This window comes from Cupressus sempervirens, chromosome 9, assembly GCF_028749045.1.
Source record: "Cupressus sempervirens isolate cs-2001-9-10 chromosome 9, ASM2874904v1, whole genome shotgun sequence".
NCBI lineage: Eukaryota > Viridiplantae > Streptophyta > Pinopsida > Cupressales > Cupressaceae > Cupressus > Cupressus sempervirens.
In genome coordinates, this window is record NC_143126.1 from 185,714,121 (window position 1) to 185,775,068 (window position 60,948).

Here is a 60,948-nt window from a genome sequence, read left to right on the forward strand (position 1 = left end):
CTACTACTCTATAGGACAATACTACAATGCAATGGCCTACTCATGAATCAACTCTCTAATGTAGTGCATATGAAACTCAATGTGTTTTGTCCACTAACGTTGGACTGGATGTTTTGAGATTTCAATGGCACTCTGATTATCACAATGTATGAGTGTTAGTCTAGGTATGTTGAAACCAAACTCCTTTAGGATTTTTTATAACCAAATAGTTTATGTAGCTGCATTGACAGCACCTTGATACTCAGCCTCAGTCGATGAAAAAGAAATAGTGTTTTTCATTTTACTCTACCAACAAATGGGGCCGGAACTAAGATGAAACATGTATCCTAAAGTGCATTTGTGAGAATCAAGATCCCCTGCATAGTCTGAGTTTATATAACCCACAAACTATAGTCTAGTACTAGCTGTATATCATATCCCATGTGTATGTGTACCCTAGATATAGTACAAAATGTGTTTGGCTACCTTCCAATAATATCAATGTTCACAAGGAGGCCTTTGCTAGTTCTAAAAAGCTCGATTATCTTAGAATCAAAGTAAATTTTTTCACTGTCTCAAAATATCACACCAAAAGAACAATATTTTTCCATTTTTCTATTTTTCAATGAATGCAATTCTAACAATGCAGCTACTATGCGATCCTATTCTAACGTGGGGTTGGTAAAGAAAATAAAAAAATTGAAAGCAAATAACATGAAATTGAAATTTCTAAACGGACATAAGCTACAAAACACAACACACTGCAAGTTAAACCTTCGAAGAAATTGGTAGGAAACCAATGAAACTAGGAGCAGTGCTTCCTAGAATCCACCGATGCAATCATCGGTGAGAATCTTTAACAAATCAAATGATGTTTTGCTCTTCATCAAATCGCAAGGCCACATAAAGTGCGCTCAAGAAAGACAAAAAGCTATGTAGACACAATTAGGTGATCTATTCTCAAGCTCGTTACGTCAGTGAAATTCATATATATTTAGCAAAAACCATAACTAAAAGATCACACAACTAGAAACAATGCAATAAACCTTTGGCTCAATCACAATCTTATGAATAAAATTCACAAATCAATGACACATTTAGGAAAGAATAACTACACTCTAAATGCTAGCACCAAAAGCATAATTTTATTGTATAATAAGGGTGGCCCTTGTTACATTTTACAATGGGTTATTTATAAGAAATTGTCTCCTCAATTTGTGTTGAGAGTGAGAGATATCTTGATGCAATAAAATGCTTTTAAAACATTAAAACAAACTAAATATATACAAACTAACAATCTAACTGGTGCTTAGAAGGACTCCATCCATATTTTATTCATTAATTGGATGCATAAGCCATTTACATGTAAAAAAAAATGAAAGCATGAGAGAGAAAGTAGGAGGAAACCATTAGTCAAAGTAGAAGTGCATGGAGGTACCAAAAATAGAAGCTAGCCCTTCACTACGCATGTGTTGGAGTTAACTTTCCATCAAAACACATTCTTGATGCATGGAAAGTGCTATTTTTAGAATTGGTAGTCAACTTTCGGTGTACGTTTGAATTTTGGAGCTGTTTGAATTAAAAAACTATGTTTGGATGTTTCCCGTTGAATTTATCTATCATCTCAGTAATCTTACTAGCATTTGAAAGATCTAAAGCCTCATACTTGTCCTTGACCTTCTGTCTGTAGTTGTCCACCTCAATTTGAATCTCTACAAAATCTCTAAGTTTAGTGTCCAACTCTAACAGTGCTTCCTTTGTCCTGAAGGCTTGTCTGATGTCTTCATCACTGGATGCTTCCTCTAAAGTCTTCTAGATATTTTCTACAACTACTTCAATTGGCAACAACTTCTCTTCTTCTTCATCTTCAAAGATGTCCAAGCATGCATCACTGCACAACTTTCTTGCTTCCAAAATTTGCTCTTGGGCTTGGTCCTTGAGCCTATGTATCTCATCATGTAATTTTTCCATCATGTTATTCCTATCTGCAATCTTCTCTATCCAATCATCTATCATGTCTAACTCTTCTCTAGTATATACATCAATCAGAATGTGGTACCTTTTCCCTTTTATGGCTTGTAGAGTTTGTAAATCTTTGCTCCATGCCCGTACCTCATCCATGAAAATCAAAATTGCCACATACTTATCAACATTCTCTTGCATAGCATGCAACAACTTTAAACTTCTTGTGATTATATAGTGACACCTTTATCCTCAAGGCTATCCTACCATTCCTGACAAGCTTTCAAAAATGGATTGAGCCATACACTTTCCACTTCTTTAAGAATGGTATTCAAAGTCTCCTCAGGGCATTCAAGATCAAGAGGACCAATAACTTCAGCTAGATATCCTTTTAGGATCTCAACTTGCCTACGAAGTGTTTTGATTTCAATCTCATCCTATCCCATGTGCCTGAGAACCTCCTTGACTCCCATAGTCATCATTTGCCAGGATGTATCCCGTGCAGGCTCTCCCAACATAATATCTTTCACTTTATAGTCCTCAAGACTAACAGCTTCTACATCTATACCTTCATGAGGGTGAGCCACTTATGCAAATAAGTCCTGGTTTCACATGAAAGTGATGAATGCAAATGGAATTGCATCATGTAATGGAGACTTAGGCTTGTTCAAAATCTTTTCAATATCACAAATGTCATCCTCTGAAGCACAAAACCGATGCTTGGCACTTCTCATTATTTCTTTGCAAAACTATCTTGGGATATGTCTCTTTACAACCTTGGCTCTAGATGATGAAGGGATGTGTTCAACTACCTCCTTCCCTTTATCACTCTTACTCAAAGTCTCCTATTGTGAGGACTCTTCTTCTATAGTCTCAATCTCTATAGATCCTATAGTTTGATCCTCAACTTCCTAAGAAGGTTGTTGTTTGTGGCATTCATCCAATGATGCAGACATCATAGTCATTTGTGGAATTCATCCAATTATCTTCAATGGAATCCTCATGATAGAACTCCTTTCCTACCATGTTTTCCATTTTACCAACATTTTCGAAGAATGGCCGAGGAGAGTTATACTCTTCAAGAGGTTAGTTCTCCCATTCCCACTGAAAAGTTAGGATATCCTACTTTCCCTTCACCTGATATGCTCCTACTACAAAAGGCCAATCTCAACAAGGTCTCCATTGTCTTTTGATCCTCTATAAGCTGACTCAATCTACTGGGATATTTCCATTAGGACCAACTTGTCACTTGGGTGCCTTGGGAGTTTTTTCAGATTGATAGATGCACCACCTACCTAAATGTATGTAAATGTCCTGAACTAGATGAAATATGCTTCGAGAGCTGTGATCTGTGCCTTGGCTTCCTTAGACAATCTCTTCCCATAATCCCCCTCTATGAATCAAATGATGGCAAAGATGAAGGCATTGTTTACAATCTTGTACTCTTTTCTCTATGGCAAGAGCTTCTTCTTCACCAACTAAGGATAAACTATGTATGGCCAGGCATTGGGGTCCTACATACTGCCTTTCTTATACAATCCAGGATAGTTAGCTGCCCTGGCTACAAGTAGATACACCACATAAGAAGTCATATAGAATTTCTTCTTATCCTTTACTGTCCTCAAGTGATTACACAAGTTTTTTCTTAGCATGGTGGCCCAATCTAGTGGTATCTTTTCATGCTTGATAGTATCAATGAAGTTGACCATGAATGGAGTGAGATGACCTACTACAAGTAAGCCCATGACTCTACTAAAAAGAATGATGGAGTATCTGATATCATCCTTCATGTATCCTCGAGTCATATCCACTTTGTTGATTGTCTTTCCCCGAGGTGACTTCTCAATGAAGTACAAGGAATGTATGATGTCAATGGTCTTATAGTGGTGATCCTTATACCATCTTTTAGTTGCTTCGTAGGAGAGTCAGACGAATTGATTAGCTCTAGGTAGATGAAAAACTCTCTTGATGTTGTCAAGTCGCAAATCTAGGACCACTTCTCTAGTGACACGCTTAACTACCCTCTCATTAGGAAAAAAATGCTAAGATAGGGTCATAATCAACTCAGTTGACTGTATCGACATAGGATGTGATGCTACATTCAGTAATCCTGATCAGATCAATGTGAAGACCAAGGTTGACCTTTGTGTCAGATTGATGCATACTCTTAGGAATTCTCCCAAGTCTATGTATCCGAGGTCAATATCTTTGATCTCAATGTACTCATCATGTAATCTTGATTTTGGGGTCACGCCTTGAAATTTGTAAACAATTGGTTTCACTGCTAACCTATATGTGGATGCCATCTGATTATGTTACTTGCACATCATGAAAAAGAAAATATGATCAATTATTGGGTAGCGAAAAAATGCAAGTGAAAAAAAAGTCCCCCTTAGGGACTTATTCATTTTTTATCTAAAAACTTGTTTTATTATTGTTATTATTATTTTTTTAAACTAAAATAAAATAAAACTAAACTAAAAAGAGAGAGCACCAAACGGTAGTGCGGCGTGCATGCGCTCGAAGGTGGTGCGGTGCACGTACCCAAGGGTGGCATTGCATGCGCCCTCCCAAGGGTAGTGCAACACATGCATGCCCAAAGATGGCATGGCATGCACAACATTAGGCAGTGCTACACGTGCCCTCCCAAGGGTAGCACAATGTGCACACACTCTAGGGTAGTACTGCATGCACCCTTCTAAGGGCAGGGCAGCGCACGCAGGCTCAAGGGTAGCATGGAGTGCGTGCGCCCGAAGGTGGCATGGTGTGAGATGTCTAATGTGCAAGGGGGTGAGGGGTCTTACCCTCTCCTCCTCTTCACTTTAGAAAGAAAAATGAGGAAGGAAGAGGGGAGAGAGGGTTGTATAACACTCCTACCATCGTGTGTGCCTCGATGCACATGTGTGGGAGGGTGAGAGATTTTAAAAAAAAAAATTTAACCTTTTCAATTTTTCTAATGTTTTTGATTTTTTACTATTTACTTTTCTTCCTTTTTGTGATTTTTTCAATGTTTTTGATATTTTGTGTTTTTTTGATATATATTTTTTGATGCAACTTATAAACTAATTTTCTCTTTTTTGACTCTTGAACTTTGAGTTTGGGAGTCAAAAAATAGTAGGGGGTCCCCAATCCTGGTGAGGAATGGGGCGTGTGTTGTGAATACCACAAAAAATAGCCTCAAAAAAAGGAAGAAATGACCAATGCATTTCTTCATCAGCAAACATTCCTTGAACATGTGTCAAACACCAACTAGACTTTGAACATCTCAACTGTTCTTTAGATGATTCTTCAATCAAAATCTCAAAACTCAAGACTTTACAACTCAGTGTGTGCATTGTGTATCCGTTCCATTTGACATGTTAGGATGCAGTCAATCAAAGTTTTTTGACAACTCAAGAGAATCTTCCACTCCTCCCAACTCATTCATTCAGAGTCTCCATGAAGGATTTTATCAAACAATTTCTTGACTAGATGACAAAATTAGTTCGAGGGCTCTTGGTGGGATGTCACATTCTTTTGAATTTCTATCTTTCTGAATAATCGCTCCATGTCATTCAAAATGTTATATTTGATAGAATGATACTTTGAATACAATATACTCCATTTTGAGAGCATATATTTTGTTATTTTAGATCTTTGGAATCCTTCAGTCTTAACACTCTATTATTCTCTCTTTTTTTTTCTTTTTTTCTTTTTTTCTATATCCTGACTATGCTTAGACTGTGTAGTTAGAACATCAATGTTATTTCTTGGATTCAATCTCTTATGAACATCCCTTACATTCCTCTTTTAGAACTTTTAGGGAAACTCTCATGCCAAATGAATGATCTTAGTAACCTCTAGAGAAGACCCTTCCTATTTAAACTTAGTTGAAATTTGGATCGTCTCTTGCCATTTTTGACTTCAAATCAACAACATCTAAAGCATTCAAATCTTTAAATTTGCAAAGTGTTGAGAATTTGATGGTCTAGGCCTCTGATTTCCAAATTGAGAGTCTCCTACTTCCACAAGAAATATATGTTTCTTGGTTGATATAAGACACACAATCATCTAAATGTTTTGACAAAGAAATACCTCTTCCTAAAATTGGGACCTTGAAGTGGTTAGTGAAATTTTAAGAGAAAATCTCAAGTACACCTTACCCCCAGGACTGACACAACTTTTAAACAAGAAACACATGATTGAAAGAAAACACACAACATGAAAGAAAACACACTTGCGGAAATAAACACACTTGCATGAATACAAATCTAAGCTAAATGCATAAATGAAATCTAACTATTTTTTTTTTTTTTAAATTTCTTTGAGGCTTCAAAATAATGCTTCATAAATTTCCCATTCATGGGAAAGGGAAGAAATTCTCCCTGTAAAGAACTAAGCCTAAAAGTGTTTTCTCCCAAGATCTCTATGATTTGATAAGGGCCTATCCACAAGCATTGAAACTTGGTATGACTTCCCGACATTTCTTTCACCTTATCCCAGAGTAGAACAAGGTTGGAAATCTTAAATGATTTGATCGTAGCCCTCTTGTAAAACCATATTTCTACAACCACTTGATTTTTAGCCATTTGCTCTAATGTGGTTGTTCATTTCTCATCCATTTCTAGGAGATTCATCAATCTAATTTGAAATTTATCAGCATCTTTAGCATACCCACTCATGAATTTCAAAACTAGAATTCTAAGATTGAGTGGGAACACTAGTTCTTGTTTGTAAACAAGTAAATATATAGAAGTTCCCAAGGTGTTTTTGACTCTCACTCAATTAGTGCACAAGTTGTATTTTAGTTGTGTATGCCAATCCCTAGGATTCTCCTTCAACAATCATTTTATCAAAGTGATTAGGTTCTTGTTTGTAGACTTTGCTACCCCATTTCCTTGCGGGTAGTAATTTGAGGAAAACTTGATGATGAATTTGTTTTCAAATGCCCATTAGGTTGGGAATCTAGATGCAAATGCAGACTTGTTATCACACACAAGTGTGAATGGCATTCCAAATCTAGTAACAATGTGTTCTTCCAAAAAGTTAGTCACCACCTTAGTAGTGCAATTTCTGAATGTCTCTACCTCTGTCCATTGTGTACAATAATCCATAGTTGTAAGGATGAATGTATGTCTAGTCAATGATGGTGGATTGATAGGACCAATGAAATCTAGTCCCCACTTTGTGAAGGGGCACACCTCATATACCGGTTGTAATGCCATCATTGGGTGCCTCTCTTTGTTAGCACCGGTTTGGCATATCTGACAAGAACGCATGTGCTCAAAAGTAGCCTTGAATATTGATGGCCAAAAATTAGCCAATCACATAATCATGTGAGTTGTTGCTTCTGTTGAACCATTTCATGTACCATACTTGTCATGGAAATGTTCCAAGACATCCTTAGCTTCTTCACGTCCTAAGCATTTCAAATAGATCCCTTCATAGTTTCTTTTATACAACTTGTTATCAAGTAACATGTAATACTCACATTTCATCTTAAGTCCCCTATGTTGTGAGCTATTCATCCATTTGGGGCATTGATCTTGTAAGAGACAATAAAAAGTGTCTTGGTACCACACATTTGTCACCACACCTTGATTGATATCAACTTGTGATACAACCATCTTCTTTTGATCATCTTCATCCATTTCATCATCGAACTTGAATTCCTTTTCATTTCCATCTTGGTTATCAGCTATCATTTTTGATCGCCCTTGACCCCTAAATAATCTCATAGATTGAATTTTGAGATTGAATTTTTGAAGTATGGCCATTGACTTTCCTCTCCTTTCACCAAGTTCATTCTGCATCAAAAGCATCTTTACTATTGGATCAGGTACAATTGCATACACCTTACTTTGGAGTATGTAGTGATGGAACTTCTTTACTACCTTGATCAACACAAAGGACTATTTATCAAGGTTTGAATATTTCAACTCTCGGTTCTTCAAAGGACAATTCATAAAAGAAATTGGTCACTCATCTTCCTTCTCTCTTTTTGTGTCAGGATCCCTGTGCAAGAGTGTTTGAAAGAAAAGGAATAGATCTTGAAAGGTAACTTGTAATCCAAACTTACCAAAATTGGGGCCATGGAAATGGAAACCTTAGTATCTTCAAAAGATTTCTTTATTTCTGGTACCCATTCTTTCTTAGCCCCCTTTTTGAGTAAATCATTGAGGGGGCAAACTATCTCTGCAAATCCACTTATGAATTTTTGCACAAAGTTTATATTTTCAAAGAAAGATTTCAATTCCTTCCAACTGTGCGAAGGTGCTAACTTCAAAATAGACTCAACTCTATCTAGATCAATGGAGATTATAGCTTTGGAAATGACATGTCCCAAGAGCTTTCCTTTAGTAACACTGAATGAACAATTCTTGGGATTGAGGGATATGTCGTATTTACAACATCTATTGAATACTTGCCTTAGATTAGCAATATGGGTACTTCAATATTTTGAAAAGATAGTCAAGTCATCCATGTAGGTGACTATACACCTATTTATCAATCCTTTGAAAGCTTCATCCATTGCTCATTGAAATGTAGTCCCCATATTAATCAATCCCAAAGGCATCCTTCTATAAGAAAAAATTTCCCATTTGTTTGTGAAAGCCATCTTTAGTCTATCTTATTCATCAATCATCACCTAATTATATCTTGAGTAACCATCCAAGAATGAAATCATTTTTAAACCATTAATAATTTGCAATACCTCATCTAGTGAGGGTAGAGGATAGTTATCTGTTTGAGATGGTAGATTCAAGTTACGAAAGTCAACACAAAGATGAATCTCTCCTATCTTCTTCTGTATGAGAACCAAATTGGCCACCCATGTGGAATGATAGATAGGAAATATGATCTTAGCATCTAGTAACTTTTTTACTTCCTTCATGATCAATGGTTCAATGAGAGGATCTACCAGTCTTTTTCTTTATCGTAATGGCTTTGCATTGGGTTTCAACGGGATGTCATGTGTGATAATCTTAGGATAATAAGTCTTCGACTCTTCATAGCTCTAGGCAATGCCATCCTTATACTTGGTGAGTAATTTGAGCATGCCCTCCTTTTCCTGTTGGTTACACACTTTTCCTATCTATACCATTCTTGGTTCTTCATTAGTACCCAAATTGTACAAATCACATTCCTCAATTCCCTTTTCTTGAGTTTCCCTTCTATTGAGTGTAGATTCATCACAATCAAGGATGAATTCAAGTTCAACCATCCCTTTCATAATAGTGTTAGTTTTTAAATTTAGAATCCTATCTTCATCTTCAAGTTCATCATCTTTAGGTTTGTCATATGGTATATCATCAATTTCTTGCCCTTGAAAATGGTGACTGCACATAATAAACTCGAGTATATGTTGACCATCCTAAAAGACCTGAAAGTTGGTGATATTGTCAATAATGGAGGGAACAACAACCAATTCTACTAAAAATCTTTTCAACTTGGTTCTTTCAACTGGTTGCAATGCACTAGCTAAGATGGTGAGAGCATCTGCTACCATGTTCTTTCTCCTTAGAATGGATTTGATGTTTAAGGCCTCAAAGTCATCCAATATGTCCCATACCCTTTTCTTATAAGGAAGTAATCTTTTTTCATTGCAAGAACATATGGATTTTACTTTTTGTATGACCAATTGGGAATCCCCCTCAATTTTAAGAGCTATGACTCCCTTTTTGAGTGGAGTCCTTAGATTAATGCCTCATATTTTGCACCATTGTTGGTACATCTAAATTGCAATCGATATGTAGCATAGAAAGATCTACCTTTTGGGTTGATTAATTTGATACCAACACTGACTCCCATCTTGGACCTAGAACCATCAAAGCAAAGTGTCCAAATTGCATTTTCCTTTGGTTTTTTGACTTTATGCTTATTTGTCCTTAATTTCTCTTTCGCTCGAGCCTTGAATGATTGTTTCTTAGGAACCCATTGTAACTTTCCTTGCATAGGACTTGATGAGTCCCCTTCATAACCTATAGATAAAGGAAGTGTGTGTTTTTCTTGTTTATCCTATATTTCCCCTATCAACTCTTTGATTTCCTCAATTTTAGGTTTAGGATGAATGACTACTAAAGTCCATCCTTTACCTTTCACATATCATCTTCTTCTTTGAACTTTAATCATCCCTGGAGGAGGAGAAAACAACCCTCCACCATTTGAAGAGGTATCACTGTATGATACATTTAGATCTTCACTTTCTTCTTCAATCTTTTCAACAAGGTTGGATGAATTCACTGAATCTTGACTTTCTATGAATTCATTTGTTGAGGTCTTTGTATCCTTTCTTTCTATCATGTGGGTCAATAGCTTTGCAATTGCTTCTTGACATGATGAACATTCAAATTTAGAGTGACTAACCTTGTGTAATCAACAAAATCCTAGAAGGAGGAGGATGGTGGGGTCAAATTCTTCTCCTAAACATTGTAAATTAGTCACCATATTTTCTATGAACTATGTCATGGTTTCACTTTTGGGTACCAGCACCTTAGGTTCTTCCTTCTGATCTTGAGGTGTATTTTTTGGAACCATATTCAATACTATCACTTTGTATGAACCCAAATCTAATTGTAAGAATGCTATATCATTTAGGGCATTGTAATCTATAATCATTGTTTTCAATTTGGGCTCAACATCTATCTTGACTTCATTGTTCAATCCTTTGCATGGCAACCACAATTGAGTGAAGTCCGTAGAAAACCATCCTCTGAGACATTTTGTCCATTCTCTACTCAGAAGTAATCCATATGTCTCTAGGATATCAACCACCTGTATGTCAATAACATTCTGGATCTAAGGATCAACCATTAACTATATCCACACAACTTTCAATACTCCAATGACTTTTACCTCTATTTTATCCAACTGTATCACCACTTAGTTAGAGGGTTGAGTAATAACTCCTAGCCTTTGGACTATTAATAGTGGCATTACGTTACATGAAGCTCTTGAATCAATGAGGCAATTGTGAAGATTCTTCTCATATATCCTTATGCTCAACAAAAATGGTGGTACCTCAACTTTATCCTTGAATATAGTGGGCATCACTTCTACAACATTTACTTGTTGTGGCATTGTCTTTTGAGTGACAACATTCGTATTTTGGGAAACCTTTGTATTATCCAATGTGTTCATGAGGGCTTCTCTTTGTTGTGGACAATTCAGTAACATGTCAAACATGGACGTATTGGCTTTAGTTTTCTTAAGATCTTCTACTACATTGTACTTTTCATTAGACCAAGTAGGGTTCTTCAGTATTGTTGGTATGTTCACCTGATTCTAATACTATTGTCCTCCTTGCACTAGTTTCACTGTTGGCAAATTTTTACTTACTCTAGGATTAGGCAGAGTTGGTTCTAGACCTAGAGGAATCCCATCTGTCAAGGGATCCTTTCTATTTTTGAGATTGTATGTATTTTGATTGTCATTCTAGAAGGAAAACATATTGTCATGTTGAAGATTAGGTTCTTGACTAAACAAAAATGAGAATTCCTCACTTGCTTGTTGTTCCACTTGTGTATTCTATGTAGAATTGTAAGATTCCAATAGCATTGCATTGAATTGAATAGGAGGAGGATTGTCATTTTCTTGTGAGTTTTGATTCACCTCTTGATTACGATTTTTGTATGGACCATTGTTGCTAGGCTCATTTTGGCTATCATCATACTGATTGATATCAGCATATTGAACATTGTGGTTGTTGTTATCAATAATAATGCTTCCATTATTTGGTTGAGTGTTCCATTGTTTGTTTTTCCTCTGGAAGCCATTATTGTGATCAGGAGGATTGATTTCTTCTTCAATCTTTTCAACAAGGTTGGATGAATTCACTAAATCTTGACTTTCTATGAATTCATTTGTTGAGGTCTTTGTATCCTTGTTTTCTATCATGTGGGTCAATAGCTTCGCAATTGCTTCTTGACATGATGAACATTCAAATTCAAAGTGACTAACCTTGTGTAATTGACAAAATCCTAGGAGGAGGATGTTGGGGTCAACTTCTTCTCCTAAACATTGTAAATTAGTCACCATATTTTCTATGAACTATGTCATGGTTTCACTTTTGGGTACCAGCACCTTAGGTTCTTCCTTTTGATCTTGAGGTGTATTTTTTGGAACCATATTCAATACTATCACTTTGTATGAACCCAAATCTAATTGTAAGAATGCTATATCATTCAGGGCATTGTAATCTATAATCATTGTTTTCAATTTGGGCTCAACATCTATCTTGATTTCATTTTTCAATCCTTTGCATGGAAACCACAATTGAGTGAAGTCCGTAGAAAACCATCCTCTAAGACATTTTGTCCATTCTCTACTCAGAAGTAATCCATATGTCTCTAGGATATCAACCACATGTATGTCAATAACATCCTGGATCTAAGGATCAACCATTAACTATATCCACACAACTTTCAATACTCCAATGACTTTTACCTCTATTTTATCCAACTGTATCACCAATTAGTTAGAGGGTTGAGTAATAACTCCTAGCCTTTGGGCTATTAATAGTGGCATTACGTTACATGAAGCTCTTGAATCAATGAGGCAATTGTGAAGATTCTTCTCATATATCCTTATGCTCAACAAAAATGGGGGTACCTCAACTTTATCCTTGAATATAGTGGGCATCACTTCTACAACATTTACGTGTTGTGGCATTGTCTTTTGAGTGACAACATTCGTATTTTGGGAAACCTTTGTATTATCCAATGTGTTCATGAGGGCTTCTCTTTGTTGTGGACAATTCAGTAACATGTCAAACATGGACATATTGTCTGTAGTTTTCTTTAGATCTTCTACTACATTGTACTTTTCATTAGACCAAGTAGGGTTCTTCAGTATTGTTAGTATGTTCACCTGATTCTAATACTATTGTCCTCCTTGCACTAGTTTCACTGGTGGCAGATTGTTACTTGCTCTAGGATTAGGCAGAGTTGGTTCCAGACCTAGAGGAATCCCATCTGTCAAGGGATCCTTTCTATTTTTGAGATTGTATGTATTTTGATTGTCATTCTAGAAGGAAAACATCTCGTCATGTTGAAGATTAGGTTCTTGACTAAACAAAAATGAGAATTAATCACTTGCTTGTTGTTCTACTTGTGTATTCTATGTAGAATTGTAAGATTCCAATAGCATTGCATTGAATTGAATAGGAGGATTGTCATTTTCTTGTGAGTTTTGATTCACCTCCTGATTACCATTGTTGTACAGACCATTGTTGCTAGGCTCATTTTGGCTATCATCATACTGATTGATATCAACATATTGAACATTGTGGTTTTTGTTATCAGCAAGAATGCTTCCATTATTTGGTTGAGTGTTCCATTGTTTGTTTTTCCTCTGGAAGCCATTGTTGTGATTAGGAGGATTGAGGTTGTTTCCTCTACCATTGTTTCCTGCATTGTTGTTACTATTATTGTTGAAGTTCTCATTGTAATTCTGACCAAAATTATTGTTGTAGGGGCTAGCATTATTTATTTGGAAGTTGTTATTTTGTCCTTGTGACAATCTAAGACATGTCAGCTTGTTGTTCATTTGTGATATGGTCTTCTTCATTTGACCAACTTTCGAAAGAAGATTGTTATCTACTTCCATAGGAACCATTTCTTTTTGTTCAAAGAAAGCTATTTTTGGGGGCTTATACCCTGGATATGTTATTGCTTGAGTTTGTGGAGTGGGTTACTGCTACAATGGAATTAGGTTCATAGGTATGAACTAGCTAGGCATATGGGTGCTCCCATAGGGTATGTCGGCATTGTAGGCAATGCTTGTGCTAGAAGCATCATTCCTCCTCCATTAGGATTGGCTTGCTTCCTAAACATGATCACTTCTGCAAAGACTTTGTCTAATGTGTCAATACTTGTTGCAATAAGTCTTCTTAGAAAGATCACAATAAGAGGGTCCATAGCATTCAAATAAATGTGAATGGCAGCTTCAACCGGTATTGTTTATGGAATTTCCAGCCTGCGGTAGGCCATATGAAAGTGATGGTTGAAGCACGACACTGTCTCAGCTGGGTCCCTTTTGATTGATATGAATTGTTACTATATCATAGCCGGATTGATGAATGTTTTGAATTGTTCCAAAAATAATTTCTTGAACATATACCAATCTCTAATGTATCCGAGTGGCAAATTGACATACCAATCGAAGGAAATTTCTCCCAAAAAGTAGGGGAATAAATGAAGAACCATGTCCTCATTAGCCACTTGCTTTCAATTGCAAATTTCTTTGAAAACTTTGACATGATCCTTGGTAGTTTATGTTTCACCATAGATGAACCTTGGGCAAAACTTCTCAAGATTCTTTGGGAGGCCACGGAGTGCACCTCTCAAGTTTATTTGTGAGTCTATAGTATTCATGAAAAAGGCCATGGGAGAATTTGGTGGACCTAATGGTGGTTTTTGTGGAGTAGCTATCAGAGTATGTGGTGGTTCACCAAGTGGTTGGAGTGGAGGTGGAGTTGAAGAAGATGATGAAAGTTTGAAAGGGAGTGGTTAAACTCGGAATGTTCCCTTGTCACTACGTGGTTTACAAAAGTAGGTAAGCTCAAGAAATTCATGTGTACTTGGTGTAGATCTTGATTCTCACTCAAATGGGGATTTTAGATCAATATCCTCTAGCTTGCATCAAATTTGGAGAAAAGTGCACCTCTATAGAAGTACACTTTCTCACTATTCTAGATTTTGTGCACCATAGAGTTTTGTAGATCTACCGACCTACGAATTTATGTACCTATAGACCAAAGGACCTATAGACCTGTGCACCTACGGAGCTACGTACCTAAATTTCTAAAAAAATTAGAAGTGTTTTCTACACTTGTACGGAATGCAATTTATTGCAAGGGTGCCAAAAATTTTGAAACTTTGTCAAATTTTCCTCATTTTTGAGAGTATGTTCTTTAGTTTGTGGCCCTCCTTATAGTGCCACTTCTATTGGGTATTTATTTTGCATGAGGTCAACAACAAAAATCCATTGCATAATTCCTCTCTTGAAAAGTAAATATTTTTAAGGATCCGCTCCAAGGTTCGGTATTTGTCTTGCGACGTACCAAAATCCACTTAGTAGAAGATAAATGTGAATGTTCACAAGGAGGCCTTTGCTAGTTCTAAAAAAGTTTTTAATCTTAGAATCGAAGTAAATTTTTTCGCTATCTCAAAATATAACAACAAAAGAACAATATTTTCTATTTTTCTATTTTTCAATGAATGCAATCCTAACAATGCAACTACTATGAGGTCCTATTCTAACAAGGGGTTGGTAAAGAAAATAATGAAACTGAAAGAAAATAACATGAAATTGAAATAACTTGAAATTGAAATTCCTAAACAAAAATAAGCTACAAAACACAACATGCTGCTAGTTAAACCTTCGAAGAAATCAATAGGAAACCAATGAAAATAGGAGCATCACTTCCTAGAATCCATTTATGCAATCATCAATGAGAATCTTTAACAAACCAAATGATGTTTCACTCTTCATCAAATTGGAAGGCCATGAAAAGTGTGCTCATGTGAGATGAAAAGCTATGTAGACACAATCGGGTGATCTCTTCTCAAGCTCATTACATCAGCAGAATTCGTATATCTATAGCAAACACCATAACTAAAAGATCACACAACTAGAAAAAACACAATAAACCTTTGGCTCAATCAAAATCTCATGAATAAAATTCACAAAGCAATGACACATTTAGGAAAGAATAACTCTGAATGTTAGCACCAAAAGCATAATTTTATTACATAATAATAGTGGCCCTTGTTACATTTTATAATGGGGTATTTACAAGAAATCATCTCCTCAATTTGTGTTGAGAGTGAGAGATATCTTGATGCAATAAAATGCTTTTAAAACATTAAAAAAAACTAAATATATACAAACTAACAATCTAACTGGTGCTTAGAAGGACTCCATCCAAATTTTATTCATTAATTGGATGCATGAGCCCTTTACATGTCAAAAACAATGAAAGCATGAGAGAGAAAGTAGGAGGAAGCCATCAGTCAAAGTAGAAGTACATGGAGGTACCAAATATAGAAGCTAGCCCTTCACTAGGCATGTGTCAGAGTTAACTTGCCATCAAAATACATTCTCGATGCATGGAAATTGTCATTTTTTGAACTAGTAGTCAACTGTCAGTGCACCTCTAAATTGCAAACCTACAGACCTATGGAGCTATGCAGTTATGGACCTCGACTGGGTCAAAATTTCAAAATTTTACTAAGAGTCAAAGTTGAAATTCTAGCATCTAGGTTTTGTTCATCTTCATCACTAAACTATGTTTGGATGTTTTCCCTTGAATTTTTCTATCATCTCAGTAATCTTAGCAGCATCTAGAAGATCTAAAGCCTCATACTTGTCCTTGACCTTCTATCTATAGTTGTCTACCTCAATTCAAGTCTCTACAAAATCTTTGAGTTTGGTGTCCATCTCTAATAGTGCTTCCTCTATCCTGAAGGCTTGTCTGATGTCTTCGTCACTAGATGCTTCTTCTAAAGTCTTCTTGAAATTTTCCATGACTACCTCAACTAGCAACAAATTCTTTCATTCTTCATCTTCAAAGATGTCCAAGCATGCATCACTATACAACTTTTTTGATTCCAAAATTTGCTCTCGAGCTTGGTCCTCGAGCCTATGTATCTCATCATGCAATGTTTCCATCACTTTATTCCCATTTGCAATCTTCTCTATCCAATAATCTATCATGTCTAACTCTTCTCCAGTATATACATCAATCATAACATGGTATCTTTGCCCTTTTTTGGCTTGTAGAGTTTGCAAAACTTTTCTCCATGCCTGTACTGCATCCATGATACTGAAGTCCTACCTCAAAATTTCCACAATCTTATCAACATTCTCTTGCATAGCATGCAACAACTTCAAACTTCTTGTGATTATAGTGACACCTTTATCCTCAAGGCTATCCCACCATTCATGACAAGTTTTCAAAAATGGATTGAGCCGTATGCTTTCCCCTTCTCTAAGAATGGTATTCAAAGTCTCCTCAGGGCATTCAGGATCAAGAGGACCAACAGCTTCTACTAGATATCCTTTTAGGATCTCAACTTGCCTATGAAGTGTTCTAATTTCAATCTCATCCTATTCCATGTGCCTAAGAACCTCCTTGACTCCCATAGTCATCATCTACTGGGATGTATCCCATATAGGCGTTCCTAACATAATATCTTTCACTTCATAGTCATCGAGACTAATAGCTTATGCACTTGTACCTTTAGGATGGTGAGCCACTTGTGCGAATAAGTCTTGGTTTTGCATGGAAATGATTAACAAAAATAGTGTTGCATCATGTAATGGAGACTCGGGCTTGTTCAAAATCTATGCAATATCACAAATATCATCCTCTGAAGCATAGAGCTGATGCTTGGCACTTCTCATTATTTCTTTCTGAAACCATCTTGGGATATGTCTCTCTACAACCTTGGCTCTAGATGATGAAGGGATGTGTTCAACTACCTCCTTCCCTTTATTGCACTTACTCAGAGTCTCCTAATTTGAGCACTCTCCTTCTGTAGTCTCAGTCTCTATAGATCCTGTAATTTAATCCTCAACTTCCTGAGAAGGTTGTTGAGTATATTTTTCTATCTATGCCTCTTTTGATGCTTCATCAATAGCCCTTGGTTCTGGTTTCTCTTGTAATGATGGTTCCTTTTGAACATGTTCCTCTTCTGAACTTGGAGGTGGAGTTACTAAACCCTTATCTACCATCATGACGTATGGTGGAGATGGAGGATTGAAATGAGGACCCTGTGTCTCTGGTGGCATCTATGGCTAGCCTTGTTGTTGAAGTTCACCTATAGGTGTGTCTATGATCGTATCACCAACTAACTCCATACCCACATGCATGAAATAAAAAAATGGGATGGAAAGAACATCCTTACTTTGCTCCATTTCCTCATTCATCCATCACTATACTCCATCTTCTAAAGAAGAGAGTTCTAAAAGTTCTGCTTTGGTGGGTGGTAGGGTACTTATGGCACACTCTTCCTTCTCTCCAATTCTATGGATTTTTCCAACCAAGTTCTTCTTTGTAAGGGTACTTGTTCTTCCTCCTCATCTGATTCCATTTCTTCCTCATCTGATTCTTCCTCTGGAATGGTCTCAGAAACAAATGGATTAGGCACTAATCTTTTATAGACTCTTTACCTCTTGTTCATTCTAACCTTGATTCTCTTTTTTTTTTGCTAAGCAATAAGAGAAGTGGGCTCTTCGTGCAATGAGGAATGGAGTTCTCTAGAATTTCTCCCTCTTCTCATTGACTTGACAAAATAGGAGGAAATTGAAATTCAACCTAGATGTGAGAAGCTCCGACATTCTAGGGCTCTTGCAGACTCGATTGATGTTGTTGGAAGTAGACATGTTGTTCAACATGCTTTGTCTGAAACCTCTGAGGAGAGGCTCTCTTCCTCTCTCCCTTCCTCTCCTAAGGGTGGTAGTATCCTACTAGGTGATCAAGCTAGTAGATTGTCTCTAGCCTAATAGGAGACTGGAGTGCAAAGATAGGAACTGTGACTTTCCTTCCCTTACCGTATCCAGAATTGGATCAAGTGGAAAGGGTTTCTTAATCCAACTCTTTGTCATTTGAATGACATGTCTCACTCAATGATTAATATCATCTCTTTCCTCTCTATCAACTTTTGCATTCAAAATGGGTTTCTCACCAACTTTATCTATATTGAATAGGGGATCTAGTAGTTCCTTGGAGTCTTGTGGCCTTATCTCATCAGGGATGGTCAAATGGAGAGCCTTTTCTGCTAGATACATAGTCATCCTGCAATAGTCTCTGATGCAAACATTGTAGTCATTTATGGCATTCATCCAAAAATCTTCAATGGCATCCTCATGATAGAACTCATTTCGTACTAGGTTTTCCACTTTACCAACATTGTTAAAGAATCCGCAAGGAGAGTTATACTCTTCAAGAGGGTAGTTCTTCCATTCCCAGTTGAAAGTAAGGATATCCTACTTTCTCTTCACCTGATATGCTCCTACTACAAAAGGCCAATCCCAACAAGGTCTCTATTGTCTTTTGATACTCCCATAAGCTGACTCAATTTGCTAGGATATTTCCATTAGGACTAACTTGTCACTTGGGTACCTTGGGAGTTTCTTCAGATTGATAGATGCACCACCTACCTAAATGTTTGTAAATGTCCTGAACTTGATGAAATATTCTCTAAGAGCCATGATCTATGCCTTGGCTTCCTCGAACAATCTCTTCCCATAATCCCCCTCTATGAATCGAATGATGGCAAAGATGAAGGCATCGTTTACAATCCTATACCCTTTGCTCTATGACGAGAGCTTCTTCTTTAGCAACTAAGAATAAACTATGTAGGGCCAGGCATTGGGGTCCTACATGCTACCTTTTTTGTACAGCCTGGGATAGTTGGTTGCCCTTTCTACAAGTAGATACACCACGTAAGAAGTCATATAGAACTTCTTCTTATCCTTTACTATCCTCAACTAATCACACAAGTTTTCGCTTAGCATGGTGGCCCAATCTAGTGGTATCTTTGCATTCCTGATAGTCTCAATGAAGTTGACCATGAATGGAACTAGATGACCTATTGTAGGTAAGCCCATGACTTTACTCAAAAGAATGATGGATTATGTGATGTCATCCTTCATGTATCCTTGAGTCATATACACTTTTCTGATTGTCTTTCCCCGAGGTGGCTTCTTAATGAAATACAAGGAATATATGATGTCAATGGCCTCTTGGTAGTGATCCTTATACAATCTTTCAGCTATTTCGTAGGAGAGTCACATAAAGTGATCGGGTCTAGGCAGATGAAAAAGTCTCTCGATGTTGTCAGGTCACAAATCTAAGACCACTTCTCTAGTGATGCTATTAACTACCCTCTCATCAGGAACAAAATGCTGAGATAGGGTCATGATCAACTCAGCTGACTATATCAACACAGGATGTGATGTTGCATTCACTAATCCTGATCGGATCAATGTGGACACCAAAGTTGACCTTTGTGTCAGATTGATGCATACTCTTAGGAATTCTCCTAAGCCTGTGTGTTTGAGGTCAGTATCTTTGATCTCAGCGTACTCATCATGTAATCTTGATTTTGAGGTCACACATTGAAATTTTTAAACAACTAGTTTCGCTACTAACCTAGATGTGGATGCCATCTGATTACGTTACCTGCACATCACGAGAAAGAAAATATGATTAGTTTTTAGATAGCAAAAAAAATGCAAGAAAAAAAAAAGTCCCCCTTCGAGACTTTTTTTTTTAATCTAAAAACTTGTTTTATTATTATTATTATTTTTTAAAAAAAAATAAACAAAATAAAATAAAACTAAACAAAAAAAGAGAGAAAGTGCCCAAAGGCAGAAGGGTGCACATGCACCTAAAGGTTGCATGATGTGTGCCCTCCCAATGGTAGTGCAATGTGCATGCACCTGAGGGCGACGCTGCATGTGCCCTCCCAAGGGCAGCATGGCATGCACGCACCTGAAGGTGGCATGGTGCGTGCACCTAAGGGTAGCACTGAATGCACCCTCCCAAGGGTGGTGAGGTATTGTATGCACCCTCCCAAGGGCAGCATGGTGCTACATGCACTTGAGGGCAGCACTACATGCACCGCCCAAGGGCAGCACAATGCGTGTGTGCCCGAAGGTGGCATGGTGTGGGATATCTAATGCATGCCAGGGGGGGTGAGGGGTCTTACCCTCTCCTCCTCTTCACTTCAAAAAGAAAAATGAGGAAGGAGGAGGGGAAGGATGGTTTTATAACCCTCCTCCCCTCGTGTGCGTGAGAGGGTGAGAGATTTTTTCTTTTTTTCTTTTTTGAACCTTTTCAATTTTTCTAATGTTTTCAATTTTTTACCTTTTACTTTTCTTCCTTATTTGTGATTTTTTCAACCTTTAAAAAAATTTTCTTTGACACAACTTATAAACTAATTTTCTCTTTTCTAACTCTTAAACTTTGAGTCTAGGAGTCAGAAAAAAGTAGGGGGTCGCCATTCCTGGTAAGGAATGGGGCGTGTGTTGTGAATACCACAACACCTACCAATGGTCCCCTCACGTCTAATGTCTTCTAAGTCCATCGAGGTCTAGTGGAAGAAGATGTAGATGGGATATCCTCAACCTCATCTAGTTGATGCCTCTAGGTTGTAGACGAACATCTTCCAAGTCACTGTCATCACTGTCACTCTCTTCAATGAAGGAGGAAGGACGAGTTGAAGAAGTAAAATTGGGACAACTTTCTTCAAAGTGTACACTCCTCTCATAGAAAATGTCACATGTCTCTAGATCCATCAACTTGTAGGCTTTATGAGAGTCTACATATCCAACAAACATGTAAGGTTTTCTTTGAGGTTTCAATGCCTTGCATTTCTATGGAGGTATTTGTGCCCATTATGGACAACCAAAGAATCTAAAGTGCTTTAGAAAAGGTTTCCTACCAATCCAAGCTTCAAAAGAAGTTACACCATCCAAAGCTTTATGAGGACTTCTATTCTAGATATAGTTAGCACAATTCATTGCTTCAACCCAAAAGAATCGATCACGAGACTTATGTAGTAGCATACAAGTGGTCATCTCCTTGAGGGTTTTGTTCTTCCTTTCAGCAACACCATTGTATTGTGGCATCTATGGTACTGAATGCTGAAGGTCAATTCACTCTTGAGTACAAAAGTCTATAAGTCTTGAGTTCACATACTCCCCTCCATAATCTAGTCAAAGGACATTGATGACTTTTTCTGACTACTTTTCCACTTGAGCCTTGAAGCTAAGAAATCATTCAAACACCTCACTCTTATGAGCCATGAAGAATACCCAAGTAGCGAGAGTAGTCATCAATGAAGGTGAGTGCATAGCAAGACTTTCCAAATGATGGCACTAGAAATGGGCCCACCACATCACTATGAACTAGTTCAACAACACATTGTGCTCTCCAAGATTCCCCCTTGTCAAACACATTTTCAAGATGCTTCCTAAGCATGCAAATGGAACAAACACCTTTAGAAAATTGGACATGAGGTAGACCATGAACAATGTTTTTGTTGCTAAGCTATTGAAGATATATGTAGTTGAGATGTCCAAATCTCTCATGCGACAATTTTCTTTCTATATTTGAATGCATTAACAAGGCTTGTGCATTAGATTTAGGCACAAAGGAAGAGAAAGTTTAAAGCCTTGAATCATGATTAGCTTCACCTATTGCAACCATAGAGTAGTCTTTGATGCTTTTCACTACCTTTGAATCTAGAAGAAATTCAGCCTTGTTTCCACCTCCATAGTGAGTGATTTGGTAGACTAAAAGAAGGTTGGAGGTAAGATTAGGAACATAGAGAACATCCTTGAATGCTCTATTTTCCATCCCAACTTCACCTTTTCCTTCAACTTCCACTTTAGTATCATCTCCTACAAAGATGTGAGGTACCTTTGAATGTGTCATGGAAGAAAAATCTCTCTTTCAAGCACTCGTGTGATGTGTGGCACTTGAGTCAATAATTCGTTCTCTCTGACTAAAAGTGTTTGTGAGAAAAGCTTGCCCTTTGCTCTTATAATCTAAAGATGAAGATCCATTTTCCTTATAAGAATTAGGCAATGGAACATTGTATTTATTAATGATTTTTTTAAATTCATCAATCTTCTTGTGATAACATTGATGCTCATCGTGGCCAACTCTCTTGTAATAGGCACACTTCTTCTTTTATTGATTACTATCCCCCTTTTTGTTGGTATTAGGAGAAGACTTGCCTTGTTGTTGATTTGATTTAGGTGTTGAATTTTTTGTGTCCCCTTGTTTGTTATCTTTCCACTTCTTCTTTTTTCCCTTGCCTTTGTTTGAACTTTCACCAGTTGAATTTCTAGAGCTCTCCTTATTAGCCACCACTACCTTAGACTTTGAAGACTTGAGAATTTCCATTATTATCAATTTATCTTGTTCATCCTCTAACAACTGAGCATAGTCATCAAAAGTGATTTTCTTATATTAAGCCTCTAAGGTAGTCTTTGTAGTGTTGAAAGAAGAGACAAATGTGGAGTATTCAGATGGCAGCCTATTGTGAATTAGAGAAATCAACCTGTCATCTTTAATGGTACTACCAAAATAATTTTGTTTTGTTCTCAACTCATTCACCTTAATGATAAAATCCTAGATAGAATCAAATCTCTTAGGATCTAGGGAGATAAGCTCATCTTCAATCTTGCAGACATCCTCCTTAGTTGCTTTCCCATATAGGTTTTTAAGGGTATCCCAAGTTTTCTAAGATGTATATTATTTTATGATCTGATAGAGGATCTTGTCATCAACCCCTAACCTAATGAATCCTAGGGCTTTCTTATCTGCTATTTCTCAAGTATGAATTTCACTTTTAGATATTTGATCATTTGTTGATTTAGGAAAAGATCCATTTGCATGATATTGAGAAACTTCTTCATTCATCAATTCACGTGCTTTTTTAACTAACCATGTGGTGTGATTATGTGGTGTTAATTTTGGAATCTTAAGGTTTCCCATAATGCATGAAAAGAAAGATAACAACAAAAAAATAGGAACGAAACACCAAGAGACACCCCCCCTTTTCACTCAATCAAACCCTCCATCCCCAAAATGAATGATCTCGACACTTTATACTTAGTGCATTTATAATAGCCACTTGCAAATTTAGGTCTTAGGTATTAGTGGACTTTAGTTTTGCTATTTACAACCTCCTTTTGGAGTTCAAATCTAGAACTAAGCAATGTAGCTCAACTATACAACAATTTTGAAGCAATACAATGCCAAAAAGGACCTATTTCTAAAAGTGGTATTTCTGTCCACACAAGCCTATAATCTAATTGCAGATCTAGAAAATAGATGAAAAATTATTCACTTTAAAAAATAATGGAACCTAAAAATATGTCCAGATGAGCCCGTATGGAGCATTTGAAGTTGAAAAATGTAGGAGTAGATAGGTACAATCATCAAAAATTGAATTGTCTAACAAATTTGTGCATCAAAATTAGAAAATTATAGCACCACTAAAATTCAAGAAATTCTAGACAAAAAAAAAAAAAAAAAATTGCACCTGATTTGGAGTCCGAATGATTGAGATATGGCCTCTCGAAGTTGGACTGTCAAATCAAAATTGCATATGGGGAGGGGTCTACTTAGCAAACTATGAGGTTAAATTTGATGACCATATGGTCATCAAGTTAGTGAAATTTTTTCTGCTTGTGATGGTCAAACAACCGTCAGATTTAGCCTCATGAAAAGATTATGTTACAAAAAAAAGCCTACCCGCTGATGTGGTAGTACGATCTGACATGTTAGATGATGTCAACAGTTGTATGAAAGTTGACTAGGTAGGTGTGTTGATGTGGCATTGCCACATGTCTATTGATGTGTCCTAGTTACATGGCAAGTGTCATCGCCTTGATTGGGATTCCTAACATGTTTGGTAGTGTGCATGGCGATGTCACATGTTTGTTGATAAAGGTCCATGTGGAGCAGACGTGGCAGGAGGAATTTTGGTAGTGTTGACATGTGGTGAGAGCTGAGAAAACCATCTGGTAGTGTTGACGAAATGTCTTGGTTGGCAAGAGCAGTGGCCAACATCGTCAGTATCATCACTGGTGGGAGGATTAATAATGGGTGGTGTGTGGGACTTTAGTCCCACATGCACTCCATTTTGAATCTCATAGTGTATAAAACAAAAAGCTCGTAGATGTTAAAGTGGCTTAAGGCCATGAAAGTTTGAACTAACAATTTGAAATGCTACCAATTTGTGGTAGACTAGCTGGGTGTGAGGAAATTATGGCTTCAATTTGATGTGATCCCCCATGGAATATGGAATATTCTTGGAATATTTTGCAAGCATTGAGATTTGACAATCCAGTATGCCTGCAAAAAAATCCTTCTCTACAGGCTTGATGGTCAATTTTTTTAGCAAAATTCTAGAAAAATAATACAAATCTAAAATCTAAATTGCAGAAATGCAAATTAAAATATGCAGATCTAAAAATGAAAGCCACAGATCTAAAACATTATACCAAATTTGCAAATTGGGCCTTAGGGTTTTGGTTTGCAAAAAAAAATTCCTCAAATTTGACTGTAGTCTAGGGTAGGAAAATTTATAGTCAAAATTCATCGAATCAATGCTCTAGATGTAATGGTGAGGTCCACTTTGGCTCTAGACACTCCCAATAGCTATAGATACTCTGGATCTAAATAAGGGTCCTTCGAGACGTGAAGAAAAAATGGTCTCCAATGGCTATGAAATGATGCTCCTATGGCTCTGATACCATGTAAGAATTTGTTGTAGGGAAAAATGATGCCAAGATCAAGAAGCTCAAGAACAAGTACAATATGGACCAAATGATGTATGATCATAATAACAATATGAGAATGAATTCATAGACATGTACAGAAGAAGTTTTTATATATAAAGGCCCCTAGAACGACTAGGAGTTAGCAAAATTATAAGCCTCACAACTAAGCACATCTCCACCAGGAGTGGATTATCCTCCATTCATCACAGAAGTTTGTGTGATGATGAGAGGATAAGCTTACATGGGTGTGTCACGTAAAAAGATTTTGTAGACACCATGTGCTTAATTAGAGTGTAAACCACTATGTTATCTATATGACAACACAATTGAATATGCAAACTCCTATGTTGTAGACACCATGTCCTAAAATGAGTTGCTAACTCTTATGTTTTCAACAAAACAACTCATATGAGTAGGCATACTCCTAGGTGTCTACATGATATATAATAAAATAATGCATTTAACTTGAGTAAACTTAAGTAAAGTGTAATAATAATTAATTATTTACACTAACATCATCCCCACCCTAGTTTTATCTTCACCTTGGAGGTTTTCTGGGTAACCAAATATTAGTGTCAACTATTTACATTGCATGGATGTGATTGATAGTTAAAGCTATTTATTACATCATTTGATTTTACAAGTCATGTTATGCATGAAATAGATATGAGAAGGTCAATAAGGTGAATGTAGTAAAGTTTTTTTTAAAGATAAAATTTTTACATATGCTGATTCAGGACCCACAACCCCCACCCCCCAACCCCCCCCCCCCCCCCCCCCCCACCCCCCACTCTCAATATAGAATAGGTTGGCTACTCATCAAACAAGAGAGATGGTGAATAGTTCTTTTAATCTTCTAGAGGAGGTTGGGAATACCTAAATTTTTAACCCCCTCAAGAGCCCCCTGAGAATGGGAATGGTTCACCTCATCTGAATGCTACCCTGGCAGTTTTTATCTTGGGTGTTCTTGAAGTGCATTCTTCTATCTAGACCTATGCTAAAAAGGATGATGACACCCTAGAAAAAAATACTAGATGGACCATACCCAAAAGGAAATAAAGTGGAGTGAGTAAAACTAATGTTGGAATGACTATCAAAATTGGGAGACACCAAACCTAGACCCTTTTTCAGAAAGAGATAGTAAGAGATATAGCATAGGGACAAAAAAAGACCCTAGAGGAGATACATATATAAAAGAAATGAAGATTATATTTTAGAATGTGAGAGGGCTTAATAGTCCTAGGAAGTAGTTTGAAGTCAAACAAAAATTCATTAAATTGAAAGTGGGTATGTATATTTTGCAAGAAGTTAAAATGATGGTGCAAGCATTTTCAAAAGTGGTTGAGTACATTTGGTCAAGTGCTAAGTTACCTTATAGCATAGTGATGGGTGCTTCAAGGGGCATAGAAACTCTTTTAAATCTTGATAATGTCTTGGTTAGAGAGGTCCTCCTAGACCCCCATTTCATTATTGTTAGCTTTAAGTCTAAAACTCATAAATGGAACCTATTTAATTTATGTGCCCCCAGTACTTGTAATGGAAATCTCTTGGTATGGGAGGAGGAAATAAAAATGTATGACTAGATGAAGAATGAGAACATGTTGTGTATGGGAGACTATAACACACTCTTGCACCTCTCAAAGATGACTAGTGACATGGAATCATTTCAAGAAGTCAAACACAAGGAAAAGGCCTATGGTGTCCAATGGAAAATGTTATTAGATAGGGATATTTTTTAGGAAATAGTGGTCAATATTTTAATGGCTAGTGGAGGGTGACAAGAAGGAAACCTTCTTCAACAAATATACTTTGAAGAGAAAAAAGAGGAATACCATACACATATTGGTGAACGTCATTTCCAATGAAATTTTAGAGGAGAATCAGATGGAGGAATGGGTTTCCAAGTATTTTTTAGGATATCTACAACCCTCCCCCAACCCATATTGATACCAACACTCAGGATACTATTTTATAGATTGGAAACCCAATCATTAATGATTAGATGAATAAATATGTAGTTGGGAAGGTCACAAAAGAGGAAGTGAGAAAAGTTGTTTTCTCCATGAGCCCATATAATGCCAAGGGGCCTAATGGGTTTCCCCATACATTTTGGAGGATTTCCAGGACTTTGTTAAGTATGATGTTTTCCATGTTTCTATGAAATTTGCTAGAACTCACAAGTTTTTGAGGGAACTCAACTAGACCTAAATTTATTATGATATAAAAAGAAAATCAATTGAGACATCTGGAGGAATTCAGACCTATAAGAATTTGCAAAACACTTTACATATCATCTTTAGAGTAATGATGAATTGTATCAAACCCCTATTATACAATTTCATTGGCCCCTACCAAAATTGATTTATCCTAGGAAAACAAATTTTGGATGTGGTTAGTACTACCCATAAGGTGATCCACTCTATGGAGAAATATGGAAACCTAAGTATGGCTTTGAAACTTGACATTTCTAAGGCCTATAAGAAAGTAAGGACAAAATTTTTGTCAGTTATTCTTAGAAAGCTAGGATTCAAAGAGAAATTTGTTAAGATAGTCATGGTTGTTTTTATTACAGTCCTGTTATCAGTTTTGTTGAATGGGACCCCAGGGAGATTTTTTTACCTCTTGTCAAGGTCTTCTGGAAGGTGACCCCTTATATCCTTAATTTTTTATCATTGTGGTGGAGGTGCTAAGAAGAAACTTAAAAGCCTTAGTGTAGCAAGGAAAATAAAATGCATAAGACATGCCTCCTCAATTCCTCCATAGGTGTAGTAATTTGTTGACAACACATTCCTATTTGGTATATCTTCAATGCATGAAGAAAGGTCTTGGAAAATCCATTTTAAACATTATGAGGAGGTATTGAGCTAGCGTATAAACTATAAAAAAAGAAAGGTATATTTGTTTAGAGTAGACAAGGACCTGAGGAGAAACATGATTAGAATTTTGGAGTGCTATGAAGCCAATTTACCTAAAACTTGTCTTGTTCTCTCACTCATGATTAAGGAGGTTTCTTCCCAGTACTGGAATGGATTGGTGGAATTCATATAGAAAAATCTTGTAGCTAGGGAAGGAAAAATTAAAAGTAGTGCATGGAAACTCTAGCTCCTCTTAGCCCCTTTACAAGGCATACAAGTTTACTTTCTCTCACTTTTTAAACTCCTAGGAAAATACAAAAAAATTATCGAGAAAACACAAACAAATTTTCTATGGTTCGAGAATAAGAAAAATGCCAAGATAGGCTTGGTGAGTTGGGATAAAGTATGTATGCCTAAGTCTCTAGGTGGTCTAAACATTAGAAGGTTCAAAAATTTGAATAAGGACCTCCTATCTAAGGTTGGGTTTGAATTAGTCAACTCCTCAAGTAATTGATGCAATATTGAATGGGCTAAGTACTTGATAGGTGACTCAATTAATCAAATCATCTCTTTAGCACTTCTCTCCCCCAATGATCAGGAATATGGACCAATGTTTTACTCATCAAAAATAATTGGAAGAAAGATATACATTGGATCTTAGGGGATGGAAAAATCATTCACTTCTAGAAGGATAATTTCCTTGACAGAGGTCCCCTCACCTATACCAGATTCCAACCATCTAGAGAGTTTTTCTCTAGATAGTTTGGTGGTATAGTTTGGAACTATATCATGCTTGATAACCAATGGAAAAGACTTCAAGATCAGGCCAAACCTAGGACAAGATTTCTCATGGAGCTATTGGAATAATTGATAGTTGTCATATCCCCACCACCCTATGGAAGACTCCTTAGTTTGGAACTTGACCCCCTCATGAGAGTTCACAGTGAAATCTTCTTATAATTTTTACATTGTAAAGTTGAGGCACTGAGGGGTTGGAAGCACAATCAGCTTCTGTGGATCCTACCAAAAATCAATTTGTTTTGGTGAAAAAATTTCATGGGACCATCCTCACCATTGATAACATTTAGAAGAAAGGCTTCCAACTAGCTAATTGTTGTTTTTTTTGTTATAATGATGTAGAATCCATCCAACACCTTCTCATACATTCTCTATATGCTTAGGAATTTTTCAAGGAGACCTCTCTAAATGGGAGATTCAATGGTATTTTTATAGGAATATCCATCAGTTTGTTGATTGGAAAGACCCTTCCAACTACTTGTTCCTTTAAACCTTCTAGAAAGTCATGCCCACTTTCATGTGTTGGAAAATTTGGAAGGAATGAAACAACCACATATTTTGTGATCAAGTCACTCCCTCCTCAGTGGTGGTTATGCAATTGACAAAGCTCTTGAAGGGATGTAGTGATAATTAGTATTAGAAACCTCCCCCAAACCCCTTTAGTGGCCACAATATTAAATTGGTTGTTTCATAGGACTTCACTATGAAGGTGGTGAGATTTGATATATCTAAAGACAATACCATGGGGAAAATGGTGTGGCAGCCCCTAGATTCATGGATTAAACTTATCTTTTATGGCTCAATCATTGCTAGAAGGATTGTGGCTGGTGGGGTTATATGGGATAGTATAGGAAAATTTGTGGTGGCCTATGTGGGAAACTATGGAGAGCGATCAAATAACAAAGCGAAAGCCTGGGCCCTTCTATGGGGTATAAAGATAGTGTAAGAAATAAGAATTAATAGGATAACTATCAAGGGTGATTCATTGTTAAAAATCAAAGTTGTTAAGGGAGATGGAAGTAGCACCTGGAAGATTAAGTTGACCATTTAGGAAATTTGTGCCTTGATGAATGAGCTTCATGAGGTCCATGTGAACCACATTTATTGGGAAGGCAATGACATGGTAGATGAGCTTGCTTAAATGGGCCATAGTTTTGAGGGAATAAAAGAGTGGAATGATGTCAGTCAGACCCCACTATCCAGCCAACATATGTTGGATTGCGAAGAAATTCATTATAGTGCAGTATGAAGAAGTAAAATAGATGACAAATCGTCATTACCCAAGAAGGGTGTGACACTCTTTGGGTTGAGTGATGTAAATTTTTTATTGATAGAAAATGTTTTGAGATTGTTTCTCTTTAGGGAATTCTCACCATAACTATTTATGATGATGGCAAGAGGATGATCCACGAGGATCATGTCAGAGGATTACAGCCACCAATGATGGGCATACTAAAAGACAATAATAGAAATTCCCTTATGCATCACTCTATGGAAAGGGAGTATATCTAGTATTTCTTAACCACGATGGGGAAGATATCATTTATACATGAAAAGATAGGATGGAAGTTGGAAAATGTGACACCTTGTGATCATAATATGGGAATCAATTATTTCAAAGATATCATTCTATATTATATAATCTTAAATGGCATCTACTTTCAAGTTATGTCTGGGTGATTGAGCTCAACAAAGGAGACATGGGTGCTAGGAGTGGGGGAAGATGGGGAGTTACCACCATGAAGAGGATAAAATAAAAACTAGGATGGATAGATTGGAGAAGTCTATGCATGATCTTATTGATTACCAGAAGGCCCTGTACTAGATATTTGGGACCCTTGTAGAGCTTTCTACAAAGGTTATGCATTGGGCAGCCACTACTTTGTATTTTCTATAGGTGAAAAAGGAGGAGAAGGAAGCATGCAAATAAAGTGAAACTATTCACTCCCTCTATAGGTTTTGGGCAGATGACTGGCTCAAGACCCCATTGGACAAGCATGTCAAGGAGTAGGAGGACAAACTAGCTAAGTAGGACCCATGCTCTTTTTTGTTTTAGTTTTTTGTTATGATATGGTTTATTGTGAACTTCATGCTATACAAGCCAATTTTTAACCCGTAAATTATGTTGCCAATATATTTTTTGTTTAGACTTTATAGTAATATGGTTGTTTATGCTAATATTATTAGTATGAATATCTTAGATCTTTTTTTATCAATAAGATTTATAATAGATCAAAAACAAAAATTTACAACTATACACACAATTGCAGATTTAAAATTATTGTGAATGTACATTTTAGCCATTTTGAGTTTAAAATCAAATTTATAAAAATGACTACTAATTTGTAGTGATAAAACTAGATTAAGCTCAAAAGTGGATATATACAAATAATTTGAAATTATTTTTGATTGACATTTTAATTTTTCTATGAGATTTGTAATATAAAAATTTATATTATAGGCTAAGAACTTTCCTTTGTATACATAGAGATTAGTTAGAATAATAAAGGCAAATATATTGACAAAAGACTTTAGAAACATTAGCCCAAAGTATTAGTTTCCCTTTTAAAAGAGAAATAAGAAAAGAAGTTTTGACACATTTACAAAATAATATAGACTAGTAGATAACCACCTCAAGTCATAGAGATAAAATAAATTATCAAAAAATTGAAAAATAATGAAAATAACATTTTGAGATGTTTCAAACATATGATTTGGCCTGAACATGATGTCAAGATGAAATGATATTTGATGTTGATATGCTTGGTTCCATAATCAAATCTAAGATTTGTGTCTGATTGATTTATTTATAAAATTAAATATTTTAAAGACATTCATTTTATTAGTAAGTGATCAAAGAATTAGCCACATATGTTTTCTTTTGTGGCTTCAAAAAAATCTACATATTCTTGTTTAACTATTTGTTTCTTTGATTTCCAAGTAATAGTTGCTTATCCAATTTTCTTTATGGCCATCAAATCTTTAATCAAAATAACTAGTAAGCTTGAAGTCTAAAACCTCTGATTGTTTAATAAGAAGAGTATGAATTTCTTTTAAATATCTGCCCACTTATTGTGTTGCAATCTGATTCTGTTCACATTGTTTATGCACTTTCTACCCAAAAGTTAATTTTAATTTTAAGGCTTAAGCTCCAGCTAATGATTTTGAGGTCATAAATATTTTTATTCATGCTTTATGTGAAATTAAACCCATATAGAGGCAACATATGAAGGGCTCACATTTAATCAATATAAAATATATTTTAGAGATATTTAGAAGTATAAAGTGTGTTATTGAAGATTAACCTTCTCATAACAATATGAATCTCTTAGAAATGTTGATACAATTTATCTTATTGTATTTAGTTGTGTGAGATATGAAATTAACATGAACTAATCAAAATGCATTATTTTTTTCATTTTAGAAATGATCATAGTTTTTCATAAGTTATAATTTATATTTTTTAAATTTAATTAAATAAAATAATTATTTATTTCAAATGTGATTGGTTCACACAAATTTGTGTTATAGGGCACGATTGGTACACACAAATTTGTGTTATAGGGGCACTTTTCTCAGACAATCTCCATAATGCATCTTTTTCACTTGAATTTTAGTGCATTTTAACATTTATAATTATTTGTGTCTTAATTATTGTTTTGGTTTGTTGAAAATATTTATGAGATTTAAATCACTCGCATAAATTCTATACTTCCAATTTTCCTCTATTTTTTAATTAATTTAACATGATTGCAACATGATCTAAAAAAATATTAGAAATTTTTTTTAACATTTAGTCTTTATTTTAACATTTATTAATTTTTTATTAATATAATTGCACACTTCCTTTCACGAGATGTCCACATAAATACCATGTCTTTTCACAAATTTCTGCTAGGTCGGCTAAGACCATAATACAGTTGCACAATGATGTAATTATTCTTATTAATGGCACCACATAATGTACATACTTGTATCATTGGAAGGTCTTAGCCAACCTAGCAACAATTTGCATTAAGACATGGTATTTATGTGAAGGACATCTTGCGAAAAGAACTGTGCAATTGTATTGTAATAAGATGATGATAGGTAATCTTATGTCATTTTATTTTTTGATCATTATAATTAATTATCCAAGTCCCTAGGATCAATGACTAAAAAATAATATTAAACTAATGATCAAATTCTAATAAAGTTCGCTACACTTTAAGATCTACAAAGTTGAGTTTTATTCTTTGTAAACAATATCTACTAGATTCTGACACAATATATTAGAAATTGTGCATGCCAAAGAAATATCTAATCCAGTTCAGCTAGCTTCATCCTCTCATAAGTCAATGTCATTAAGCATTAGAGTATACAATTAATCCTAATAATAATAAAATATACAAATAAAATTAGATATTTTATATCTTGGATCTATTTCTAGAATTCACAAATAGAAAGAGACTTGACATGCTATCTTATTAGAAATAGAGTAAAAATCTAGAAAATAATGTACACAATTGCCCCATAATCTTATTCAAAGAAATGATGAGTAACTACACACCTTATATAATTTCAATTTTTCTTAGTAATACAATTTGCACATTTAAAGTGTCTGCGAATACATTTTTGCAAATTGGAATGTAGAATCAAATTTATAGCAATTACCAGAATATTAAATAGTAAGAAAACTAGATTCTCTTTAATGCATTGATTTCATTGTGTAGATAGAATATGCAAGCCAAATTTATTGTCACCAACAAATGAGATTGGATCAATGATCAAGTTTTAATAAAGCTATCCACACTTCAAGATCTAAAAAACTAAGGTGCATTCCTACTAAACAATATCTACTAGATTATTAGATATTATACCCACCAAAGAGATACCTAATTTAGTGCATCTATCTTTATCCTTTAATAAATCAACATAATTAAGCAACAGAGTAGAGATTTTAAGATAATGCTCATAAAATACATAACTAAATCAAAATGTTTTATATCTTGAAACTATTTCTACAATTTACAAATAAAAATTTGCACCATAATCTTGTTGGAAGAAATGAAAAAATAATACACACCTTATAGAGTGTCAATCTTTCTTAATTATACAATTTACAAATTTAAAAGTGTTGCAAATACATTTTAGCCATTTTGAATTTAAAATCATATGTATAAAAACCACTAAAAAATTGTAGTGTTAAAACTAAATTAAGCTCAAATGTAGAAATAAACAAATAATTTAAAATTATTTTTAATTGATATTTTAAATTTTCTCTAAGATTTGCTATATAAAAATGGCTATTATAGGCTAAGACCTTTCATTTGCATACACAGAGATTAAATAGAAATACAAGATAAATATATTCATTGAATACGTTAAAAGCTTTAGGGCAAAGTATTAGTTTCCCATTTATAAGAGAAATAAGAAAACAAGTTTTGACACATTTACAAGATAATATAGGTTGGCAGATAACAACCTCATAACAACTACAAAATAGTGAACACACATCCTTTGATTGATACAAATGATTAGTAAATATATTCAAGATTTTTTCTGAATTTTTTGGGTGTTTCAAATGTATGACTTGGCCTCAACGTGATATGAGATGAAGTGATATTTTGTGTTAATATGCTTGGTTCAAGACTCAAATCTAAGATTCTTGTCTGATTGATTTACAATTTTTGTTTCTAAAAGTAAATGTGTTAAAGAAATTCATTTGATAAGCAATCCATCAAGGAATGATCCACCTATTATTTCTTTTGTGGCTTCAGAAAATACTACATATTCTTCTCCATTTGGACAGTCACTAAGAACTATTTGTTTCTTTGATTTCCAAGTAATATTTTTGATGAGTCATGTACTTGCTTGCATCAGCTGAAGTATTTCCTACATTACAAGCAATCTTTAGATTTTGGTTCATTAGAGTCTAGACAAAATTACAATCATGTACTTCAGTGAACTTAGGATTAGAATGACTTTAGTTAAAGTAATAATATAGTAAACATAAGTCAATCATATCAAAAAAACCTAGTTGTCCCTTCCATCAAAATTATTTCTCTAATCATTAAGGGCCATTAAAATAGCTTTTTCTTTATCCTTTATCAAATGGTATCCATGTCACCTCTTCAACATTTTGTAGAGGGGGATTAACCATATAAATCCCATTAACGTGCCTAAAATATTTTGTTTCAACTTAATGCTATTATATACTTCTAAATATAAATCTACTAAGGGATAAATTATTCATTTTGTTTAATACTATGAAAATCCTCTAACACCTCTTCTTTGCCTACCTCTTTCATGTAACTCCTAGTTTTTACATGATACTAGATATTTTTCCCCCTTCTCTTTTCATCTATGAATGCCCATGAATATTTTGTGACCTGATATATTTGTTTAAATACCTTACTCTAGAATCTTCTTTTATATATTCAATGCATCTTTTACCATACTTTACATCTCTAAATATTTGTATATTTAATACATTTTATAGCCATTCTTACATTATTCTAGCCATCCATTCTTTCACCTTTTAATCCCTACCCTTGATTTTCATGATGACCTCTTTATAACAAATTTTCCTAGTCCTCCCAAAGTAGACGTTATGAAATTTTAACTGGCTATGTTCATGGATAGTGAGCTATTGCATGTGATCTCTAGAGAATTCTTGTGATCACCGTTACTATCATCTTACATCAGAGGTGAAAAATGTTTTTGGACTAAAACTTCCAACAATCTTAGAGTTTAGTGAACAACAACTTACAACTTCCAACTCTCTTAGAGTTCAATGTACAAGTTGAAGGTGATTCTAATGTCATTATTGAGACAATTAAAGGAAATATGTGGGAGGGATGGGCTATCAAAAGTATTATTAATGATATCAGTACCAATTAGCCACCCTCAATAGATTTGATTTGAATCACATTTTTTGGGAGGGAAATAGCATGACTAATGGCATGGCAGCTATTGGCTTAAAACTAGAAGGGCTAAGAGGTTGGATGAATTTGAATGCTTTGTCAAATTTGGTGAGGGAGTTGTTGAAGAAGGAAAAAAAATGATGAGTCATAGCTGGTTAATTTTAGCGTTGGTGAGCTGGTGGGGTCAAAATGTACTTGATGCTTATGTGGTAAGCAGAAAAGACTTGAGTACGCGCAATAATTATTACTCATGGCCCAAAAAATGGAAGTTTGAGATGGGGGATTTTTTATTCATTTCCCTTTATGGATCATCGTACACCATGCAGAAAAAAGATTTATATTTTATAGATTTGTGGCATGTTGGGAATGATGGAAATGATTGTGAGAAAGATCGTGGTGGCCAACTCGTTATCTTTCTCTCCAATTTGTAAGGTTCCATTATTACTTTTAAATGTATTTATAATCTTCGTTTATGGGTCTATCTTTCTAATAGTGAAGTATTTTTTAGAGCCTGGGCTTTGAATAGAGAGTGAAGAGGAAAAAATTATAGAGATGGGAGGTGACCTATTTCACATTGAATTGGCTATAACCAATGATAGTGTGAGGAAGCCCTTGGTCTGGTACATTCTGAGAGAGGGCAATTTAGTTCCTTTCATGGAGATCCTCAATGGTCATGACGAGAATTGCTCCTTGTAGTATGTTAACTCATGGGATAATCATAAGGTGACCATTAATGGTATCTCATTTCATATTTTAGAAGAGGTGATAGCTATGTGACAGGCATGGTGATGAGGTGAAGAAAATGGCAAAAGGTGACACGGGTGATTGATGAAACCAGTCTGCAATGTTTCTTCAAGGATAGTGAGGAACCAGTTTGGCATAGAGGGGGTTTATGAGGGAGAAGTTGCCTGACCTGTGGAATGAGGTTGCCCCCCTTTTTTTGATTGCCTTAGCAAATTTTTGGGTTGTCCAACAATTTTGATTTTTTGAGAATTTTGAGCCTTGGACACTTTTAAGCCAATAGGAGAGACGTAGCTTATTTTCACCCAACTTTTTTAACTTAATTTTCTAGAGCCACCTATTCTATCCTTAAGCCAAACAAATTTCAAAGTTAATTCCAACTTGGTAGGATAAAATTGTGAATTTTGTACTTAGACATTTTCTTTTGAAAATTTGAATATAATTGTATAAATTTGGATAATTTTCAAAAAATGAAATTTTTGTTAAATTTGGTCTTTTGGAAAATCTTAATTTTTTTTGGTGAAGAAAATTAATTTTTGTGATGGTGAAGTCAAATTGCAAAATTGATTTTTAGGCTCTAGAGAAAAAAATTTATTTGTGTTAAAATGCTAAAATTGCTTAGCTAAATTGATTAGGATTTAAATGAAAAAATTTGGCTTTAAATGGATTAAATTGCCTTGAAAACTTTTTAGCCTTTAATGAAATTAGTAATTTAATATTGAAAAATGGCTTTTGGCTGGCCAAAATCTAATTTTAATGATGTATTAATTACTAAATCTTCATTAAATGGAAATATTTAACACCTCTAAGGCATTATTTATTTTCTTTTTGCAATTTTGGTCCAAATGGCAATTTAAAAAGTTAATTTTCATCAAGGCAAAATTAATTTTAGCTAAGTAGTTAATTGTGGGCCATAATTTTGCAATAATTATTTGTTTTTCTTGCTCCTAGGGTCCAAGTCGGCTAGCTTGGGGTGAGTAAAAAAGTTGGATATAAGAGGAGGCCTCTCTCCCATTTCTTCCTCACTTCTCATTTCTCCTTCTCAAGGTGTAGGCAATTTTGCAAGAGTAGATCTGCACTCTTCTTGTTTGGCAAATCTTGTGGAGGGCAAAATTTGTGGGAGCCAAAATTTGTGGGAGCTGAATTTTGTAGAGGGAAATTTTTGTGGGAGCCAAAATTTGTGGAAGATAAACTTCTAATTTTTGAAAGAAGCTACAATTTTGGGACCTAGGTTGGGTAATTTTATTTAGAGGTGAATTACATGATAAATTTCTGATTTGCAAGTGGATTTGAAGTTCTTGAGGTCTAGTCCTAATTCTAAAAAGTCATTGTACAATTATTGGTTAAGGTGAATTTTCATCAGCTAGAGTTGCAAGGGGTCCTTAAGCTAACATCCTTCTTTCATTCTAGTCTAAGGATTTCCCTTGGTTCTACTTGCCTTCTGATCCACCACTCTACCATCCCATAATAGGGTGACAAGTATGGAGGATGTTAGTGCAAGTAAGAATCCCAAGCGGATAAACACTAAGAAAGACAAAGAGGATATGATCCCCAAAACACCCTTCTTCTTGAAAATGAAGAGAATAACTGACACCAATATCGGTATAGTGGACATGATACAGATGAAGGGAAGACTAAATGAAGGACAATCCCCCTTAGCAAAGAGGATATATAAAAGTGGAGTTGTACATGTGGCAATTTTTCCTCCTACATTGCCGTGTCTGGAATTGATTGTGGAATGCATCCAAATTTGATCTAAATAGTAAATCCACCATTTTTGATGAAAAGAAGAGGATGTCAATGAGATAGATTTTGGATCAAGGTTGGATGAGTTGGGAAAGGTTTCTATCAAGAAGAGGCATTTGGGCACCCTTTCCTCTCGTAGTGCTTTTATCAGATTTGCAAAGGAATATGAGAAGGATCATGAAAGGATACTACAATCAACAAGCAATGTGGTGAAGTCAGTGGAACTCAAGGTGAAGCACACACCTTGTCCTCCTATGGAAGAAGTTAATAAAAGGCTAGCTAAGTTCATTGCCTTAGCTAAGAAAATGAAATAAAAGGAAAGATTTATATTAGAAGATCATTTGATGTAAGCCCAAGTGGCAATTTCCCTTTCTTCTAGAATAGGACAAGTGTCTATTTCTGATTGGCCACCATTTTGGTGCCTTCTCATTGGTTGCCACTTTTTTTACTTTTTTCATTGGTCCATTGATGAGGTGGTAGCTTATCATTGGCTAATGAGGTGGGAACCCTAATTAGGATTTTGAGGATCCAATCTGGATCATTGATCTTGTTTTGATCTCCACCATCCATTGTATATTTGGCCCCTATATAAGGCCATTTTCTCTCATTTTTATAGTCTTGGAGAAATTGTTGTGAAGATAATACCAAAATTGCTCTCTTTTTCATTGTTGCGATTTACATGTTGATTAAGAACATTGGGTATTATTGCATGTTTTCTACTTCCACTTAGTCAGATTTCCTTTCAAGTTGTTAAAGTTGGTTTCATTTCGAGTTGTTTAAGTGAGGTTAAAGTAGATGGATAGTCATATGGTAGCTTCGGTAAATGTTTGATAGGCGTCAATACTAGACCACTAGCATCCTAGCAGCTAGTTGGGAAGTCTTGTGTGGTGAACTAGTTTATTGTTCCTTTGAATCATTGCACCTATGGAAGTGAGGCTGCTAGTTAGCTCTCATTAGGTTCGATCCCCATCCATTTGCTAACCTTCCATTCATAGGAGTAGGAGTAGAATAGTGAGTAGCTAGATAGTCGAAGCTTAGAGAAGGAAGTTAGAAGAGTAAGTTAAGTATTAGAGCACATCCATTCACCTTCCACCATCACCACTTTCCATCAACATCATCATCATCGGTAGACACACCCTCCATCATCACTACCATTAATATCATCTACCACCCGCATATTTCACAAACCAAGCCACCATCACCTTCACTGATCAAAGTCCAAGTCATCCTTGAATGAATAGCGTAAGACCGCTTACGTGATTACCAACAAATCACATCGATAAAACTGAGTGAGTATCCACAAGAGTAAGGAACATTGGAGTTATTCTCATATCCCATGAGAAATAAATTTTCAAAAGAAGAATTGTATGTTTGATACTCCATATGAAATGTTCAATGGCTAATATGTTATGTAAGTGATACAAAACTCGCATCAACAGGTTCCTCCCCCTTTTTTTTTTCTGCATGTTGTTAATCCCTTGGTTTACAAACTTTTTCGGTTTTAAGGTTGTCATTCCTTTGTTTTTGTTAAGTGACTATTTTTGGTTAACAGACATTTTGTTTATAGCATGTAGTTATCTTTATAATTTTAGTTTTTACTTCTGTTGCTGGTTAACAAACATTTTGTTTAAAGCCTATAGTTATTGTAATTATTATCGCATAAACTTATGTTTTTGTTTTTAAAAGCTTTAAGGGTTAATTATGTTCTAATAGTTATCTTCTATTAGTTGTCCAACTTGTCTATAATGTGCCAGCCCCCTTGTTTTGGCTTCTTTTATTTTAAAAATAGTAATATGTATGAGCTCTTTTATTTTGATACATGTCTGAGGAGCCAATTATGTGAAGATCTCGAGTTGTATAGTAGTAGTACCAGTTTTCCCACTACTAATACCCCACTTGAGATAAAAGCCATTGTGAGTACACAGTCCAAGTCTCCTGTAGTAGCTCTTGGAATTTCTAATTCTCAAAAAGGAAACTCAATTGAAAATATAAGCCCCTCCTCTAAGAAAAAGAAAATAAGTCTTGAGTAGGCAGTTGTACCATTAGAGTGTGAAAAATTAATGACAACTCAAAAAATTTGCTTGGCAATAACTATTTTCGAGTGTTAGTTTTGCTTGGCACGTGAAGGTGCTAAGTGGTAGTTTTGTTCAGCACCAATAGATGTCAAGTGATAGGAGAAGGTGTTGAGCTAGCTTAGCACAAGAAGATGCCAAGTGAACTCAACACACAAAGCAACTCAGCAAGTATATGTCAAGTTAGCTCGGCAGTGTAGATGCTGAGTGAGCTCGGTCACTACTGCAAGGTGGAGCTCAGTAGAAGTGGATGCAGAGTGAGCTTGGAAATAACTATAGAAGACTTCTACCAAAGACAATACCGAGTGACCAGACTTATATCATGAATATTTCTACCATTAAAATGAGAGAGCCAAAGCTTGAAGGATTCAATAATAAACTTCTCAAATGCAATGAATAAGAAAGAGAAATGGATTTAAATATACATGCTTTCTTTCTATTCACTTTGAATAAAAATATTACAAAATTTGGGAGCATTCCGCTTCAGCCAGAAAACCCTAAAATAACTCTAAAACTTTGAACTAGTAAAACTTCAAACTTTAAAATTTAAACTTGCAACTCTAATGGCCGCATATAATAACGCACAGAGAAATCATTGCTTCATAGAACAAATTCAATAAACTATGAACTTACAGAATGACAAGAAGAAGAAACATGTGCAACTGCAGGCATGAAACAAACTTCTTTCTCTTCTGCACTGACTGGATCTACTGATCTCTTTCTTTCTTCTTCCTTCTCTGCTCTTCTCTGTAACTTCTAATCTACTGAACTCTCTTCTAGTCGAATGAATGTGTGACATTCTTTTTGTCTTCTGCCAAAAATATTTTCCCCTCATTTCCAAATTTGAAAACTCACCTACCTGCATTCAATTTTTTGACTGTTCTACAGCCCGTCAGGTGGTAGGTGGAAATTTGGCTCCAGGGGCAACCGTTTGCTGTATTAAATTCCAACATGGAGCAATCCAGGTAACTCAATGTGTCTAAATTCTTCTGTTATTATTATTATTATTTAATAGAGTAGTCAATCACTACCCTATAGATACTGTAAACTCCTCTATAATATTTATATTAGAATTTTGTTTATATTCCTATGTGTTATAAGCTATCTATGTTATAGTTATTCCTTGGGTTTTAGATGATAGTGTAAACTATAGCTTAAATAGAGAGTAGAAAAAAAGATAAATCTAGTTTTAAAATAGTTTTAAATTTTTATCGTTCTAGGCATAAACAGACAGGGAGATATGAAGCGCATCTGTGGGATTATAGCCACAGAGAGGATGGCCAGAGATAAAAAGGTAAACAAGGTCAGTATTAAGAATCTAAATGGGCATTATGAATTGAGTGCGATGATGAGAATTCCTAATTCCTTATCCTTTTTCGGAAGCTTTTAATTGTTTTAGAGGTCAATTGCAGCATGCTAATTAATTAAGATGGGATTATGCAAACATCAATTGATTTCTATGAGTGCTGATCAAAATAGTTTTCGTTTGTCTTTGTAACCATGAACTATTGACGATCGTTATAATCTTTTGCAGTATATCTGGGTGAGGAAACATCTCATGTCTGGTTTTATCATCTTTTAGTTTCTTGAAATCTCCTCTTTTTTTTCAACTAGTTGCCGTTGTAAGTTTTCCTTATTTCACTCTTAAAATTTTAGGATTGAAGTGATGGTTGAAATTTTAATTTTAATGCAATTTTAATATTAATTTTGCCAATGTCAAATGTAGATTTCCAACTAGAAGAAAGAGCTGGAAGAGATGAAAGTTATGTACAGGAAAGAATACGTTGCTCATCTTAAAACGTACCAAAATGACTTTTCTTACATTTAACTCTTGTAAATGATATTTATTTATTTTTTACTAAAAGAGGGGTAAATTTTTTTATTGAATATCAAAGAAAGCTGAACAACACAAGAAAAAAAGAGAACTACATTGCTTTATCATGGTCCACAAGTTGAACCAGCATCTGAGATAAATCAAGGGGAAGCATCCTATGATCAAGAATATTCCAATCCAGCCCCTGCTCAGAGGCCCATTTAGCCAAACAATTAGCCACACCATTCCACTCACGAGGGATATGCATAAAAGAAATAGAATCCAGAGAATTGCATAACTGAATGATCTACTAAATAACCAGAGCCAAATGCCAATCCACATGCACAAGGTTCCTATTATGCAATAAGTTCACAACCACCTGCGAGTCAGTCCCACAGATGATTCTTTTCCAGCCACGTTGACAACATTGTTCCACTGCAACCAAGATAGCCAGGGCTTCCATGAGGTTATTAGTATGGTAACCCTTGTATATAGAAAACAAAAACTGAATATCACCAAAACTATCACGCCCAACTCCCCTGATACCAGCAGGACCAGGATTTCTCGGAGAAAAACCATCAGTGTTGATTTCAAGTATGCCCACCTCAGGAGGAGACCAATGTCCCTAACGATTAACACACTATGAGTGTTTCTTAGTTCTATTCCCAAAGAGGGTGTGGGGGATCAAGTAGAGCAACCTTGAAGAGGAAAGAAGAGGTGAGAGTAAATACCAGCATCAGTAGGATCCAATGCAATCAAGCTTTTTTATGAAGGTGATATCAAAGTTGATAAGAGAAGGAAGGAAAAGTTTAAATTTCAATGCACTCCACAGAATCATCATTTGATGTTCTAGGGCAAAAACCCTAAGAAATTTAGGATTCTTGAATCTTATTTCTAATCTCCAATTTAGCATATCAGATTAGTTTAATGAAAATTCCATTAATTCGTAATATAAATGAAGGTATTAAATGGTAGCTCTTGTCTTTTCAAAAGAGATTTCGTTAGTCCTCAAGTCTATTTTAACTGGCAGTTGCTAATTTTACAAGAACAACAGTGCATTTTCAAGGGTTTCATCCATTTATCACAGAGTAAAAAGGTTGTTTTTTATCAATTTAACTGGATGTTTTAATGTCTTCAAAAGATATTGAATATCTATGTAAATATTGAGTTAAACTTTATAGAATGTAAATTCATGTAATGCTTATTTGTAAGTCTATGGCAGAGTGCATCATAATGGAAAGTGGCAAGCTACAATTGGAAGAGTTGCTCACAACAAGAATTTATTCTTGGAAAGTTTAGTGAGTATACCATTTTCATTGCATTGCATAGTATAGAATGTAAAATATAAATGGAGCATTTATATTATAGTACAGTAGGTTGATAAAATAGAAGATATTAGATTTTTACAGTCTATAATAATTTGAGTGTATATTTTTGTCAAGCAATAAATATAAATAAGAAATTTATTAATATATCCCTATGATTCAATCATTGACAAGGAGAAGAAACATATTACTAAATAACCATTTCTTAGGTGGTCCTTTGAAACCTGAATTCTCTTTCTTATTTGAACATTCAAAAGTAAATGAAAACAACAGGCGAAAAAGGAAACAATTGCACTGACTTTTGGACTTCCAGGCATGCAGGAAGAGGCAGCTAAGGCATATGACATTGCTGCAATCAAACTCAGAGGCCTCAAAGCTGTCACAAACTTTGACATGAGAAAGTATGATGTTAATAGAATTTTAAATAGTACACTGCCCATTGAAGGATATGCAGGATGCATTAAAAAGGCAAAATCATCTCACCTTGAGAGGACTTTATGGGACGACCATTGATCTTCCAAAATCATCTTATCTTCAGAGGACTTTAATGGAAGGACCATTGATATCCCAAAGTACATATGATACTGTAAGATTTGACAGTGCCTCGGCTGCACCCGAATGGCCTCTTCTACCTTTTCAGCAGGAAGCAAATCCATCAGTGCCAGAAACATATCAACAAAGAAGCATGTGGTTGAAACAGGCAAATGATAGCCAAACACAACAAGATTATGAAATGCAGTTGAATCAGAATTATGATGTGAATAGCATCATAAATAGTGCAAACCACATTGAACAGACAGAATCATCTCATCTTGAGCAGACTATACTGGAAGGGCCATTGATCTCCCAAAATACACTTGATACCGTAAGATTTGCAGACAATGCCTCAGCTGCAAATGAATGGCCTCTTTTACCTTTTCAGAAACAAGCATATCCGTCGATGGCAGCAACATATCATTCTCGCCCATCCATGTTACCAACCAGTGACACTATTTTGCACAATCTCATGAGCTTGGTATCTGTAGAAGCCAACTGTTCAACTGCTGGGATCTACAATGACATCTCAAACACTTTTGCGGCAAATGGGTTTAAAATGAAAAAGTCTTCTGTAACCCAATTTGCCAACTCATCAGTTGTTTTTGCCACCCACTTCAGTGACAATTTAGAAGGACCAATTGCTTCCAAAGCTCCGTCAAACTTTGAAAACATATTTTCAGCAGATCCATTAGGAAGTGGCTTATACAGTTTAACTCAGCAGCATCTTGGAAGACATGGGAATGAGAATATAACATGCAACAACAACTGGATGACACCTTCTCTTCAGACTTTAGTTTCCACTGTTTGGAGTGACATGCATGAGTAATATGTGTTTCTGATCATGACATAATCTTAGTAAATACTTATTCTATGTATTTCTATTGCTTTACATTAAATGGGGAAGTATAGTGAAATCTAACTCCTTAGACCCTTATTTTGACAATTTATAGAAGGGTCTAAACCCTTCAACTTACTTATTGGTTATATGAAGGTCTGCATGAGCTTTGCATTCACTTGGAACCAATTAGACTTTTGATATCAGGAAGTGAACTTTTGATATCATGGATGGCTTCTCTACTTTTTTAATTGAATATTCAAACAAATTTTAAGTATTTTGTCCCTTCAACGAAATCACTATGAAAGGGACAATATTATAAACTACTTTATGTCAATTGCAGAGGATTTTGAATCATCGCTACAACAATATTTTATCATACCCGAGTTTTTCTAATAATTTAGATGTGGTCTAATTTAGTCTTAAGAATATTCTAGAGAGTTTAGCTCTCTTGATAAATTTTTATCTAATATCATGTCTCATGGTCTAAGATTTACAGCTTATTTCAATAGAAGCGACATGATTTAGAAAAAAGATTGAAGCTAAGATTTATCTAATTATTATGTTAGAAATAAGTCATTATTCTTCTTGCGAAAAAATAAAATCACAAATTTAATATCTCGAAGGTGTCGAGTGACAGTTTTTGCTTGGCACCAATAGATGCCGAGTGATAGGATAAGGTGTCAAGCTAGCTCGGCACAAGAAGATGTTGAGTGAACTCAGAACTCAAAGGACATCTCAGCACAAATGGATGTTGAGTGAGCTCTGTAACCACTACAAAGCGGTGCTCAGTAGAAGAGGATGCCGAGTGAGCTTGGTAATAACTGCAAAGTTATAACTCAAACAAAGACCAAATTTACAACGTGAATGTTTTCACCATTAAAATCAGAGAGCCAAAGTATGAAGCATTCAACAATAAACTTCTTGCTAGCAATAAATAGGGGAAGAACAATGTATTCAAGTATGCCTACTTGTTTGCTATTCAATTTTGATTAAAATCATTATAAAATCTAGGAGCATTCGACTTCAACCACAAAACTCTAAAATAACCCTAAAACTTCAAACTTCAAACTTTAAACTTGCAGCTCTAATGGTTGCATACAATAGAGTCTAGAGCAATCATTGCTTCATAGGACAAATCCAATAAACTACAAACTTACAGAATTATAAGAAGAAGAAACATGTGCAACTATAGGCACGAGACAAACATCCTTCTGTCTTCTGCACGACTGGATCTGCTAATTTCTTTCTTTCTTCTTCCTTCTCTACTCTTCTCTGTGACTTTTGATATCTTCAACTGACTGAATAAGACTAATTAATTCCTTTTGTCTCCTTTCCAAAAATATTTCCTCCTCTTTTCCAAATTTGAAAAAACTCACGTATCTGCATTCAATTTTCTGAACATTCTGCAATCTGTCAAGTGGTAGGTGGGCATTTGGCTCTAGGGGCAAATGAGTACAGCATTAAATATTTCAACACTACCCCTTTGTCTCGAGTCAAACAAAAAAGAATCACTGCTAATCCAAATCAACTACACCAAGACACTCTCTTAGGTGTACACAAATTATAATGCCTAAAGGCTTAGTAAATATGTCTGCTAGCTGCTGCTCAAACTTACAAAATTTTATTTTGATATCTCCATTCTCCACCAACTCTCTAATCACGTGATATCTGATCTCAATATGCTTGCTTCTCCATAGAAAACTAGATTCTTGGTCAATGCAATTGAGGTGAGGAGATGTTATCACAATAAATTGTGGTTCCATCCTCTTGCCTTTCATTCAAATATGTCAAGATCCTCATTAACCAAATTACTTGACATGCTACTGCATTTGTTACTATATATTCAACCTCTGCAACAGATTGAGCAACAATAGGTTGCTTCTTGGATGCCCATGAAATTGCACCTGATTCCATATGAAACATGTATCTGGAAGTGCTCTTCTTATCATCTAAACTTCTAGCTCAATCACTATCTTCGTAACCAACCAACTTGAAATCATTTACTGCAGTATACAAAATTCCAAATCCCTTGGTACCATTCACATACCTTAGGATCCTCTTTCTTACTTTCCAATGGGAATCTTTTGGTGTTTCCATAAATCTGAAAATCAAACTTATTGCATGCATTATGTCTGCCTAGTTGCAATCAAATACATCAAACTTTCAACTATACTCTTGTATAGTGTTGGATTCACTCTTTTTTAACAATTTTCCTTGCTCAACTTCAGACCTACTACTATTAGTGTTGGGGTTTCCTTACTATTTTGCATTTTGAATCTCTCCAAGATTTGTCTTGCATATTTTTCTTGAGAGATGAAGATGCCATCATGCATTTATTTTACTTCTATGCCTAGAAATTATTTCAACAGACCTACCTGTCTATCATTTCAAATTCATTTTTCATGGCCTCCTTGAACTCACCAATTAGGAAATTATCATTTTCAGTAAAGATTAAATCATCTACATACAAGACAACAATTAGCACATTACCATTTGTTGCCTTGATGTAAAGTGTGAGCTCACCATCGCTTTTGCTAAAGCCATTGCTCATTAAATATGAGTCAATCATGATGTACCATGCCTATGGAGCCTTCTTGAACCCATAAAGAGCTCTTTTTAATCCATACACCTTGTGTTCTTCACCTACAACTTCATAACTAGGTGGTTGCTCCACATATATTTCTTTCTTCAATACACCATTTAGGAAGGTGGACTTCACATCTATTCGATATACCTTCCATTTGTGCATGGCTACAATTGCTATGATAGCATGCATGGTTTTCATTTTGCAACTGGGGCATATGTCTCATCATAATCTCTGTTATACTGCTACTTGTACCTCTTGACCACTAAACGTGCCTTATGCCTATCTATTTTTCCTTCAACATTCCACTTGGTCTTATAAACCCATTTCACTCCAATTACTTATTTCTTGAGAGGAATGTAGTTAACTCCCATGTCTCATTTCTTTCAATAGCATCTATTTCCTCATCCATGGCATTACACCATTTCTCCTTGTTCACAAATTCCTCAAAATATATTTAATCACTATGAGATAATAATGCAAATTTTACACTCTCATCATAATCTTCCTCATACCTTTCATCTTGGTATATCTCCCTTAGACTTTTACTCTTTTTTGGCAATAGGGAGGCAAGAGTGGGATCTAAAATTTCAGTACTGCTCTTGCTATTGTTTTGCATGCTAGCCCAAGGCTATCTTGAAGTTCTTGGAGTTGTTTCTCAGCATGTTAGGGGCTGCATGCCTTTTTTCCTTTGTCTACAATCTATATATTTTGCTCCACCTTCTTGCTGATCACCAATGTCATCTTATTCCACTTCAATAGTAGGAACTTTATTTAGAGTGCTTGAGGATTCATGCACCAAGCCATCCCATGACTAAATTTCAAGAAACTCCACATTTTTTGAAATGATGATCTTTTTGTCAATTGGATCAAACAGCATATAGGTCTTTGATTCTGAGCTGTACTCTATGAAGATGCACTTCACACCTTTTTCATCCAACTTTCCTCTTTGTTCCTTAGGCACATGTACATATGCTACACATCCAAACACTCTCATGTGCTCAACTGTCCATCTGCCCCTTGACCAAGCCTCAAGAGGAATCTTATCACAAACTAATTTTGTAGGACACCTATTGATCAAGTATACTGTTGTTGCTATAGCTTCTCTCCAATATTCAGTTGGGAGTCCTTTTTCTTTCATCACGTTTCTTGCCATTTAGACAATGGTCCTATTTTTCCTTTCAGCCACTCCATTTTTCTGTGTAGTATAACTGGTTGTAACCTCCTTCTTTATGCCATTTTTTCACAAAAATTTACAAATATATTGGAGGTATACTCCTCTCCTCTATTTTATCTAAGGATTTTTATATAGTGTCCACATTCTTTTTCAACCAGAGCTTTAAATTCTACAAATTTATCAAATTTTTTATAATTATTGTTCAAAAAATACACCCATGACCTAGGACTGAAATCATCTATGAATGTCATAAAATAAATACTCCTCCCAATAAAAGTAGTTTGCATAAGGCCTACTAAATCACAATGCACCAATTCTAATGGTGCTCTAGCCCTTCTAGAATTTTCAGAATTAAAGGGAAGCCTATGTTGCTTACCCAATATGTAAGCCTCACACTTGTCATATGAATTTACAATGCTTGGCAAACTATCTACCATTCTTTTCTTGGACAACAAATTTAAACCAACAAAGTCAAGATGTCCATACCTGAGATGCCAAAGCTTGAAGCGCTCTTCAATCACGCTTCTAAGAGCTGATTGTTGGTGTATTGCTATACATGCATGCTTGGGAGGTGCAGCACTGACTTGAGAAGAGAAATATGTCTCTACCCTCAATGGAAACATCTAGTTCTTTGTCATTTGGACTACTACAAGTAATCTATTACTCTCATCCCTCTCATGAATGACACACTTGTCATTTTGCATCAGCACCTTATATCCATTTTAAATGAATTGTTCAACACTCATCAAGTTGTGCTTCATACAAGGGGAAAAATACACATTTGGTATTTCTTTCTTCTCGCCTTCCTTGGTGTGGACCATGATAGATCCTTTGCCCACTATGAGAATAGTTCTATTATTTCTCATTTTAATTTAAGACTTAAAAGTCTTATCAATGAAAGAAAATAAACTTTCATTGCCACTCATGTGGTTGCTACAATCGTTGTCTAGGTACCATACCTCAAGGCTTTCTTCTTCACCAATGTTACACATGCTGAAGGCTGTGGGATTATTTTCATTTTTTATGTTCACATCAGCCACATTAGCATTTTTTTTGACTAATCACCCTATTTCTTCCTTTGTTCACTTGCATAATGCCTATATTTATGATAGTAGTAGCATTCCACATTACTCATATTGGAGTAGTAATTCTTCTTACCTCCTCTAGAGCTATTTTGAGAGGTGCTTTCTCCCTCTTGGTTGCTTTCTCTTCCTGAGCTTTCTACACCAACATTCCTTTGACCATTCCTTCCACAACCTCTGCTTCTTGAGCCTCTACTAGAGTTTTTTCTACCTCCCCCCTGCCTCTTGAATTTTTTTGAGCCTTGAATGATTGCTCTTGGGAAGTAGTTGCCAACCTATTTATCTATTTCTCATGGGTTTGAAGAGTTCCCATCAACTCATCCATGGTCAATGTGGTGAGGTCTTTAGCCTCTTCTATGATCATGGTAGTAAACTCTTCAATATTTTCTCTACAATTCTTTGCTCATCATATTCTTCTCCATTTGATTTGAGCTGGGTTATCAAAGTGGAGATTCGTGAGATGAACTCTGCAATAGGTTCATTGTCCCTCATCTGAAGGTTCTCAGACTCTCTTTTGATCATCTATAGCTTCACTACTCTAACCTTATCAATTCCCTTGAAGTTTGTCTCAAGGATATCCCATGCTTCCTTTTAGGTTCATTGTCCCTCATCTGAAGGTTCTCAAACTCTCTTTTGATCATCTATAGCTTCACTACTCTGACCTTATCAATTTCCTTGAAATTTATCTCAAGGATATCCCATGCTTCCTTTACATAATTTGCTGCTGCAATTTTTTGGAAGAATGTCTCTATCATTGTTACCTCAATCAAACTTAATGCTTTTGCATCCTTTCTCCTTGACTCTTTCAACTGAGTCTTTTGTGAATTTGTGAGGGCAACATATTGAGATGGGTCTGTCACATCAGTGAACCCATTAATCACAAACTTCCATAAGTCAATTGCAACCATTATAGTTTTCATTTTCTTTTCCCATGTATCATAATTTTATCCGTTAAAGGATGATGGCTACTGCCATATCTTGCTTGCATCTCCTACCATGTCAAATATCCAAAAAAAATAAATGCCCTAACTCACTATGGATGTGGGGCCTCAAAGCTCTGATACTATGTGAAAAAATAAAATCACAAGTTTAATATTTCGCTTGGCACATGAAGGTGTTGAGTGATCATTTTTGCTCAGCACCAATAGATGCTGAGTGACAGGAGAAGATGTTGAGCTAGCTCGGCACAAGAAGATGCCAAGTGAACTCAACACTCAAAGGAAAACTTGGCACAAATGGATGTAGAGTAAGCTCAGTAGCCACTACAAAGTGGTGCTTGACAGAAGAGGAAGAGGATGCCAGCTTCGCAATAACTGTAGAGTTATAACTTAGACAAAGACTAGATTTACAACGTGAATGTTCCCACCATTAAAACCAAAGAACCGAAGTATGAAGCATCCAACAATAAACTTTTCAAATACAATAAATAAAGGAAAAACAATAGATTCAAGTATGTCTTCTTACTTGCTATTCAGCTTTGATTAAAATCATTACAAAATTTGTGAGCATTCGGTTTTAGCTAGAAAATCTTAAAATAACCCTAAAACTTCAAAATTGTAGCTCTAATGTCTACATACAATAGAGCCTGGAGCAATCACTACTTCACAGGACAAATCCAATAAACTAAAAACTTATAGAATGACAAGAAGAAGAAACACGTGCAACTGTAGGCATCAGACAAACTTCCTTCTGTCTTTTGCACAACTGGATCTGCTGATCGCTTTCTTTCTTCTTCCTTCCCCGCTTTGCTTTGCAACTTCTGATATTTTCAACTGACCAAATGAGAGTGATTCATTCCTTTTGTCTCCTTTCGAAAAATATTTCTCACTCTTTTCCAAATTTGAAAAAACTCACCTACTTGCATTCAATTTTCTGAATGTTCTGCAATCTGTCAAGCGGTAGGTGGGCATTTGGTTCGAGGGGCAAACGACTACAGCATTAAATATTTCAACACTTCTTCCTTTAATTCATAAAGGAATTTATTTTCTTCTTCTTAAAATAATTTAATAGAGCTGCTAAAGAATTTCATATTTTTTTAGAATTACTTTTATAAATTGATGGATCTCTCCAGAATACTCTGATTTGATTAGTGATTAACATTTAATTTAATATAATGAGTTGGGAACTTCAATATGTACTGGGGGGGGGGTTTGAGTATTGCTTCTGAAATTTTAAGACCTTTCAGTTAATCATTGTTACATAGAGGCAAATATGGCAGCAGACTGTCTTTCCAACTTAAGGGATAAACTAGAGTATGAATCATGCGTTGTGGACGGTGATGGCTTAAAAGAAATTGCAGTTCAATAGTGTTTATTGATTCCCTTTGTTGAAGAGATTGCTATTTGATCCCTGTCGGTGTAGGAATTCTTAGTTGTTTGATCTTTAGGAAAATGATTTAAAGGCTCAGTGATTGGGTACATGATCTGGCACCATATTTTACAGAGCGTGGAAAGGTAAAACTGCCCTACTGTTCCACTTCAAATAGGCAGCACTAGGATTCAATATTTTAGAGTGTTCCTAAGTTGGATTGGGTGACTAATCATGAAGATCTTCAATTACCATTTTACCTTGCTTCATTCTACTCTATGGATTTCTCTACTCTAGCAACATATCCGTGGTCTCTAGCGAGTAGACAGTATGTTTTGTGAGAAGGATGAATACCAAGTTGTTGAGCATGCCCCGTGTTATGGATCTCTATGCCTTCTCAAGTGGTGGATGATCTGTGTAAGCAATCTTCATAGTTTTTCTGTTGTTTCTTTTGGCAGTTTTCATATGCATGTACTGGACAGTATTATTAGAGATTATTTGTGGCTTGTCTCTCCGGTTTATAGAGTATTTGCGTTGGATATGTAGAACTTGCTTGTTCAGTGTGTTTAGAAGAGAGTATTTCGGGGTCTGATTGGCCACTCGTTTATCAATGTACTTTTTGTCATCAATATACTTATATTGCTTTAAAAAAATAAATTAAATTTAATATTCATTTAATAATGTAAAAATTTATTACTGTATTTCCAAACTATGATATCAAATATTAATATATTGTTATTTAGTATTTTATTTAATAATTGTCTATTTAAATATTGTTTAGTCTTAGTTTTATTGCATATATATATATATATATATATATATATGAGACTGTGCACAAATACATATACATATAATTAATTTTGAGTTGAGATTTTGAGGGTGATTTTGATGTTATTAAATATCACTTTCATTAGTGTGTTATGTTAAATTATATGCTTTTATTCAAATATAGGAGATGGTTATAACGTGATTGGTTTACTTCAATTTTTTTCTATAAATGAAATAATTTGACTTTCATATATAAAATGAAATTAAATAAGGAATGACTTAGAGTGAGCTTTCTTTAGGTTTAAGTTCAAGTGGGTGATTTCGAGGTCATAAATACTATTTTTCATTATGCTTATGTGGAATTGGACCCCTATAGTGAAAACTTATGAGTGACACATTTTAATACATATATTATGTAGTGGTCTATTGTGAGTGGCTCACATTTTAATGCAAATAAAATATATTTTAAAGACATGTAGCAGTTTTAATTGTGTGGCAAAAGATTGAATGATTTTTGCAAGTGTCATATTACTTATCTCATTTCTCTTTACGCAAGTTCATTTTTTATTTGTGAAATATTTAATATATGAGATGACAATTACAATAGAGGCCTATGTGAACAGATGTTTTAGTTTTAGTTGATAATGATGACACAACTATTTTTTTCTTAGAAAAGTAATATTAAAGTCATTTTCCTTATTTATGGTTTATATTTAATTTTGTTTCTTTCGGAACTTCACAAAAAATAAGTTGCATAAGCTTCATTAAATCTCTAGAAATATCAATGATTAGAAATATTGAATTCTAAATAAAATCAAATTAAAAATTCCTTGCCAAACTAAAAATGACTACTTTGTGGTTCAAGATTTTGAAAATAAATAAATAAATGTGTAAACTAGATTGTAAGTCTATTTACTCCTCTTTTTATTTATCAAATGTGCATAACTTATGTAATAGGTCCAACTGTGGATCACACACACTCAATATATTATTGAAGATAAAATGAATATATAAAGCATAACCTATCTAGATACACTCTAGATAGATAAGATAAGATAGATAAGATAAATATATTAATGCCCAATAGAAGACCACAAATGGGTCTAAGGGACTAAGAGCTTACAACCAGGAAGACAACCTAAAATAGGAACACCAAATGGTATGTGTGTGTGTGTGTGTGTGTGAGAGAGAGAGAGAGAGAGAGAGAGAGAGAGAGCATGTCAAATGGCCTTAGAGGCTGAGCTTGGCTCTCAACCTATAGGAAAAGTATCTCCAATGACCATCTTGAGGTTTTTGATCACTCTCCACTTCCCCTCCTACCTGACCCACTGCAAGAGGCTCTGAAGAATAAGAAGAAGGAGGAGGAAGAGGGAGACCACAAACTCGCAAGTTGAGCTCATGGCCACACCTGGCCCCTTCATTTGCAATCTTAGTTTGGACCAGATTCTCCACTCTAGGGAGAGAAGTGGAAGTGGAGATAGAGATGGGCTTTTTGGAAATAGATGCCCATGATTTTAACTACTATTTTATTTTAGTTTTGAAGGAGGATTATTTGATGTCAAGTTAAAGTTGTTTCCTCAGTTGTTCGAGAACAAACAATTGCAAATTGATCATTTGATGTTGGAGTTGAGCAATATCCATATTAGTTGTACTTATCTTTTTAAGTACATCCATGTTCTCTTGCATATGACAGTCAAGTTGCCTCTTCAAATTAGTCAGTGTTCATTAAGTGTCTCATGTAGGGACTGCACAGTACCCTGGAGAGATTGATTCTCAGCTTCAACCTTAATCTACCTATCACTAAGACTTTCGAATGTTAAATGTTGAGTGGCCATGAGATGCTATTATTTACAGGAGGAGATTCATGATGTGGTTTGAAGGAGATTCTAGGTTTGTTCGCATTGCCCTAGCCACTATTGTAGAGCTGTGTGTTGGGTGGTGTCATCCCATGACCTAGCTATGGTCCAGCTTGTTACAGAGTGATTTAACACTAGGGGTGTTGGTCATGAAGTAGTAAACTAGTGTCAAGCCATGAAACAACATTGCTGAAGATGTTGGTAGATGCCATAATGCCATGAGCAAAGTTGGGGAACTTGATAACCTCTGACCAGATTTGGATCATTTCTTTGTTTCTTGGGTGTTTTCATAGATTGTGTGCTAGTGTTTGTGAATTTTTTGTTAACTATTTGAAAGATTGCTAGATCTATTTTGTAAGATGAGTTCAAGTCTATCCAAGTTTATTTGTCTACTATGGATCCCCAACCTGACCTAGTCACACTCCAACTTGAAAAGTTTCTTGCTTGAAGAAACTAGAGACTGATCACAAGGCCCTACAAGATGCAGCTCTTTCATTATCCTCCTCTCTCTTAGTCTCAGTGATAGGTTGATTAAGGTTGAAGCAAAGAATCAATCTCTCAAGGGTATTGTGTAGTCCCTACGTGAGACACATTTAGGAACACTGACTGATTTGAAGAGGCAACTTGAGTATCATATGCAAGAGAACCTGGATGTACCTAAAAACCTAAGTACAACTAATATGGATATTTCTCAACTCCAAATTCAAATGATTAATTTGCAATTGTTTGATCTTGAACAACTAAGAAAATAGTTTGTACTTGACTACAACAATCCCTCTTGAAAACCAAAGTAGAACAACAGTTGAAATCATGGGCATCTATTTCCAACAACCCCATCTCCATCTCCACTTCCACTTCTCTCCCTAGAGTGGAGAGGCTAGTCCAAACTAAGATTGTAATTGAAAGGGTTAGGCATGCCCATTAGGTCAACTTGCAAGTTCATGGTCTCTCTCTTTCTCCTCCTCCTCCTTCTTTAGATCCTCTTGTAGTGGGCTACTCTTTCCTCAAGGACTAATTGGATATCACTAACATCACAATTGACTGTGCCTAGGTTGAGCATGATAGCACCCTCTTTATTTGGTTTCTCTCACTTTCTAACTGCCTTTAGGTTCATAGGGAAAAGAGGAGACTTTTTCCTCTCCCTACCAAAATTTACCTTGATGTGGATTGTAGTAGATCAAAAGTGACCGAACTTAAGTAGGGTCGAGTTCTTGTTGTGGCTGCCCAACAAGAGGGAAAGTGGGCAGTGATAAAAAATGCCAAGGTAGTGATTCGAGACACTTTTCCTATAGGTTGGGAACTGAGGTCCACCTCTAAGGCCATTTGACATGCACAGTCCATACAGCTTCTCCACACACATATCCTCTCTCTCTCTCTCTCTCTCTCTCTCTCTCTCTCTCTCTCTCTCTCTCTCTCTCTTCTTCATTTATTGTTTGACTTTGTTCTTCTTCTTTTGTGAATACCATTTGGCGATCCTATTATAGGTTGTATTCCTAGTTGTAAGCTCTCAATCCCATAGACCCATTTGTGGTCTTTTGTTGGACATTAATATATTTAGCTTATCTATCTTATCTTTGTAAATTCTAGAAATAGTTTCAAGGTATAAAATATATACTTTTATTTGTGCATTTTATGAATATTAATTTAAAATCTCTACTCTCATGTTTAATTATGTTCATTTTTCGTTGCACTGAATAAGATATTTCTTTGATATATACAATAAGAAAAGAAGAGAAGCCATCCATTATAGACTTGTGGCTCTGGATGGCTACAAAAAAAGTTCACTTATTGATTTCAAAAAAGTATTTGATTTGATGTGAATGCAAAGGTATTTACTAATGTGAATCACTCCAAACAGTGGAAAAAGGAAGTTGATTATGTCTATAGATTGAATTCTGAAGAGAAGGTATCATCTAGTTGTTGTTGCATGTTGGATTCTCATTTCCAACTATTCCAAGCTGTTGTTGAGTCAAAAAATATAGGCCACTTCCTGATGGGTCTGCAGAAATCATCTTTTCATAGGTTGATGGAGCTTTGGAGGAAACTGGTCCTTTTGAATTGTTCGCAAATTGGGTTACAGAAGACTTCTACGTTATAAACCCATTTTCTGCTACATTAGAGTTTAGCATTATAAATCTATTTTTTCCTAAAGTGTTCGAGATCTCATTGTAGATCCCAACAGTTAAGCTATTGTCTTCTGAGAGATTGTGTAAAACAGTGTCACTGGTTGGTAACATGGATGGGTGAGGATGATATGCTACTGCCCTTCATGGATTTTCTTGTTGCTGAAAAGGAAGAAGAGGCCATTCATTTCTAGATCAAGTGTTTGAAATGTCATTGTATATCCCAGCAGCTTAGCTATTGGCCTCTATAGATACCAAGCTCACGAGATTGTGCAAAACAATGTTACTGCTTGGTATCATGGATGGGTGAGCATGATATGTTGTTTCCATTGATGGAAAAGGCCATTCATTTTTTGCTACCATTAATGATGGATATGCTTGTTTATGAGAAGGAAGAAGAGGTCATTCATTTGCACTTGAGACATTGTCATATCCTACTGTATCGTGTGTATTTTTGTAGATCAATGCCCCATCCAGTATAGTCTACTCAAGCTAAAGATGAGGTGATTGTGCCACTTTAGTGTGCTTTGCAAGTCCTTCAATGTGCTTTGCACTATTTATAATGCTATTCATTTCATAATTCTGATGCAACTGCATTTGATAGTCTTGGTGTGTTTGGTTGTCATTTGTCTCTTTCCACCACATGCCTCTTTGCTAATATGCTCCTGCAATTGATGGATTTTTTTGTTGCTAAAAAGAAAGAAGAGGCCATTCATTTTCAACTGAGGCTATTGTCATTGATGGATTTTCTTGGTTCTACAAGGGCAGAAGAGGCCACTAATTTGCACCTAAGGTATTGTCAAATCTTACAGTCCCATGTGTTCTTAGGGAGATCAATGGCTCAAGAGGTGATTCTGTATTTTTAATGTGCTTTGCAATTCCTTCAATGGGCTCTGCATTGTTTAAAATGCTATTAACATCATACATTATCATGTCAAATTTTGTGATAGCCTCAGAGTTTGATTGCAACAATGTCATATGCCTCAGCTGCTTCTGCCTGCATGTCTTGAAATCTAGATAGTCAGTGCAATTCTTTCCATTTTGACCCATTATTTTCATTTTCTTTGACATTTCAAATATCAATCAACCAAAATTTAGGTTTCAAAGATAAACTAAGAAATGGTTATTTAGTAATATGCCTCTATTATAAATGATTGGATCATAGTGATGTATTATAAAATTCTTTACTCATATATATATTAGTTGATCTTTTTTGATGCAGCATTCTAGTTGATCAAGATAGTTCTTTTAATGACAGATCATAGAATATGATGTAAATAATTAACACAATAAAATTTAAAAGTATGCACTCATATTACTATAGACTTTTAAATTTTAATATCTTCTATTCATTCAACCTCCCTACTAAAATACAAAAAAATCATTTTTATTTTACTTACTTTACGATACAACAATAAGAATAGTATACTCACTAAATGTTCTAAGATACAAATCTTTGTTACTAGCAACTCTTTCAATTCCAATCCGACATTGCCACTTTCCCTTAGAATGGTGTCTCCAATAGACTTACAAATGAGAAAAAGATAAAATTGCATTAGATAAAGGATTTTAACTCAATATTCATGTTAAGATCCTAAATGTTTTGAAGACCTGAATCAATCCAATTAAATTAAGAAAAAACCTTGTTTCTACGCAGTAAATCGATAAAAAAGCACTGCTATTCCTATAAAATTGGTCACTGCGAGTTAATACCTACGAAATAGAAGGAAATGCTTACTGCAAAGAAGGAATGCAACAAAACCTGTATTGAAATAAAATTGAGGACTAACATAACCTTGCTGACCATGATGACATTCAAAAAGTTGGCAAAATGCAGAATTGAGAAGGTGGCATAAACTGATTTAACACGTGGCTTGGGACTTTGTAAATATGATATATATTATAAAAAGTAATGTTTTAGCAGCAACATAAAATAAAGTCATGACATAACGTGACACTTTATAATAATTAATGTCATAGATGGTACACAGGGATTAAAGAAAGGTCTGTATGTTAAAAGAAACTTTGCCATCTATCAGAATTGTATGGCGGACTTGAAATGTTTATAAAATTCTCTTTTCTTTGTGGGCGAATTGTGACTGATGGAAAATACATTTGTTCGAAAAGGATTATTTTTCTGTCTGTGCAAACTAGAAAAATACTTGTCTTCAAATGTTCTTCTTTGCAAATCTGATGTTTCTCTAAAAGGATTTCAATTTGTCTTTGATATGGTGATTGAGTTTCTTTCCTTCTCTTCAAAACTGTCAGTATTGATATACTTCATGAGATATTTTCTTCAGTCGACTACTTGAGGAATTTTGTCAACATAGATTTAATTTTTATAGAAAAGGTTCTTCTAGGTAATGATTTTTTTTTTCATGGACTCATCCATTTGATTTTGCTCATATGCATGAGGTACTGGGGGCAAACACAAAAGAATGTTTCATTGAGAAACAAAACAGAGATTCAGTCAAAGTTTTCAAATTTAAAAAAAAGGGCATCAAAGGAATTTTTTAAGCTGCAGGTATGTCATTGATTTGAATCTTCAAAACAAAAAAAAAGAATGAACATATCTTTTGGAACAAAGTTGAAGTTTTTTTTCTGGAAAGAACACAGTCAGAGGCAATTTTTTATGGTTTTCGAGAAGAGACTTAAAAAGAATTTCTACGTAAATAAAATGCATGAAACCTATGTTGTTCAGTTTTAAAGGAATTTTTTTTTTACTGTCAAAATGACTTTGAAATAGATACAGTCAAGCATTTTAAGAAAAAAGGAAAAACAATAAGGGTTTCGAAAGGAACCTAAAAATGGAATGTCTCAGTTTTTGAAAAATATTTCTTCAGGAAATAGGTTGGTTATTTAAAATGATTTTGAATTAAAAAGGGAAGAAACCACATTCAGGAAGCAATATGTTTTTGAAATATTTTTTTTAAAAAGGACAAAAAAATTTAGTTTTAATAATAATTTTTTCTTTGCTTACTATTGTTGCTAAGGTTCAAATGGAAATTATGATAGGGTATTTGTTTTTGTAAACCCTAAAAGATTTCATGAAAAGAAGACCGTTGTTTGAAAAGATGAAAGAAAAAATGATAAACAAATCAAATTTCTATTATGACTATATGGAGACCTTTCTTCATCGAAACAAGTTCTAAAATGAAGATTTTTAAGACAATATGCATGAACTGAATGAAGTTTCGAAAGTCACTATGGCATTTCTCTTGAAGGCTGAACAAATTTGGGTATTAAACCCAAAATACTATATGTACAGTCTTGATAAAAAAAAGAAAGATATAGCTATCATTTTTATAAGGGAAAAACTGATTCAAGTCTTTACTGATTATGGTAGTTTTTCAAACTACATTTTAAAAGAGGGTTTCTGAAGAACCTTGACTAGTTCAGTTTGATTCCTTGTAATTGATCTAATTTGAATTTCATCTCTATTTATAGAGAGCATTGTAAATCTGAAGATGACATATGTGAAAAAGGCATTGAAAGAAACGTATATACATTTGTAAAAGCTCTAAAAAGAAGTTACATTCAAAGGCTATATTATAAGCTTATATACATGTATAAATGCAACATATACAATTGTATGTGTATGTGTATATGAGATTGTAAAAATAGCAAGACAAAGAAAGTGTTGAATACCCAGAGCAGTACTTTTTGCTGATTGTAAAAGAATTTGAAGCAATAAAGATAATAGCTTCATAGAGTGGTTTTTCTTCCTATGATGAATCCCATTTGATGAATTTTGAGGGTTTCCCACTCAGCAAAATCTATGTCTCAATATTTTGTGAATTGGCATTTTCTTTATGTTTATAGTGAATGTTTCAATTTTCAGGAATGTTTCATTCTAATATATATATGGTTAAAGAGTTGAAATCAGTAATTTTTAAAAACTAAATATATAGAGTTCTAATTCACCCCCCCTCTCAAAACTCTTTCACTTCCAACAAGTGGTATCAGAGCATAGGATTCCTTTCAAGAATTGTTCTAGGGAAATTAATTAGAAGTCATGGAAAAATATGAAGGAGCTTTCTGTAATAGGGCTCCGCTATTTGATGAAAATGATTATGTTTTCTAGAAAGTGATGATGGAAGCCTTTATACATTCTTTAGATGTAAGAATGTGGGATGTTGTAAAAAAAAAATATACTATCCCAACAACAATCCCTACTGATGTAGATTAAAA

At 35.1% G+C, this 60,948-nt stretch overlaps 1 protein-coding gene and 1 pseudogene across 1 annotated transcript; one reads left to right on the plus strand and one right to left on the minus strand.

Moving 5' to 3' along the window:
* Positions 1–29,625: 29,625 nt before the first annotated feature.
* On the plus strand, positions 29,626–44,848 carry LOC149538093 (uncharacterized). Its single transcript, XM_089802418.1, has 8 exons — positions 29,626–29,812; positions 41,236–41,312; positions 41,582–41,650; positions 41,882–41,907; positions 43,383–43,462; positions 43,799–43,979; positions 44,032–44,240; positions 44,445–44,848. Exons 1-8 carry the CDS (start codon positions 29,626–29,628, stop codon positions 44,846–44,848), a joined length of 1,233 nt encoding a protein of 410 aa, XP_089658544.1.
* An 11,621-nt stretch (positions 44,849–56,469) lies between these two features.
* On the minus strand, positions 56,470–57,495 carry LOC149538094 (uncharacterized; annotated as a pseudogene).
* Between the last annotated feature and the right edge of the window lie 3,453 nt (positions 57,496–60,948).

Excerpts from the sequence above, each read along its gene's own strand:
- LOC149538093 (XM_089802418.1), top strand. The coding sequence starts at position 29,626 with ATGGGGAAAATGGTGTGGCAGCCCCTAGATTCATGGATTAAACTTATC. Across the intron at positions 29,813-41,235 it reads AGCCTGGGCCCTTCTATGGG|CCCGTCAGGTGGTAGGTGGA; the intron begins GTATAAAGATAG and ends ACTGTTCTACAG. Across the intron at positions 43,980-44,031 it reads TCATCTCACCTTGAGAGGAC|AATGGAAGGACCATTGATAT; the intron begins TTTATGGGACGA and ends TCAGAGGACTTT.